General features: G+C 39.3%; 2 protein-coding genes across 8 annotated transcripts; one reads left to right on the top strand and one right to left on the bottom strand.

The window, feature by feature from the left end:
- Nucleotides 1-21,171: 21,171 nt before the first annotated feature.
- Nucleotides 21,172-36,188, top strand: LOC135584031 (pentatricopeptide repeat-containing protein At4g20740-like). 7 transcript variants are annotated; one of them, XR_010487000.1, is made up of 3 exons: nucleotides 21,172-23,444; nucleotides 32,470-32,761; nucleotides 35,642-36,188. XR_010487000.1 is itself a non-coding variant. In XM_065108995.1 (2 exons), the coding sequence occupies exon 1, from the start codon at nucleotides 21,223-21,225 to the stop codon at nucleotides 23,413-23,415; it is 2,193 nt and encodes a 730-aa protein (XP_064965067.1). In that variant the 5' UTR covers nucleotides 21,172-21,222; the 3' UTR covers nucleotides 23,416-23,444; nucleotides 35,630-36,188. The 7 variants fall into 7 exon arrangements, 4 of the variants coding, with proteins under 4 accessions (XP_064965067.1, XP_064965066.1, XP_064965065.1 ...); XR_010486999.1 differs by having other exon boundaries at nucleotides 35,630-36,188; XR_010486998.1 differs by having other exon boundaries at nucleotides 35,552-36,188.
- A 1,574-nt stretch (nucleotides 36,189-37,762) lies between these two features.
- Nucleotides 37,763-70,226, bottom strand: LOC135612559 (monodehydroascorbate reductase 5, chlorplastic-like). Its single transcript, XM_065108991.1, has 17 exons — nucleotides 69,981-70,226; nucleotides 69,736-69,892; nucleotides 69,547-69,646; nucleotides 68,401-68,478; nucleotides 67,976-68,047; nucleotides 64,595-64,713; nucleotides 59,149-59,233; nucleotides 57,325-57,414; nucleotides 56,663-56,764; nucleotides 56,310-56,399; nucleotides 55,874-55,954; nucleotides 47,397-47,468; nucleotides 47,233-47,327; nucleotides 47,050-47,138; nucleotides 46,901-46,963; nucleotides 46,720-46,763; nucleotides 37,763-38,244 (listed from the first exon to the last, which is right to left on the bottom strand). The coding sequence occupies exons 1-17, from the start codon at nucleotides 69,988-69,990 to the stop codon at nucleotides 38,131-38,133; spliced, it is 1,461 nt and encodes a 486-aa protein (XP_064965063.1). The 5' UTR covers nucleotides 69,991-70,226; the 3' UTR covers nucleotides 37,763-38,130.
- Between the last annotated feature and the right edge of the window lie 1,863 nt (nucleotides 70,227-72,089).

Here is a 72,089-nt window from a genome sequence, read left to right as displayed (position 1 = left end):
ACTGGACTAATTGCTTGCCTTCATTGTAATTAGAACATTAGTTGAGTTAGGATCGGGAGGTAATCCCACTAACTCGGTCAGGGGCCAAATGGGCCCTTAACACGGCTAAATTGGGCCGGATTGAATAGCCCATTTAGCACTTGAAATCACGGTCGGTGCTGGCACTGCTAGTGCCGGCGGTGGCACCGCCTGGCAGACCCGGTTTCCCAGGAATTCTGAGTAGTGGTACAATCGACAATTAATGCTACCAACGGTGGTACCGCCCCTGTCAAGCGATGGTACCACTCTTGTCAAGCAGTGGTACCACTAGAGCTCGGTCTCCGAGCTCTGTCAAGCGGTCATACCGCCCAGACTAGGCGGTGGTTTCGCCACTGTTGGACTGTAGGTGGTAGTACCATCCAGTAATGGCAGTGGTACTGCCAGTACCTAAAAAATCGGGATGAGACACTTTTTGGCTCCAATTTTGAAGCCATTGGGGCCTATAAATACCCCACCCTTTTCTGCATGAAAGGGCACGAAAGTATTGGCATAATCTTGAGTCTTTGAAGTGCAGCACTAATCAAGATTATGCCAATACTTTCGTATCCTTTCATGCAGAAAAGGGTGGGATATTTATAGGCTCTAATTGGCTTCAAAATTGGAGCCAAAAAGTGTTTCATCCCAATTTTTTGGGGTACTGGCAGTACCACTGTCATTATTGGGTAGTACCACTGCTTGACACATGACACTAGGCGATACCACCACTTGATAGATCTCGAAGACCGAGCTCTGGTGGTACCACCGCCGACCATGATTTTAGGGGCTGAATGGGCTGTTCAATCTGGCCCAATTCAGCCCTATTAAGGGCCCAATTAGCCCCTAACTAAGTTAGTGGGATTACCTTCCAATCCTAACTCAATTTATGGACTAACTATAATAATTAAGATAATTTACAAAGTATCTTGTTTTGGTACATCAATTGCTCTTCCAACAAGCTTCCGGAGAACTTCCGACGAACTGCCGGCAATGTTCCGGCGGACTCTCGGCAAGCTCCTGAACTTTACGATGATCTTCTTGGCGAGTTCCGATAAGCTTCTTTGGCAAGCTCCTGGACTTCTCGGTTGGTTTCGGCAGAACTTCCGATGAACGTCTGGACTTCCAACGAACTCTTGAACTCCTAACGAGGTCTCGATCTTAACTCCGGCACAACACCTGCTGTGTGTCTTACTACTATCGTAGTTAATCCTGTACACTTTTCTTAACATATAGATTAGATCTAACAATTTACAATTGATTTTGTCATCAAAATCCTAGATTCAACAATTTCCCCCTTTTTTATGATGACAATCAATTGATGACAGAGTTATCATTAACTCCCCCTATCTATATGCCACACTTTGAGAAAAGATATTTTTGAATTCAAGGCCTTTGAATTCAAGTATCAAATCGATAAGTTAAGTTCATTTAAACTTATCAACATGTACATCATGATTTCTATCATGATTTAACATTCTCAAAATATGATGCCACGTATTTATCAATAAAAATGATATCAAGGCATGACATCCATTTTCAAGTCTAATGATAGACAATCATCATTTTCAAGTATGATACGTATTTCAAATATAAAATATATCAAGATGACAAAGATAGCAATCCATCATTCCATGACAAGATATCAATTATAAAATAGCAAGCTAAGCTCAAGATATCTTATCATAATGAAAGACGTTTATCTACAATGCATATAAAGTACATTTTGATATGTTTCAAGCATTTGCGTTGTGTTGCAATGTATACGACAATTCCAATTATATTTCAAGCATACCACAAAGCATACAAGTGTTTATGATAAGCATTTATGATAAGATACATTGCATACATCTACAATGTCAATTTGTCATCAATTTAGCACGTTTTGGTGTTATTTCTCTTCCTTTGTCATCAACAAAAAGGAGAACAATTTAACAATGCAAGTGTGGTAACAAAAAAAAATTCAAGTATTAAACTAATTTATCCAATCGATATTGTATCATTGCATAGTAACATTCACAAATTCTCAATATCAAAATTAAAGTGATAGATTCTATCAACTTCTCCCCCTTTGTCATCAAAAAGTTTGCATGAAGAAGAGGAAGGAAGGTAAGGAGGGAATCCATTAAGAACCAAATTTGTGAAATGATTTGAACTAAGTAAAAAACAATAAATAAATTTCATTAAACCATGCTTCAATTTTGACAAAAAAAAAGGGAATTCATGAAAAGGATCAAAATATTCATGTGAAATCAAATCCTCATTCTTGCGAGTGATCATCTCATACTTAAAAATTCATAGAAATTCTTCTTTCATGAGAAGATTAAGGAATAATTTATGTGAAAGAAGCATCTTATGAAAGAGAAATTCCATAAATAAACCTTCATAAATCAAATCCATTTCTCATTAAAAATTTGATACTTAGTATATTCATATTTTGAATTTCATGAAAGCCTTATTTATGAAATAATTTCATGAAAGTTCTAAAGAACCGAGAAAGTTCGGAAAAGATATACATCAAATTCATGCATTTGGACAACTTAACATTTCTAATCGGCCAATTGATGTTTTGTATCAATGAATTCTAAAATTACATCATGATTATTAACATAATTTCATATAAAATAATGTCTAATGTCAATATATTTATATTTAGAGTGTTGAATGAGATTTTTTGTTAAACATATTGCACTTGTATTATCACATTTTATGGGAATATTCTTAAGGTGAATCTTGTAATCCTCTAAAGTGTTTTTCATCCACACAACTTGTGCACAACATGCACTCACAACTATGTACTCGACTTCGGTTGTAGATAGTGCAACCGAGTTTTGTTTCTTAAAAGACCAAGAGACAAGTGCATGACTTAAGAATTGACGTATTCTGGATGTGCTTTTTCTATCTAATCTACATACAGCAAAATCCACATTAACATAAGCAATCAATTCGAAGTTTTTAGATTTTAGGTACCATAATCCTAGATTAGTAGTTCCTTTAAGGTATCTAAGAATTCTTTTAACTACTTTAAGATGAGATATCTTAGGATTAGATTGAAACTTAGTACAAAGTCTTACGCTAAACAAGATGTTCAGTCTAGTTACAGTGAGGTATAGTAAACTACCTATCATGCCCCTATAAGCTTTTTGATCAAAGCTTTCTCCACTTTCATCAATGTTTAATTTAGTGGAGGTACTCATAGGAGTATTTATAGCCTTTTAACTATCCATATTAAACCATTTTAATAAGTCTAATGTATACTTTGTTTGATTAAGAAAAATATCATCATTGAGTTGTTTGATTTGTAAACTTAAGAAGAAGGTTAGTTCTCCCATCAAACTTATTTCAAACTCTAGACTCATACTCTTTGCAAACGATTCACATAAAGATTCATTCATAGAATCGAAAATAATATCATCAACATAAATTTGAACAATAAAAAAATTATTTTTAAAATTTTTAATAAATAATGTGGCATCGACTTTGCCTTTAGAGAAATTATTTTGAATAAGAAATGAGCTAAGTCTCTCATATCAAGCCCTTGGGGCTTGTTTCAATCCATAGAGAGCTTTAGTCATTTTAAACACATGATTAGGGAAATTATCATTCTCAAATCCAAGAGTTTGTTCAACATAAACTTCTTCAGAAATAAAGCCACTAAGGAAAGCACTTTTAACATCCATTTTAAATAACTTAAAATTATTACTACTAGTATAGGCAAGGAGTATCCTTATGGCTTCTAATCATGCCACAAGAGCGAAGGTTTCTTCATAATTGATACGTTCTTCTTAGTTGAAACCCTTGGCCACTAATCTAGTCTTGTTTCTAACCATGATACCAAATTCATCTTGTTTATTTCTAAAGACCTATTTAGTACCAATAACTAAATGGTCATTTAGTCTTGGAACAAGCTTCCACACCTCATTTCTCTCAAATTGATTCAACTCTTCTTGCATTTCGATAACCCATAAATCATCTTTCAAGGCCTCATCGATGCATTTAGGTTCAATTTGGGAGAGAAAAGTAGCATTGAAACAAAAATTCTTAAGAGAAGAATGAGTTTGAACCCCTTTTGATGTGTCTCATATGATTAGATTCTTAGGATGAGCATCTATATACTTCCATTCCTTAGGTAAGGATGTTTTAGAAGAAGATGTATCCAAATTACTAGATGGAGAAGGGGTTTCATTTAAATTCAAAGCATTAAAATTAACATCATCATCAAAATCATTTTTCTTAACTTCGAAAACTTCATTAAAATTAACATGAATAGACTCTTCTATAACCAAAGTTTTTTTGTTAAAAATACGAAATGCTTTAGAATAGAAGAATAGCTAACAAAATTTCTTCATCAGATTTTGTATCAAACTTTCCTAAGGCATCTTTTTCATTCAAGATAAAACATTTACAACCAAAAACTTTAAAATATGAAACATTGGGTTTTTTGTTATTCCACAACTGATGAGTTTTGGCGAGTAATGGTCTTACCAGAACTCTATTCATGACATAGCATGTCGTATTTACGGCTTCGACCCAAAAATATTTGGGAAGGTTATGTTCGTTTAATATGGTTCTAACAATTTCTTGTAAGTTTCTATTTTTTCTTTCTACTACTCCATTTTGTTGAGGATTTCTTGGAGTAGCGAAATTGTGGTTGTATCCATTAGATTCACAAAATTCTTGAAAATTATGGTTTTGAAATTCACCACCGTGATCACTTCGAATTGATGAAATCATAAAACCCTTTTCGTTTTGAACAAGTTTACAAAACTTAGTAAAATGCCTAAAGCAATCACTTTTGTGCGTCAAAAAGTAAGTCCAAGTGTATCTACTATAATCACCCATGATGACAAAGGCATATTTGCTACCTCCTAGGCTTGATGTAGAAATTGGTCTGAACAAGTCCATATGTATCAATTGCAATAGTCTAGAGGTGCTTATTTGGTTCTTTGGTTTGAAACTACCTTTTATTTGTTTTCCTTGACATGCATCACACACATTGTCTTTAACGAACTTAATGTAAGAAATTCCTCTTACAAGTACTTTAGATGAGATTTGAGAGATTAGTTTCATGCTAGTATGACATAATCTCCTATGCCAAAGCCAAGCATCATAATTCAAAACCAAAAAACACATTTCATTACAAAGATCATCAATGTCGATAGTATATACATTATTTTATTTTAGGGCAATCATAGATGTGTTTTTGTATGGTTTTTCAATAATGCAAGCATTAGATTCAAATCTAATAATGTATCTTTTATCACACAATTGACTAATACTCAAAAGGTTATATTTTAAGACATCAACCAACAATATATCTTCAATAAAGAAGTTGGATTTATTAACTATGGTTCATTTGCAAATGATTTTACCCTTGTTATTGTCTCCAAATGTGATATATCCTTCGTCTAGGCTAGTGAGCTTAGAAAATTGAGATTGATATCCAATCATATGCCTTGAGCATCTACTATCAAGGTATCATCTCTTGCTCCTAGCTTATAATGATAAATATTTCTACAAAAAAGGGTGATTTTTAGGTACCCATTTGACCTTGGGTGCCTCAAAAATCGACCTACATAATTTATCATATTGTATTGAGTCATTTGAGATTCCTTTAGGAACTCAAATCAATTTATGTAGACTATATTTCTTAAATATACATTTGTATGTAACATGTCCAAATTTGTAATAAAAGTTGTATTTGTTTTCGGGTGAAACATGCAAGGTAGGGCCTTTAACAAATATGGTTGGATTTTTATGAGTGTTACTCATAAAGCCGATTCCATCTCTTCTTTTATGAACACATGACCCTTATTGGCAAGGATCATGTTTAAGGACTTGCTACCAACCTCAAATTTTTCTAAGGTTTCTTTGAGTAGCAAGTTTTCCTTTCTAGGCGTTTCTAATTGATCGCATTTTGTGTAAGGAGCTAAACTATTATAATGCTCAATTTTTAGTCTATCAAAATCACTAACAAGAGAAGCATGTTCCTTTTTTAATAATTTATATTTTTTTACTAACTAATTTATATTTATCAAATAAATCATGTAAAGCGCATAGTAATTCATTAAAAGATAAACTTGCATCTAATGAACTACTTACCTCATCTCCAATACCCATTAGCGCATAGTGAGCAACTTGCTCGATGTAGGTTTGCTCCTACACTTCAATTTCTTCTTTGCTTGGGGACATTCGCTCTTGAAATATCACGGCTTCTTGTATTCGTAGCATATTACTTATTCTTTCTTGGGTTCAAATTTATTTTTAGTATTATTTATAAATTTATTCCTTTTTATAAAATTTTTTAAACTTTCTTATCAAGAGTGCTAAGTCAACATCAAAGTCCTCATCACTTGAATTTTCTTTTAAGTAGTCTTCTTGAGTTCTTAGTGTCATATCATTCTTGTTCTTTGGAAGGTTGTTCTCAAGCTCTTCATGAGCATTACAAGTTATTTCACAGGTCAATAGTAACCCGATTAGTTCTTCAAGAGGAAAGTTATTTAAATCATTGGCCTCTTGAATGACCGTTACTTTAGAATTCCAACTCTTTGGAAGGGATCTCAAGATTTTATTAACAAATTCAAAATCTGAAAAACTTTTACCAAGTCCTTTTAAACCATTGACGACATCCATAAATCGGGTGTATATGTCTCCAATGGTCTCATTTGGTTTCATTCGAAATAACTCATAAGTATGGACTAAAAGATTAATTTTCGACTCATTTACTCTACTAGTGCCTTTGTGACTCACTTCGAGTGTGTGTCATATATCAAAAGTCATTTCACAAATAGACACTTGATTGAATTCGTTTATATCTAAAGCACAAAACAAGGCATTTATAGCCTTGGCGTTTAAAGCGAAAGTCTTCTTCTCCAACTCATTCTAATCATTTATTAGAAGAGAAGACTTTTGAAAACCATTTCGACAATGTTCCATAGCTCAAAATCTATAGAAATCAGAAAAATCCTTATTCTAGTCTTCCAATATATGTAATCCGTTCCATTAAATATGGGCGGATGTGTAATTGAGTGACCCTCTTGGTTGCTAGCAAATGCCATCTCTCTTGGGTTTTAAACCAAATGAGAGTGACTTCACACTGATACCAATTGTTATGATCATGAGCGGCACTAAGAGGGGAGGGTGAATTAGTGCAGCGGAAAACTTTCCCATTTCAAAAGTCTTCGTTTCGATTAAACCCGATTTCATCAAAAATTATTTCGTAAATATTTTAACTTGAAGGCGTATGGGAGCATAGAGAAAGCAGTAAGAAGGTAAAGTAACTTGCAAGAAAGGTAATTTGTTCAAGACGAAATGCAAACCAGAATTTAGAGTGGTTCGGTTATTGTGACCTACATCCACTTTCGGATTCCTCCTCCGTCAAGGTCACCGGCGTTCACTAATAGCCTTCCTTCAATAGACGAAGACCAACCACCTTTTACAATGCTTTTACCTTTTCACAGGCTTAGGAGATAACCCTTACAAGTCTCACACCTCTCTTGAATGATCTCAACACTTAGAAAGGGAGGAGGAGGATTCTAGTACTTTTTACAACACTTTAACACTCAAGAATTCAGGATTATGCCAATGCTTTTTGTGCCCTTTCATGCAAAAAAAAGTGGGATATTTATAGACCCCAATTGGCTTCAAAATTGGAGCCAAAAAGTGTCTCATTCCGATTTTCCAAGGTATTGGCAATACCACCGCCAGACACCTGACACTGGATAGTACCACCGCCTAGTCTAAGTGGTACTATCACTTGATAGAGCTCTGAGATCGAGCTCTAGTGGTACCACCGCTGGCAGTATTAACTGCAAGTGGTACCGCCGCCCAGTCTGGGCGGTACCACCGCCCAGACCACTTGGGAGATTGGGTCTCCTAGGCGGTGCCACCGCCGGCCATGATTTCAGGGGCAGAATGGGCTATTCAATCCAGCCCAATTCAGCCTTATTAAGGGCCTAGTTGGCCCCTAACTAAGTTAGTGGGATTATCTCCCAATCCTAACTCAATTTATGGACTAACTACAATAATTAAGACAATTGACAGAGCATCTTGTTCCAGTACATCGATTGCTCTTCTAACGAGCTTCTGGCGAACTTCCGACGAACTGCTGGCAATATTCTGGTGGACTCCTGACAAGCTCCTGAACTTTACGATGATATTCTTGGCAAGTTTCGATGAGCTTCTTTGACAAGCTCCTGGACTTCTCGGTTGGTTCCAGCAGAACTTCCAACGAACATTTGGACTTACGACGAACTCTTGAACTCCCCAACGAGATCTCGATCTTGACTCCGGCACAACACCTGCTTTGTGTGCTATTATAGTTAATCCTGCACACTTTTCTCAATATATAGATTAGATCTAATAATTTATAAATGATTTCATTATCAAAATTCGAGATTCAATATTTTCTTTGAAAAGGAGATATTAAAAAGGTTTCACAAAGTCTTATGGTCATTTGTTTGCTCTCCAAAAGTGGAAAATGGTCCTGGCATTCAAAGTATCCATAGCTTTAATCGAGATTGCTTAATACGATATCTTTGGACTATTGCATCGCAAATGGATTTTGTATAGGTGAAGTAGATTTTTAATAGATACCTAAAGTAACAATCTATTTGAATATTACATCCTCCGACCATTGCTTGATGGAATTTATTGCTTTCTGGAATTTCTGTTAGGATCAAGAGGTCGGCACTATGAGGGGGGGTGAATTAGTGCAGCGGTAAAATAATATCTTCAAAAACTTTCGTATGATTAAAATTGTTTCTGACGTAAAACCGTTTTGTAAAGGTACTACTTTGAAAGCGTACATAAGAGAGTAGTGGATGTAAAGAGCAAGTAAGGAGGTTTGCAGTTAAAGTAAATTGCTCAAAGAAATGCAAACAAGATTTTAGAGTGGTTCGGTTATCATGACCTACATCCACTTCGCCGATTCCTCTTCTGTCGAGGCCACCAGCATCCACTATTGATCTTCCTTCAATAGGCGAAGACCAACCACCTTTTACACCCCTCTTCTCTTTTTCACAGGTTTAGGAGACAACCCTTACAAGCACTCACACTCCTCTTACAGAATTCTAAACTTAGAGTGGAGGAGGGAATTTCTAAAGAGATTGCAGTAGCGTTTTCTTACTTTTGAATACTCTATGCTTGTATACTTTTAACCAGGGATAAGAGGGGTATTTATAGGCTTCAAGTTGATTCAAACTTGGAGCCTAAAAATATTTTATCCCGGGTTTCCCGGGCATGGGTGGTACCACTGCCTGTGTTGGGCGGTACCACCGCCAATGTCAATCTGACACTAACACTACACTGAGTGGTATCACCGCCTAGTCTGGCAGTACCATCGCCTGAGGTGCTATGCTGGGTGGTATCACTGCTTGGTACCCTACTAGGGGCGGTACAACCGCCCAGACTGGCGGTACTACCGTCTGACATAGTCTCGAAGACAATGCCACAATGGTGAGACTTCTTGGGGCACTATTTAGGCCTCTTATTGGGCCCAACACAGTCCTTACATAGGCCTAGCTGACCCTTAATTGGGTTGGCCTAAATCCAAACCCAATTACGTGCTAACTACGATTCCAAAGACATTTGCTAAGCTAAACAAGTCCCTATATCTTAGTTTCTTCTCACGATCTTCTGGCGAACTTTCGACGAACTCTCGGCAATGTTCCAGCGAACTCCCAGCAAGCTCCTGGACTTCACAACGATCTTCTTGGCAAGTTCCGATGAGCTTCTTTGGCAAGCTCCGAGACTTCTCGGTTGGTTCCGATAGAACTTTCGATGAATGTCCGGACTTTCGACGAACTCTTGAACTCCCAACGAAATCGCATCCTTGACTCCAAGACTTCATTTTGCTTCATGCCTTGCTATCGTAGTTAATCCTGCACATATAAAAACATACTTCGATCTAGACAATTAATACTAAGCATTAATCATGTTGTCTGGCATGTCATTGGTCCCTCGACGCTTCGTCCGATTCTTCGGTGCATCATCCTCTCTTGCGGCCTATTGCCCAATCGGTCAGTTGACTTTGCAACTCCGATATCCTTGACGCAATATCCTTTCTTCTTGACGCGATACCCGAATCCATGGCCCGAAGCCTTCTATCGATACGTCGACCAATCCTCCGGCCCGACGTCTAATCTTCTGACATGTTTTCCTCCGGCACAACATGATTCTTCTTGCTTTAATTGTCTCATCATGATTGAAGCATCCTGCGTCACTCAAAACGCAGATTAAATCATAAACAAGCTAGCAATTTTGAGATGTGCAAGTTGGCATATTTGCTTTTCTTTTGCAATGTGCAAGTTGCAAGTTTTTGCTTGTTTAGATAGGCAAGATAGCACTTTTACTTGAGATTATAAGATAGCATTTCTTACTTTTGAGATTAGCAAGCTAGCTAGTTTGCCTCTTTTCGAACTGTGCAAGCTAGCAAATTTGCTTTCTAGCAAGTTTTGCTCCCTCTTTGTCATTGTCAAAAAAAAATGGAAGACCTTTTGCATCAATTTTCAAATCATGACAAAGAAAAATAGCATAGATGAAAATTCAAGTCATGAGTCAAAACAATTATTTTATCATGAATATTTCATCATTGCATACATCATTATCATAAGTTAAAGTATTGCATGCATAATACCAAATCATCATGTATATAAAATATAAAATTATCATTACATGCATGATTCCAAATCATCATTCTAGAGTATTATTTCATAAAATGATAATTATTGATTTTCACATTATTTCAAAAAATTATAGTGTTGCATGCATCATTCCAAAACATTTCAAGCCATACAAGCCATAAATACAAAGAAATCATATCACGAAGGATAAGACCAATTAAATATCAAAAGACATGATTCATATAGTAAATCTCTTCTTTAAATAAAATACCAAGAAAATATCGTAGGAATACAAAGAAGAGATCTTGAAAAAAAAATATCTCAAGTAATTCCAAGAGATCAAGATCATAATTTGAATAAAAACTCATTCAAATTCAAATGATCAAATCAAAATCATTTTCCAGATATTCATAAAAAGATGATCAAATAGATTCATCAAAGTCAATAAGATAGAGAAAAAGAATTTTCAAGAAAAATACTTTTCTCTTTTTAGTTGTTTCAATTCATGTGATTTATTTCATAAAAGCATACCTTTTTCATTTATGTCAAATAAAAATATGCATCAACATTTAAAACTGAAAAAGCCACTTTCATTACCGTAAAAATCAATAATCCATCAATTGCAAGAATCATCATGCATAATTTTGAAATATAAATTTATTAAGCATGATCACAAATTACATTATTTCATCAAGCATGATTTCATATTTTCAATCAGAATCATTTTATTTGTTTATCATAAAATATGTATTTTTCTTTTTAGGTGAATCTAACTTTTCAAGCTTAGCTTTCGATACAAAATCCATGCATCATTAAGTACGATATTAAACTTTTTAATATTTTCGTTGAACATAATTGATTCTTAAAGATATCTAAACTTCTTTAGTTTTAATTTATATAATTGACTTTATATTAGTATGCCCAAATTTTTGTTCTTATGTCAAAACCATACATCATGTTGAAAACCAAAGATAAGGTTCATAAAAAAAATCATCAAGCCTTCCATACAAATATTTATTTTCAAAGCATTCATCATGATAAAGCATACAAGCCAAAGAAACCATTAAACATAAAGTATATTCATCAATGATGGTTTCATTGGGCATAAGGCATTTTCAAACAAAATGATTTTATTATTAAACATATAATTTTTTTATTATCATTTTCGAAATCATTAGCATGATCCCAATTTTTGCATTACATTTTTAAACATGCAATTTTCAAAAAATAATTTTTTTAAACTAAATAAAAAAAATGCATCATGAAAAGCATCATGTAATTTTGAAATAAATTAAGAGCATTTTGATTACCTCATCGTCGAAGGCCGTTAAGGCATAGTTTACCACCTCGCCTTTGTTGATTTTCTCCTCGTCTTCGAAGGAGCTCGATTCATCCTAATTTGTGTTCTTCTTCTTGTGTTCAAAGCAAGTAGTTCCGTTCTTTAATTTTTGTTTCATGAACTTTTTAAATTTCATGAGGAGTTCAAGTTCACCATCACTTGAGCTTATGCTCGAGTGGTCTTCAATTGTTCTATGTCTCAAATCCTTCCTATTCTTTGGAAGGTGGTTCTCAAGTTCTTCACGTGCGTTGCATGTCATTTCATACGTGATCAATGAACCAATTAGTTCTTCAATCGAAAAATTGTTCAAGTTCTTTGATTCTTGTATTGCCGTTATTTTCGAATCCCAATTTTTAGAAAGTGATCGTAAAATCTTGTTAACGAGTTTAAAGTCCGAAAAACTTCTACCAAGTGTTTTTAAACCATTGACGATATCCGTAAAACGGGTGTACATGTCTCCAATGGTTTTGTTTGGTTTTATATGAAATAGTTCAAAATCATGCATTAAAAGATTGATCTTAGAATCTTTAACTCTATTCGTACCTTCGTTTGTGATTTTGAGAATATGCCAAATATCGAAGGTCGTTTCGCACATAGAAACCTGATTAAACTCGTTTTTGTCTAAGCCGTAAAATAAGGCATTCAAAACCTTTACATTTAGAGAAAGAGTCTTCTTCTCCAAATCATTTCAATGGTTTATTGGAAGAGAAGACCTTTTAAAATAGGATTCGACTATATGTCATAAATCGAGATTCAATGAAAGCAAGAAAACTCTCATTCGAGTTTTTCAATAAGCGTAGTCCGTCCCATTGAAAAAGGGAGGACGAATGAGAGAATGACCCTCTTAAAGCTAAAAGGAGCCATTTCAATTTAGGTGTTAAACCAAATATGAAAAACAAGGCTCTGATACCAATTGTTAGGATCAAGAGGTCGGCACTAAGAGGGGTGGTGAATTAGTACAACGGTAAAATAATATCTTCAAAAACTTTCATATGATTAAAACCGTTTCTGACGTAATACCATTTCGTAAAGGTAATGTTAGGATCAAGAGCACTAAGAGGGGGGGTGAATTAGTGCAGCGGAAATCTTTCTACGATTTAAAACTGCGTTCGTACGATAAAAGCGATTTCGGTGTGAAAGCCGATTCTACGATTACTTTAACTTAAGATCAAGTGAGATGATGTTAAAGTAAATCTATGAAGGTAGTTTGCAGTTATGATGGAAATCTGAATATAAGCGCAAACTGAAATACGACGTTCGTACGATAAAAGCGATTTCGGTATGAAAGCCGATTCGTAAACCACTTTAACTTGAGATGAAGCGAGATGCAGTTAAAGCAAAGATATAAAGGCAGTTTGCAGTTATGATGGAAATTAGAACGTAAGCGCAAACTGAAATATGATGTTAGTACGATAAAACTGATTTGCGTCTAAACGCCGATTCGGAAAGCACTGAACTTTGAAACACATTCGTAAAAGCACAAAAGGCAGTAAGCTATTGAGGAGGTTTGCAGTAAAAATAAGATGCTCAAAGTAAATGCAAACCGAGATTTAGAGTGGTTCGATCAATCTTGACCTACTCTACTTTTGGCTTCCTCCACCGACGAGGTCACCGACGTCAACTAGAGGCCTTCCTTCAATAGGCGAAGGCCAACCACCCATTTATAATTTCACTCCTTTTGACAGGCTTAGGAGACAACCCTTACATAATTTCCTTTCCTCTCTTAACAGATTAGAACTTGGAAGAAAAGAGGAAGAACTTTCAACTCATACAACACTTTTGAGCTCTAAAAATCACAAAGTAAAATTAGAATTTCAATGGTTTCTGGGTGCCCTTTCAGTGCTGAAAGGGTGGGGTATTTATAGGCCCCAACCCAGTTTGAATTTGGAGCTCAAAACTGTCAATTCCCGAAATTCCGGGATCTGGCGGTTGCACCGCTTGATTGGGGCGATTGCACCGCCTGGCAGAGCTCGAAGACTGAGCCTCTGGGCGGTGCCACCTCCTGTCAAGGGCGGTTACACCTCCTGCCAGAGCTCGAAGACCGAGCTCAGGCGGTGCCACCTCCTAACTGAGGCGATTGCACCGCTCAGCCAGAGCTCGGAGACCGAGCCCAGGCGGTGCCACCTCTATTAGGGCCGGTTGCACCTCCTGCCAGAGCTCGAAGACTGAGCTCAGGCGGTGCCACTGCCTAATTGAGGCGGTTGAACCGCTTGGCAGAAATCAGGGTCCGAATGGGTTGATCCATTCGGCCCAATTTGGGTTTTTCAGGGGCCCAATTGCCCCAAAATTAAGTTAATGGGATCACCTCCCATTTCCAACTTAATCATTGTGCTAACTACGATATTTCCTAAGATATTTACTACAACTTGCTCCGGTGTGTCAATCGCTTCTTCCGGCGAGCTTCCGGCGAACTTCCGTCGATCATCCGATGAACCCTCGGTGATGCTCCTGCGGACTTCCGGCAAACTCCTGGACTTGCAACGATCCACTTGGCGTGTTCCGATGAGCTTCTTTGGCAAGCTCATAGACTTCTCGGATTTGTTCCCACAGAACCTCCGACGACTGTCCGAACTTCCGTCGAACTCTCGAACTCCCAACGTGATCATTGTCTTGACTCCGGTGCAACTCCTGCCGCATATCTTACTTTCATCATAGTTAATCCTGCACACTTAAAACAAAACTTCGATTGAGACAATTAATCCTAAGCAATTAACCAAGTTGTCCGGCATGTCATTGGTCCCTCGACGCTTCGTCCGATTCTTCGGCGCATCGTCCTTTCCTACAGCCTATTGCCCAATCGGCCAGTTGACTCCACAACTCCGATATCCTTGGCATAATACCCGCTCTTCTTGGCCTGATGCCCGAGTCCATGGCCAGAAGCCTTCTGTCGATACGTCGACCGATCCACCGGCCCGACGTCCAATCTTCTAACATGTTCCTCCGGCACAACATGATTTTCCTGCTTTAATTGTCTCATCCTGATCGAAGCATCCTGCGTCACTCAAAACGCAGATTAAATCATAAACATATATCAAGTAGTTTCATCATCAAAATACGAGATTCAACAATCTCCCCCTTTTTGATGATGACAACCACTTGATGACGGAGTTAAACTTAACTCCCGGAGTTTAAACAAACTCCCCCTATCAATATGTCATATTGATAGAATCTTGAATTCAAACTAAATTCAAGTCATTGCAATATTCATCATGAATACTTGTGACACGTCATCATGAACTTATGCATAAACTTATGCATAACATCATACTTCTCCCCCTTTGTTATCAACAAAAAGGAGAAGTCCAACTATTCTTGTGTTTGGAATATTAGTTTAACTTATTGTATGAAAAACATAATATCAAGTTTTATCATCATGCAGTTTTGAAGCCAAAAATTTAGTAAATGTTACATCATGCTTAGAACATTCAAGCTATCAAGTTTTAGATATGCAAGTTTTACAGCATACAAGATAGCACTTTTAGAACATGCAAGCTAGCAATTTTACAACATTTTAGAACTTGCAAGCTGGCAATTTTGAGATATTCAAGAACGCAACTCTTGCTTCTTGAAATATGCAAGTTGCAAGCTTGCAAATTTTTGCTTCCTTTGCAATGTTTGAGCTCGCAATTTTGCTTCCATTGCAAGGTGTAAGTTTAGCATGTTTAATTTTCTTGAGATAGCAACTATTTTCTTCTCTTTATACTACAAGCTAGCAATTTTTATGATATGCAAGTTTTACTACATACAAGCTAGCAAAAATTTCAAAAGCAAATGCAAGATAGCTTTCTTGTGTAAGCTTATGATTCTTGCTTCCTATTGCAATGTGCAAGTTGCAAGTTTTGCTTCTTGAGATAGGCAAGATAGCACTTTTGCAATTTTTGTTTGGCAAGCTTATGATGTTCAAGATAACAAGCTTCTTCTCTTTTGAGAAGTGTCATTTTTGCTTTTTTTTGCAAAGTGCAAGCTAGCAAAATGCCAAACTAGCAAGAGATAATGTTTTACATGAGGCAAGCAAACAATTTGGCAAGTGTTACATTTGTATCTTCTCTTTAGAGGAGTGTAATTTTTGCTTTCATCTTGAATTGTGTAAACTAGCTAGTTTGCCTATTTTCATGATGTCCACGCTAGAAATTCTTGGTCCCCCTTTGTCATTGTCAAAAAGAAGGGAAGACCCTTTTTTTTCAATTTTCAGATTATGACAAAGGTAAGTATCAATTTTATTTGTGCATCATTATATATTCAAATTAAAACATACACAATTTCAAAAACCTTATTTTTCATGCACGATACCGAAAAATAAATCAATCATCATTAATGGGTATATCATACATGATACTCAAACATTAAAATTTTTAAGCATTTATCAACATGTTGATCATGATACCAAATATTTATCATTTAAAGTATTCATGATACATATCATATGCAATACATTATGTACATCATTGTCATAAGTATTGCATGCATCATTTCAAATTCATGAATATTTCATCATTGCATGCATCATGCCAAATCATAAAATATACAATCATCATTAATGCATGATTCCCAATCATCATTTATTTTGCAACATGATGGTACCAAATTTGTCAAATTACATTCTACCATACATGATCGAAACTTCTTATTTGTCTACATCAAAATAAATTAATGAATATTTCATGTATTCTTATCATCACATAAGGAATATCAAGAAGAATTATTAGGTGATGCAATAAACATTTCATGAATACACGGAATTGCATAAAAATCCTATCATGAAAGATTAGAACATATGAATACCAAAAGACATTATTTCTTTTTGAAAAACCTACTCCATAATTAATCAAAAGAAAATCTTAGGAGAACGATTAATGAAAAAATCTTGATTCATAATAAATCTTAATTTGTAAATATCATGGAACCAAGATCATGATTTTGGATAAAACTCATTCAAATTCAAATCACCAAAAATCATTTTTATGGTTCAAAAATTCGTAACATAGGTAGATTTATGATTTTATTGATAATATATTTTCCTCTTTTTTAAGTATTTCATTTTAAGTGGTTGATTTCATGTTAGCATGCTTTTTCATTTATGTTAAACATGCATTAACGTTTAAGATCGAAAAATGAATTTCATCATAAAACCATCAAGATCAATAGATTCTTAAAAATGAACTATTATGATCAAGAAAATCCGAAAATGAAATTTAATATTTTCATGCATTCGGATAAGGTTTTGCTATAGATTTTCAAGTTCAATTATGAAGATAAAACATGCTAATGATCATAAAAATTTTTTGTATCCAAAACATATAATTTCCAACATAGCATGTAATAGTGTAAAACCATCATGGCAATTAAGTGATTTGAACATTGAATCAAGAAAGTCCGAAAAATAATCTTAACAAGTTCATGCATTCGAGCACATTTTTGCCATAGTTTTTCAAATACACTCATCAAAATAACACATGCTTATCATCATGTATAGCTTAAAATCTCATGCATAAAATTCTTAATCAAAATATTTAATATTACATCATTATGCATTTCTTCAAATCAAACATGATTTTTTTAATTAAAATGGAAATCAACGTAATATACATTATTACTTCTTAACCATGATTTCATATTTTCAATCAAAATCATTTTATTTGTTTATCATAAAATATGTAATATTATCATTTTCGAAATTACTTAGCATGATCATAATTTTTTTTTAAAACATGTAATTTTTAATGAAATTAATTCTAAACTAAAAAATAAAATACATCATGAGAGCATCAAGTAATTTCAAAATAAATTAGGGGGATTTCGATTACCTCATCATTGAAAGCGGTTAAGGCGTAGTTTGCCACCTCGCCTTTCTTGATTTTCTCCTCGTCTTCGGATGAGCTCGATTCATCCCACTTTGTGTTCTTCTTCTTTGGCCTCTTCCTTCGTTCAAGTTTATTGTTTATTTTAGATTTTTGTTTAATAAACTTATTAGGATTTAGTGTTCGAAGTTCAAGTTCATCATTGTCCTCATCACTTGAGTCATCGCTCAAGTGGTATTTCATTTGTCCGGAGTTCCAAATCCTTCCTGTTCTTTAGAAGGTGATTTTGTTCATCATGTGCATTATGCACCATTTCAAATGTCATCAATGAACCAATTAGTTCTTCAAGTGGTAAGTTGTTTAGGTTTTTAGCTTCTTGTATTTTAGTTACTTTTGAATCCCACTTCTTAGAAAGAGAACGCAAAATCTTGTTTACGAGTTCAAAATCTGAAAAACATTTTCCAAGAGCTCTTAAACTATTGACGACATCCGTGAAACGGGTGTACATGTTGCCTATAGTCTCGCTTGGTTGCATTCGAAAAAGCTCAAAATCATGTAATAAAATGTTAACTTTCGAGTCTTTGACTCTACTAGTTCCCTCGTGCGTGATTTCAAGTGTTTGCCAAATGTCAAAAGTCGTTTCCCACGTAGAAATCCGATTGAACTCATTTTTGTCCAAAGCACAAAATAAGGCATTTATAGCCTTTGCGTTTAAGAAAAATACTTCTTCTCCAAATCCGACCATTCGTTCATCAGTTTGGAGGGAAGTTGAAAACCATTCTCCACGATATTCCATAAATCCAAATTCATATAAATCAAGAAAACTCTCATTCGAGTTTTCCAATAATTGTAGTTCAATCCGTTAAAAGACGGTGGACGAACAACCGATAAGCCCTCTTGAAAGCCATGAAGAGCCATTTCTCTCGGGTGTAAATCCGAAATGAGAAATACCGGGCTCTGATATCAATTGTTAGGATCAAGAGCACTAAGAGGGGGGGGGGTGAATTAGTGCAGCGGAAATCTTTCTACGATTTAAAACTGCGTTCGTACGATAAAAGCGATTTCGGTGTGAAAGCTGATTCTAAGATTACTTTAACTTAAGATCAAGCGAGATGACGTTAAAGTAAATCTATGAAGGCAGTTTGCAGTTATGATGGAAATCTGAATATAAGCGCAAACTGAAATACAACGTTCGTACAATAAAAGCGATTTCGGTATGAAAGCCGATTCGTAAACCACTTTAACTTGAGATGAAGTGAGATGCAGTTAAAGCAAAGATATAAAGGCAGTTTGCAGTTTTGATGGAAATCAGAATGTAAGCGTAAACTGAAATATGATGTTAGTACGATAAAACTGATTTGCGTCTAAACGCCGATTCGGAAAGCATTGAACTTTGAAACACGTTCGTAAAAGCACAGAAGGCAGTAAGCTATTGAGGAGGTTTGCAGTAAAGATAAGATGCTCAAAGTAAATGCAAACCGAGATTTAGAGTGGTTCGGTCAATCTTGATCTACTCCACTTTTGGCTTCCTCCACCGACGAGGTCACCGACGTCAACTAGAGGCCTTCCTTCAATAGGCGAAGGCCAACCACCCATTTATAATTTCACTCCTTTTGACAGGCTTAGGAGACAACCCTTATAGAATTTCCTTTCCTCTCTTAACAGATTAGAACTTGGAAGAAAAGAGGAAGAAGAACTTTCAACTCATACAACACTTTTGAGCTCTAAAAATCATAAAGTAAAATCAGAATTTCGGTGGTTTCTGGGTGCCCTTTTAGTGCTGAAAGGGTGGGGTATTTATAGGCCCCAACCCAGTTTGAATTTGGAGCTCAAAACTGTCAATTCCCGAAATTTCGAGATCTGGCAGTTGCACCGCCTGATTGGGGCGATTGCACCGCCTAGTAGAGCTCGAAGACTGAGCCTCTAGGCGGTGCCACCTCCTGTCAGGGGCGGTTGCACCTCCTGCCAGAGCTCGAAGACCGAGCTCAAGCGGTGCCACCTCCTAACTGAGGCGGTTGCACCGCTCAGCCAAAGCTCAGAGACCGAGCCCAGGCGGTGCCACCTTTGTCAGGGGCGGTTGCACCTCCTGCCAGAGCTCGAAGACTGAGCTCAGGCGGTGCCACCGCCTGACTGAGGCGACTCACTATCATGGTATAATCTTCAAGACTGTGTGAGGCGGTGGTACCGCTAGTTTAGGCGGTTGTATCGCCCTTGGCAAGGTGCCAAGCGGTGGTACCACCCAGCATAGCACCCCAGATAGTGGTACCGCCTAGTGCAGTGTCAATGTCAGACCGACACTAGCGGTGGTACCGCCCAACGCAGGCGATGGTACTGCCCATGCCCGAGAAACCTAGAATGAAATATTTTTATGCTTCAAGTTTAAATCAACTTGAAGCCTATAAATACCCCTTTCGTCCCTGGTTAAAAGTATATAAGCATAGAGTATTCAAAAGTGAGAAAACGCTGTTGCAATCTTTTTAGAAATTCCCTCTTCCACTCTAAGTTTAGAATTCTGTAAGAGAAGTATGAGTGCTATCTTATTATTGGTGATGGATCTTAAACCTTTTTATGGTTAGACCCTTGGAATCGAAGAGGAGTACCACATCATGTGCTTGGTGATAGTATTTCTTACGAGTAACGATCAAATTATTTGGCTTATGTTTTTGATACCATAATGGCCCTTAGTATATCTTTCACCCAATTCTCATTCCCCCATAGTGCATTTAGTTCGAAAAGATTTAAAGAATATTGAGTATCTCTCAAATTATCAAGATGACCACATAATGTGGACTCTCTCTACCTCTAGAAAATTCAGGCTCAAATCAGCCTACAACTTGATTCATCAGCAACCCTCCTCTTTAGAGTGGCACATGTTGATGTTCAATGTATACTTACTGCTAACATCAACACCCTTGAGGATAACACTGAAAATCGTGAGGCAGCTCTTTCATAGCAACTATAAGTTCCATTTAAGTTACCTACATATATATATATATGTACATATGTACATATATATGTACATATGTACATATATATGTACATATGTACATATATATGTACATATGTATATATATATATACTTAATATAATAATTTTTATTATATTTCATAATATGATAATTTTTTTTCTTACCCTATCGAAAAGCTAATCGTCCTATTAATTATGTCATACCAAAAATAATAATACAATGGTGGCTATCACTGACGACGCGATCGACGACGATGTAATCATCGTCATTGGGGTCGAAAGACCTTCCAAGTTTACAAGGCGTCCAAAACAACCTTAACTCGATTAATTAAAATGTATCACACAGATTAACCGGTTGTTCTATTACAGTGTTCACTTCACCTTTCGTAAATTACCAAAACAAAAGAAATGGCGGACTAATTAATATGGCAAAATCACAAACACGTTGCCCGCACCAAAAATAATTCCTCTCGAGCCGTAACGAATGGGCTCCGTGGCAAAACCCGATACCGCCACCACGTCCACACCACCGTCCGCCGGCCGCGGCAGCCGGAAGTTTTACTTCTTCTACGGCCACCGCAAACCCTCTCAGAACCGCCCGGTCGTCCGCGGTGGCCTCTTCTCCAACCGCAAAACCCTCCCTTCCTCCGCTGCCTCCGCCGCCGTCGCTGTCCTCCCTGCCGTGGACTTCCGCGACTGGGATCCCGAACACGATATCAAGCCCGCGCCGCTCCCGCCCTCAGTTCCTGCTGCCGATCGCCGCCTCTCCCCGCTCGCCCGCTACATCCTCGACTCCCTCCGCCGCCACCGCCGCTGGTGCCCCGCCGTCCTCTCCGACCTCCGCAAGCTCCGCCGCGTCCCCCCGGACCTCGTCGCCGAGGTCCTCCGTTCCCGCCCCCTCCTCGACCCGTCCCTCTCCACCCGCTTCTTTCACTGGGCCGGAAAGCAGAAGGGCTTCTGCCACTCATTCGCCTCCTACAACGCCTTTGCCTACGCCCTTAACGATGCTGCCCGCCCCGCCGCCGCTGACCAGCTCCCGGACCTCATGCTGGCCCAGGGAAAACCCCCCTCCGAGAAGCAGCTCGAGATCCTCGTCCGGATGCACGCCGATGCCGGACGCGGCCTCCGGCTCTTTCACATCTACCGGAAGATGCGGGGAAAATTTGGCGTCAAGCCTCGCATTTTCCTTTACAATCGAATATTGGATGCCTTGGTTCGGACTGGGCATCTCGATCTCGCCCTTTCCGTGTATGATGACCTCAGGGCCGACGGGCTCAAGGAGGAGGCCATCACCTTCACGATCCTTGCCAAGGGGTTCTGCCGTGCAGGGAGGACAGATGATCTCCTACAAGTTTTGGAACGAATGCGGCAAGAATTGTGCCGGCCAGATGTTTTTGCGTACACTGCGATCATAAAGGTTCTGGCTTCGGAGGGGAACGTGGATGGGTGCTTGAGAGTGTGGGAGGAGATGGCGAAAGATAGAGTAGAAGCCGATGTTATGGCATACTCGAGGATGGTTTCATGCTTGTCTAAGGCAGGGAGGGTAGAGAAAGGTTGTCAACTGTTTCACAAAATGAAAAGAAAGGGGCTTGTGATCGACCGTGCAGTATACGGATCGTTGGTGGAGGGGTTTGTGGCTGAAGGGAGGGTTGGTGATGGTTGCCGGCTGCTGGAGGAGATGGTGGATGATGGATACCGGGGCGATCTGGGTATTTACAATTCCTTGATAGGAGGCTTGTGTGCTGCTGGTAGAGTTGATAAGGCTCATAAGCTCTTTCTTATTGTCATTCAGGAGGGACTCATCCCAAGCTTTGAGACTGTAACTCCGTTAATGTCTGCCTATGCTGATACAAGTGATATGAGTAAGTTTTTTTACTTGGTTAATCAATTAGTGGAGTTGGAATTGCCAGTTTTGGATCATATATCCAACTTCTTTACATTCTTCATCGCTAAAGGAGGTAGAGAATCAAAGGCATTGGAGGTGTTTGAAACATTGAAAACAAAAGGGTATTTCAGCATTAGCATTTACAATATTCTTATTGAACGCCTTCACAGTATTGAGGATGGGAAGCATGCACATGCCCTGTTTGAGGAAATAAAATGCTCCAAAGATATTCAACCAGATTCTTTTACATATAGTTTAATAATCCCTTGTTTTGTAGAAAAAGGTGATATTAGATATGCATGCTCCTGTTACAACTTGATGATGGAGAATTCTTGGACACCCAGTACTGAGGCTTACTGCTCTCTTGTGAAAGGGCTATGTAAGATTGGGGAGATCAATGCAGCTATTACACTTGTTAAGGATTGTTTGGGAAATGTAACAAGTGGGCCTATGGAGTTCAAGTATGCATTGACTGTTCTAAACACTTGCAGATTGAAGAAACCAGAAAAGGTAATAGAAGTTTTGGATGAGATGATTGATGAAGGTTATCCACTGGAAGATATCATATATTGTGCTATCATGTTTGGTTTCTGTAAATATGCAAGTTCAGGAGAAGCAAGAAAAGTATTCGCAGTTATGAAAGATCGCAATCTTCTTACAGAGGCCAATTTTATAGTTTATGAGGAATTACTTAATGAGCATCTGAAGAAGACAACTGCAGGCTTGGTTATATCTGGTATGAAGTTTTTTGGTCTTGAGTCTAAATTAAGATGGACAAGCAACTTGGATTGACCATGTCGATCAGTTGAAGAAAATGCAAGGTATGTCCTATGTTTTCATCTTGAAGACTATTGGTTTTATTTGTTTGTATCTCTATTTGGTTTTCCACGTGGCCTTAAATGTGTAAACACAATTTGTGCTGGGTATCTGTGACTAGATTTATACTGTTTCTTGAGATGTGTTTAGATGTATTTTGGTTCAATTATTCAGGCTTGCATCTTGTAAAACCAATGCTTGTGCATAACATTAGGATAAGAATTGCATGATATATAGGCTTTCTTTTTCATTTTAGTTTAGTTAGGCTGAAAATTTTGTTGCTGTCTTTTATGTTGGATGAATTCAAATCTCATCTTAAAATTGTGTTGTGTTCTCAAGTAAAATGATCGGATTGAAATATAACAATGTGATGCTTATTCTAAAAGCTCCAATAGGCAATGTAGCTGAATTTGTGGTAGCTTTCAAATTTACAATCTTTGAAGGCTAGTACCAGCATAAATTGCATCAGCATCTACTATCATTTTTTTTTCTCTATTATGTGGTGTAAACTGTATTCTCTACTTGATGCTTATATCATTTATTTAAAAAGAGAAAATTTCTTATTAGATAAACCAAGGACCACCATACCGTGCCGACTAGTGGTATCAATCCATGGGTGGACCGGTATATACCAGTCTGTCACGGACTTAGCTGGTTTTGTATAAGTCGTGCGGAACCCTTGCGTGTCCGTCCGCAAAGGTCAACCTCCCCGAAACTTCCCATGGTCCCTTAGGACCTACAAAAGAGAAAACGGGTTAAAGAAAGTGCCTCACTCGGGATCCACAAGCAAACATTCCAGGAAACACTTTATAGACAATGCAAATTACAAACAGACTTTACAAGCTCTGAACAGTTGCACAAAAAAGGGTCAAAATGGTCAACTACAGACTGAATATCTCTCACAAGTGTCTACATGACACGACCTTTATTTATAAGCCTAAGAAGACCACCAAACCCAACTAAAATGGGGTTGTTAAGCCTTCGATCGTTCCTCTACATGCTGTGCAAAGCATGAACAAACAGAAAGACACGGATATACATAAGTATTATATCAAACATCCTGTTTAGAACTTTGTCCGTGACATTCTCCTCTACTTATTCCTTCGACGTCCTTGTCGAAGCCTTTGCCGACACTGCAACTCTTCGCCTTTGCTGAGTCTTCAATCTTCTGCTCCAGCTGCAATGCGCCTCTTGGCTCCCAACTGCTCTCCACTACTGTTTTTTAGTAGTCGAACCTTTGATCCGCCATGCTGCTTCAACTCGCCAATGACTCTGAATCTAGTGTGGGGTTGGCTGAGTTTTGTTGATCCCTATTGGTTCCTGCGGATCCTCCAGATGAAGGAAATAACCATTCGTACTATGCGCCAGTCTCTCAAATGCCTTATGCTGCTTGAACTGGATGGATGCTTATTGGAGCTTTAACGAGCATCGCCTTGCAAATTTCTGAAGTTTTGGGTCCTTCACAAAATTTACCCATCGACTCTTCTTTCACTTAGTTATCACTTCCAAGTAAATTCGCATCACTTCCGCTTTCGATTGTCATTTTGTTGGGAAATGAAGCGAATAATCTACTCTCAGTAGCACTGATCACCATTGGTGACGATTTGACAACTATTGTCTTCTAATATCTTCGAAGGGTCTTTAAACCTGTGCAGAGCTCCTCTACTGGATAGATAAGAGAATTGGGGTACTCGGTTTCGCCCATTCTCTTAAGGGTTGAGAAGACAATGGTTACTTAACTTCGCTCGCCTCCTCAAGGGTTGTACTCCATGCATCGAGCTGGTTACTGACCTTCGCCTGCTCTTTACTCACACTGCTGAAGCACTCGAAGTGTTTGCACTCCTTGCATTGAGTTAGCTATTGTGATTCACCTTCTCAATGCCATCGAACTTTTGGAATGCCGGAAGTTTTCACCCAACTTGGAGTAATTCTCTAATAGATTTGGTCGCCTCTAGGATTGTACCGTCTTCTCCATCAACCCTGCCGCCTAATCCGCTGAGTAGCAAAGGTACAGCACTGCGTACTGCCTGCTTCGTTCCTTGGTCGTGCACTCTTGCATGACCCGAAGTCCTTCACTTTTGGCTATCTTGATGAGAAGCTCGTTGACACCGGTCTTACGAAGTTCCTTGGCCTCTGCCCTTTAGCTTTGTCTCGGTACTTTAAGTTTGCCTCTGCATGCTCCACCTCCTCGGCCCGTTTCACAACCAAGCGCTCTCCCTCCATGAGAGCAAGGGATCAATGACTTTCACGGAAGTCCCGCCTCTGCGGTACCATGGCGCTGTCATGCCCATGGTCCTACTATCCGTTGCCTCATATCTGTTTCCCTTTTCTTCATGATCAGTAGATATGTCTCTGTGGCACTCCTCCGAGTCCACCTCCATTCTAACTAATGCTTGATTTTGGGTAGCTAAATCCCTTTGGACTTGTCGTCGCTTCCTCGCCCCTTTCGACCCCCTACTTCAACACTTCTGTGTTCTCCAAGTAGCTCCCTTTGGTCGATGGAAAGACAGATTGCAACTCCCATGCATGGCCTCTGCTATCACGTTGTAGGGTTTGCGCCGATTCTGTTCTCCTTAGCTTCCTTGGTAGCAACATTCGCTAACTCGACCTTGTCCTATGACTTGTCGGGCTCCCTTAAGCGAATTTGGGCTCTGGAGCAGTCCAACTCTCCAGCTGTTTCGATCAGACCTCTACATGATCAAGTCCCACCCATGGGACTCACTGGTACTTGCATTCGAACTTTTCCCTCGGTGGAACACAGCCTCCATATGTTGATAACCAAGGTTTTCATCTGATGCAAGATTCGATGCACGCACGGAAGACCCTCCTCTACGGTGCCATGGTCTTCACTCCTTGAATCCATAGCCCTTCTTGTCGTCGTGTTGCTCACCGAAGTGGAGCTTCCAGTAGCTCCTGATCATACCTTCGTATGATATAGTCCCTCACGGAACGATGTCGTGTGTATCGCATTGCCACGAACTGTTCCACTACGATCCGCTGCCCCATATCGCCTCCTGGTGACATCTCTATTGCATTCTGATCCTTGTGGGATGAACTCGAATTGTGATCCCTCTATGTATGGCCTTTGCCAATACATCGCAGGGTCTCTTCCACCTTCGATTTTGTTCGCTCCTTTGGCAATCGACCTTCATCCACCTACTCTTGGGTCACACCTAGATGAATCATCACTCTAGGACAGTCCGTCACCTAGTAGCTCCCGAAGTCCATCGACTTCGCTGCAATTAGTACACCATTGTCTGGATCCTGGGCCTCTGCGCCTACCAACACAATCTCCGCTGCGCACCACTTCCTTCATGACAACTTGAATGGCAACACTGTGGCATATTCTTTAAGAGTACCCGCCTCCGCGTCCTCTTGTCCCGTGCCAACGCCTTCTGAATCCAACTTCGCCTCTGCAAGTTGAGTCGCCTTAGTTCCTCCATCAAATGCTTCTCCGAGATAAGGTGCATGTGCCCATAAGCTCCGAGATAAGTTGAGTTGTCTTTGGCACCATGCAAGATGAGTTCGCTCCGTCAGAATGAAGGACCCATGGAACAACATGATCCTACTCTTGCCTCTGCAAGAGTTCATGTCATTGACCTTTGTCCAAGGAAAGCACTGTACCTCCACTCCATGTTTCATCTTCTATGCTGGCTCCCTTCATGCGGCTTGGGTACTTCGTCAAGTTACACCCAAGTTGCTCAACTCCTCGTTTTTGCATTGAGTTGATGGTGGCCCTCGTGCCCCATTCCACGGGTCGGCCCTCCCTTGAGTCTGATTTCCATATCGACTCCAAGTGTACCTTCATGTGTGTTGCTTTGGGTCGCTCCCCCACTTGATCTCGCAATGCATTTACCAATACATTCTCTCGAGCGAGATCATGTGACGACTCCTCGTCGCTTGCTCGGTCCATTGAGCTTCATGGAGTTATTGTTTGTTGAGGTACTCCTCCTCAACATATGCGGTCTATTGCACATGATTCTCCCTCTGGAGAGACCGGGATCTATCTCTCCTGGCAGTGATTTCAAAAGCGCTAGGCGTCAAAAGGCGCTAAGGTCCAAAAACGCTCGAGGCGCTAAGCGCTCGCCCAAGCGCTCGCCCGAGCGAAGCGAGGCGCTAAAATATAAAAATATATAATATAATTAATAAATATAATTATTTAAATAAAAATATGCTATTAAATTAAGAAAATTAGGTACAAAATCATAATATATAAATAAATTATAATAGTATATTTTTATTTTTAAATAAAAAATACTATTAAATAAATAAAAATTAATAGTATTAAAATAAAAATAATATATTAGTAATCTAATAAATAAAAATACTATTATTAGTATACAATTAGCAGTATACTGTTAATATACTATCGACAGTATAGTGAGAAGAGTGTGAGAAGACCGAGGCTACTGAGGCAACGACAACGGTAGCAAGCGACAGCCATAGTTGGAGCGGGAGCGAGAGCGGCGGCAACAGCGGGAGTGGGAGCGGGAGATGCGAGCGGCAACAACAGCGGCGAGCGACGACAACAGCGACGAGCAGCGATTGTGGCAACGGCGAGCAGTCGGCGAGCAACGATTGTGGCAGCGGCGAGTAGCGACAGTAGCGGCGAGCAGCAACAGTTGCAGCGGCAGCAGAGAGCAACGACAGCGGAGAAGAAATCTCGACGGTAAAATCGCGAGTGTTAGGGTTGGGGAAGTCGGGGAAATCACGAAAGAGAGCATGATATCGGTGATTTAGTTGGTTCGATTGAACCAACAAAGGCACCGGAGACCAACCAGACTTAAAAATCTGGTTCGGTCGCCTGGTTTAACCCAGGCGCTCGCCCGAAGCGCCCGACGCCTGGGCTCGGGCGAGCGCCTAGGCGGCGCCTCTTTGAAGTGAGGCGCCTGGACATGAAGCGACGCGCTCGGGCCTCACCTCGCCTTGCCCGAGCGCCTAGGCGAGTGCCTGAGCGCCTATTGAAATCACTGTCTCCTGGATAACTATCCCGTTGGAGCAATATCTCTCTTCGCTTCTTTCTCTCTGAAAGTTTCGGAGACCACCATCCCCTCCGGATTACTCCGATTTACTGAACAAACCGTGCATTGTTCTGCCTCCTGCAAACGCACTTTGCTAGATTGCGACTCCACGTCAATATAGCCCCTGCTGCACCACTCAAGGCCTAGCAACATGTTGAACTCGCTGCACACTTTAGCCTCCTACAGACGTATCCTTCACATACCGAAGAGAAAGTTTCAATGCTCCATGGCATCGAGATTCTATCGCCTTAGGATGGCCGCGAACATTCCATCGTCCGCATACAAGCCCATGCATGAGTACCGAATTCTTCGAGTTAGCAATTGCCCTCACCTCTGTGAGGTTTGCACAACTCTTTCGGTCGTTGATCAACTCATTCCACCTTGCATGGTCTCATCCTTTACCCAACGCCTCGCTTGCGTTGAGCACCATCAAGTATAGTTGTCAACGTCGAGCCGTAGCTCGAACTCAGCTATCCTAACCTTTGTGCGCTCCGTATTCTTCCAAACTTGTTTGTTCTCGTGGTGCCTCTTGCGTGAAGGGTTGGTCATTCCTCTGAATGTCAATCTCATATGCTCGCTTCTCCGAGCGACTCCTTTTCCCTACATCTTCATGCCCGTTTTCCCCAAAACAGTCGCGCGTGTGCTGACTGCCCTCAACGCAGCCCCGCTAGGTCCTCTACATTTGTATGCCAAGTGTTTATATGAGTGCTTGTCCCGCTCTGATACCATCTGTCACGGACTTAGCTGGTTTTGCCTAAGTCGTACGGCATCCTTGCATGCCCGTCCGCAAATGTCAGCCTCCCCGAAACCTCCCATGGTCCCTTAGCACCTACAAAAGAGAAAACAGGTTAGAAAAAGCGTCTCACTCGGGATCCACAAGCAAACATTTCAGGAAACACTTCATAGACAATGCAAATTACAAACAGACTTTACAAGCTCTGAACAGTTGCACAACAAAGGGTCAAAATGGTCCACTACAGACCGAATATCTCTCACAAGTGTCTACATGACACAACCTTTATTTACAAGCCTAAGAAGGCCACCAAACCCAACTAAAATGGGGCTATTAAGTCTTTGGTCGTTCCTCTACATGCTGTGCAAAGCATGAACAAACAGAAAGACACGGACATACATAAGTATTACATCAAACATCCTGTTTAGAACTTTATTCGTGACAAGTCGTACCAGTATATTGTATGTCAGTACGTCCATACATATTGGTTTTGGATAAAAGACTTAAAAATGATCGAAAATTCATAAACAGATTTTTTAAAGTTTTTCCTCTCAATTTTATTGTATACTTGTTATTGCATTTAATTAAGAATGAAGTGTATATGAGGTATAAATAAATGCATAAGATTGTGATTAACCTTAAATCCCCCAATTTGGACCTAAATATAAGGCTAATGTAAGAGAACAACCTTAATCATGTTTAATCTTTGTAAATATGCATTATACGCCTCTAATTATATGAAATGATAAATAACACGGAAAGAAACTAAATACCTTCAAATTGGAGAGCAATTTCATTAGATCCTGAGTTTTAATCTCTCTTTTAAACAAATCAATAGCTTAATTACCCCTAATCGTCCATAAGGAACTTTAATCACAACTGAGTGTGAGAATGAGAAATCGAATGAATGAGTGAAAGAGGAGGTTTAAACAGCCAAAAGAGGCTCCGATGGTTAATTTGACTATTGGGTCAAACTTTCCCCAATTTGGGTCGGTATTGGTAAAATTCCGATCGGAACCAACTGGTAGCAACCCATACCATATGAGTTTCGACTGTATCAGCCAATACCTAGCCCTTTTCCTATGTACTGCCCAAAATAAGCTAGATTGAGTGCTGATCAGTTGGTGGACCGGACTGGTATGTACCACCCGTTTCATATGATTTCAGGCGATACATTAAACATTGAGATAAACAATATTGTAACAAGTAATAATTAAGAGTTAAAAGATTATTTTTGAAGGGTTCAACTCTCTACTAGCATATTTTATAATGAAAACATGTGATAAAAAATAAAAATGTGCTTATAGTCTGAATTTTTTTTTAAATTATTTGTAGAACTTCATATAAGTTATTTATGTTGCGAAAAAGCAAGTATTTAGTATAAATTAGTAGCAAAGGTTAACATTATATAATAATGTAATCGCTATAAAAGTGAGTTAATTATCATAATTCATTTTCCTAAATTGTTTACAAATACATTGTATATGAAATTTTGATAGACAAATAAGAACAAAATAATTTTATAAAATTTAACTCTTTTTTGGATATATCACAATTAAAATTTGTATTAAAATTTTAAATGTGTGTATAATTTTAAATTTTTTTGAAAATTATGTGTTGACAAAATAAGCATTTGATGTAAATTAGTGAAGAAGACAAACTAGTTACAGTTTCTGCAACAGTGTTACATTTGATTTAACACTGTTAAGATTAATGTAATTATTGTGTCTCCTTTTATAGTGAGCACTAAATGCTTATATAAGCAATATTATACAACTCATACCAAGACATGATTAATTTGTTCAATAAATTTAAGAAACTATTTTACTAACTTTTTGGCTTTTATTTTTAATAATATATGCTAAATGAGAATCAAAATATTTAATTGTTTGATAAATATGGTTATTTTTATCCAAAAAGCTTTCATTATTATTTCATCACTTTTAAAAAAACATTTTTTCTATTTTAAATTTATTATTAATAAATTTTAAATTGTAAATAGGTTTTTAATTATTTTTGTTGGTATGTTCTCATTTATTACTTTAGATATAGAAAATATATGTTTATTTTTTATTTATAATTTTTACATCATGTTCTCATAATTATCTTTTAGCTTTATAAGTTTAGTTTTATTTTTAATAGCAGTAATTACTATAAATTTTTTGTTATATTTTGTTTTTTTGAACTTTCAAGAACAACTGCTCCAAGAAACAAAAGAAAAAAAATGAACTGGTCTAATATCCACCAGTCTAAGAGGCAAACAGGAAAAAAAAGGAAAAAGTGGGAATCACTTTTGAGGGTTATTTGGGCAATTGGGAAAAGATGAGCGCTTTGAGGTGAAAATCGTAAAAAGGGATGCTGAATGGTAAAAGACCAAACCTAGAGGCGTTGTCAAGTAATAACCCTATCTCTTATATTGTTTCTATGTTTTACCTTTCAAATGCAAATCTTACTAATAAAGTTATATATTCTATGGAATGCGGAGATCAAAGATCTTTTAGTATATTTCTTTGAAGTGTTCAATTATTTTTCTCGTATAATACTCGTTTTTATCTTTTTATTTTTATTTTCTTTAAAGTTGATCTCATTCACTAGCATCCAATCTAACCAACCCTATCCATCCCAATTGCTTATCCCAAGTTGATGCCAATAGAAAAACCATTCTTGCAAACTATGTCAATATGTCTAATCCTACTCAAGGTTATGTGACAGCTGCCGACATTGACGTATGCTTCTTAATGTTGGTTTATTTTTAGAATCTTGTTCAAGTTGCTTGGACCATGACTTTAACAAGAATAGTTCTCTCGGTAAACTTTATGGTTAGAACTCCAAATCCTGACTTGGAATACCCTTTTCAACTTCCAAATTATGCCATATCTTTGCACTCTAACATAGTTTGAATATATATGGCCCACGTTATATTTCTCTAGCACAGCATCTTGAAGGCCAGATAGTCTTATCATAGAAGTCTTACAGATCAAAGTTCCAGGTTGTCATGGCACAGCAAATACAGTCATCAGTCTTTTGACTAAGAAATATTTCTCAAAATTAAAAAAAAAAAGTACAGCTTGATCTTCGTAAGCAAGGACATTGATAAATTTTTGGTGGTATGAGGGTCTTTCACTAGTCACCATGACTGTCTTGATTAGCCATGTAGTACTTTTGGTTTTCCACCTGCTGCTTTGTGCTAAATATTACCTATATTGATTTTCAAACTGCACTCTAGCATAACTCATAACTGAACCTTTTTTTTTTCTTTTATCTGTGCATCACCAGGTTTAAGACATTTCTTCCAAGCATTTATGTTTCAGCCAAAACTTCCTGTTCTAACAATGAAATGAATTGCTAACATCGAGTTCAACTGAACTGAGCTTTCCTGGTTATTTGCTTCTATTTTAAGGCCAAAACCAGTTTTTCTTCTTCAAAATGGTCTGCCAGCCCACTTCGTTATATTAGAATAGGGTTGCTGGTTGGAAGCGGACTGGTGACAGTAGAATGGCCCAAAGCAAGATTATGCACACTTGCGATCAGATTTGAAGTCACAGGAAGGGTTTCTGATAGCTCATTGGTACACTCTTCCTTTAATCCTGCCGTTCAGATTGAGTTTCAATTTCTTTTGTCCAATTTTGTCTTAGCATGTCTAGTGGCAAGGGCAGAGCACACACCACCACCACATATAATTGCTGCTGTACTGATATCCTTGATCTCCTCCTGCTGAAAAGCAAATTTCTGGACATGTTATTTAGGATTTAAATTTGGTTTTTGTCCTTGCTTATCACATTTAACTTATGGTCATTTTTGCTGTAACTTCAAATCTAGTCTTGTTTTCTAGTTGTATGAAATTTGGATTTATTGCTATGTTGATGTTAGAAAAGATATTTTTATGTCTGTAAGATGTGAGTATATGATATCCTGACTATTTGGGTTTGTTTATATTGGATCTTTTTATGCCATAGAACTATATACAAGACAATATCTCTAATTAAATCAAGAGCATTTGAATCACTTTTACTATTCCTTTTAAAGGTTTTTTTTTTCCGATCTTGCTATATCTCTTTTTCCACCACTAATACTAATTGATTTTCCTCCTCTAAATATAACATCTATAGGTTAGATGATTTTTCTTGGATCTTGCTATATCACTTTTACTATTCCTTTTAAAGTTTTTTTTTTTTTCCGATCTTGCTATATCTCTTCTTCCTCCACTAATACTAATTGATTTTCTGTCCTTTCTAGTAATTCTACTGATCCACCTCAACATCGTTAGTGCAGATAGACTTATCTTGTATAACCACGACATCTGTGGATTTCTTTTGAACATCTCCATATCATCTTAGAGGATTCTTTCTTTTAGATCATCTATTAGGGTCATACCTAATTGTTTGTGAATGAAAATAATTCATTTTCTAGTTAATACATAGAGCATCAAATGATCATATAAATATTTGACACCTATTTTCACTTAAAAAACTTAACTTTTAGTATATGACTAATTTTTCGAATTTTTCTATGATTAGCATATCAACATACATAGAAACTTTTACTTAAAGGATCTTATTGTTTATTCATCCACTACATCCTCTTATTAATAAGATTAAAACTCTATCTCATCGTATACCCAGTTGTAATCATACTTAATGTAAAACTTTTAGTTCTTAAGGATTACCTCCATAATTTAATTTAACTATCGTAAATCATAACAATAGCATCAACAAATAACATCCATCGTACGGTTTGACTTATATATGATTGATAAGTTCATCTGTTATCATTGTGAAAGAATAGAAAACTCAAAATTGACCTTTAATGTAAATTTATAGTTATGCACTCTTTACAATTTTAACACTAGTAATTATATCATGATACATATCTTTTATAAAGCAATTAATTAGTAGATCACATTTCTTTTCTAAAATCTACCAAAATAAATATTAATTGTATGCTTTCCCTATTATTGAGGGAAGGTTGGTACAATGGTAAGGTTGTTCTTTTGCGACCTAAAAGATCAGGATTCGAGTTACGAAAATAGTTTCTTTAAATATTTAATTAAAGAGAAGGCTTCGTATATTGGCCCTCCCCATACCCCGTATTGGCGGGAGCCTCGTGAACTAGGTTAGCCCTTTTTTATGCTTTCCCTATCATTATTTTAATTCACTTATAACTAGGCGGCTTTGGATGTCTCTCTTATTTTTATAAATTGGTATCAAGAAGCTCCTTATTCACAAGTATCCTTTTAATTTTCAAATTTTGTTAGACAAACTAGCCAGCCAAACGTCCTATTGATAACCTCAACTGTTCCAAGCCTCAGTAAAAATACCATCAAATCCAACACTTTTACCTTTATTCATACTTTTTAAAACTTCTTCTATCACAGTTTCTTTAATTTTATAAGCAACTCTATGATTTTTAAACTAGTCAACCAAAGTTCATATTGATCTCCTAAACTGTTCCAAGCCTCCTAGGACACCTTTCACAATTTGAGGCAACTGCATGGTGAAGATGCTTCATGCCACTTCTAGGCAACGATTTAGTCTAATAACAAAAATAGTTGGCTCATGAATTGTGACTCAACGTTATGCTTAAATAGCCTAACATCACGTTCCATTTGTTTCATCCAGACTTGGGAATGACATTGGCAGTATTATTCTATATTTGATCTACTTTGCCACTTCTCATATCATCTTCGTCGAACAATATTATTTATTATCTTGGATATGGTTTGATGCTGAAATTTTGATGTATTAATTTGATAATTTTATTATTGACTTGGAAGACATACTGTTTTTCATTTTACTTTGTTATTTTAATAAGTTTTTTGTAAAAGCAATAATGATTGTAGCTCACATAACATCAAGATGGATTCTTAGCATTTGGTATGAAGTAATTAGCAGTGGTATCATACTGGCATAAAGCTTGATTTTTCTCATTTTGGTGCTTGCTTTAATGACCAAAACTAGAGGTAAAATGTTGTTATTCTAAGGATAGGGAGTAAAAAGTCTTCCTTCATTTCTGGGTTCTTAGCCCATCTGGCCGAATTATCTTTGAATATGCATGATAACAACATTAAGGAAATTAAATGATTGGCATCTATAACATGGAAAATCTTTAAATATTTGTCACACTAGATTTAGAGGGACATCTCTGTTTAGCGTGATAAAGAAGCATATCAATTTCTTTCTCATGCTTGTGTATTGGCTAGCTAGAAAAATCTTTTAGTGTAAAGTTGCACTCTAATTTTGGCAATATATGAAAACTGTGTGGCATTTTTCCAATAATTTGAATATGAGCGGGAGAAAGGGAAGAAGTAATTTCACATCATTCCAGGATGAAACAAAATCATGTTTTAGTGTAAATGCAGCACACGAAGTCACAAATGCCCTGCTCTACTATTCAAGAATTCATTTGATTGAATTGGATCTTTGATGGTCTAATTAAGCTTGCCACCTAGAGGGACTGATGAAGCATAAGCTGCTGAGAAGTTTGATGCCCTGACCATAAGAACATATGTTCCAGCGTGGGAGTTCTAAAGCAATAAATGGTTGCTGAAAAAAGACGCAAGCTTGTGCGCTCACTGTTATCGTTGATTGAAATTGTGGCTCCAGCAATTGTGACCGAGCGAACACAATTTGAAGTCGTCTTGTGCTGTTACGCAGGACAGGATTTCATGGAAAAATCTTAGAAAATGAAACAAGAACACTGCTGCGATTGTTGATTTTTTTTTTTTTGTCCAATTGCAGATGTGAGTCTGTTGATGCCCCGTTTCTGGTTTCAAATTGCAAATCCTTGTGTCCATTATTATTTTGCCGAATACCTGACTTGTAGACCATAGTCATCTTTCTGAGTTCAAATGTGGTGGATCTGTCGAGTAACTGCTCCCTCATGTCATGGCTTATCATAAAAGTCTATTTTTTTATGTGCTTCAGAAAAATAAAAGAAGGTACAATTATTTACTGACCGATGATTCCTGTGCAAGTGAATGCGAAGTTTGTTTTTTATTTTCTTTCCTCTAACATGAACAGTGTTCTTTGTCTCTGTATTGCGGAAATTTAGTTCTATGTGTTGATGCCAACCCAAATAGTTGGGATATTACAATTTGCTGCAGGTTGAACTCTGTTTGTGATTGATTCCATGACTGGTGTCTAGTTAGTTACCTGGAACTACCAAAAGGATACCATGATTAGGACACAATTGCTTGGTGCTCATGTTGTGCAGTAGGTGAAATCTCTTTATAGACTTTTCATCTGAAGGAAGCAACTTAAAACTTCAACTGACACATGCATTTTGTTTGCATCATGGTTTTAGTGCACAATTAGTCACAGTTCTGAAGAAGGCTACCCACAGTTTTGCGACTGATTCATCAAGAGAAGCAAAATCTCAAGTCAGAAGGCCCAAAATATTTTGCTAGCCACAAGCCAAGAAATCTTTTTTTTTTTTCCAAGAAAAACTAAATATAATATATTACGATGATACTCTTCGAGTATAACCAGTGAGATGCCATTCGTCCTCTTATCCCGAGTCTGACACCAAATACCCTCAGCTTATGAAACCTCCACGGTAGCATCAGTAAGAGAAGGTGACCCCCTCCTTGGAGTGAGGATCACCGAAGCACCAAGTAAAAGAAAAATTGCAGAGCAATCAACACGAACCCCAACAAAACTAGAAGCATAGTCGTCTAATATTATTATTACACGGACAACGTTTAGAGTTAGATTCCAGCTGAAACATAAAACCTTTGATTTACCACCTTATCTTCTGGGGAACATGTTTTTTTAGCATACTTTGCTAAAAACATAACATAATGGCTTAAAATATTAATAAAAACTAAGATTATTCAAAAACACCTCAATATGAAGGAAGTTACATGTCAGTTTCGTATACAATTTTTTAGTGCTCATCGGAAAGGGGACACATTTGCATTTATTTTATTTTTGAATAGTAAGTATCACACTGTATCTAAAATCAACGTGACACCATTCCAAAAGAGTATGATTTGAAGTTACTTCGTTTGCCCTTAACAAGTTTTGGAGGCAAGATTATACTTCAATAAATTAAAAACACCAACACACACACAAACTATTTTCTTTAAAATTCATATATTCAAAATCTTCTTGATTTTTCAACCATATAAACGTCAGAAGAATTGAAGTCTCTGTTCACCATGAGATTTATACAGGCAATCAACCTCCAAATGAACCGACTGCATCTGATTTTAGTTCCAAAAGATATCATATATCCCAGTTAAGCAAGCTCCAAACAAACTTCATCTGACCATACAAAGATTGTGTTATGAAGGTTTGGATCGGCTCTCTAATACATAAGCACAAGCACAAGCACAAGCACAAGCACAAGCACGCATATCGACGGTTCCTTCCATGTAACTGCCATAATGTTAAAATTCGGCAACTGTTGCCAGTCCGTTCATTTCTAAAAACTTGGCTTTGAATTTGCCAACAAAAATGAAGTAAAAATTTGCAACCAGATTTAACATATCTACAAAAAATTTGGGTTTACCGGGGCTTTCACATGGTCTCTGCAATTCATTCACATAATAATAATCATCATCAAGATAAAATACAAAACATTCATCTTTTCTTTTCTTTGATCGTTGCTGGCAGCCAACATTGTCTACCATGAGAAGATGCATCAGTTAGGATAATCTTATCCTTCATCTCCTGTTCCATAACAACAGGAATGTGTTTCTGAAAATTTTATTCTACAAATTTACTCTACAAACTCGAAATAATGGGATAAAACCCATCCATCTCATATCCTGAATTGGATTGTTGACCAGAAAACCGGTACTAGTCTAAGTGGCAATAGCATTAAAAGGATCAACAAAGATTAGAATATTATATTACTCATAATCCACTGCTATTGAAGCATGAATTATTGAAGCGAAAATGATAAGAGCCATCCAAGCTAGATTGCAGCACCAGTTCATAGAGAACTACTTGCAATTTCCAAAGCTTCCTCCACTGATGTTACACTTTGAAGTTTAGCTCTATCAACAACCGGCTGGGATTTTGCAAGCTTAGGAAGCAAGGAAAACTCCTGAAAAGGATGAGATATTGTATCTTAACAACTTGGGCACACGCTAACGATGCAACCTATGCTTCTCGATTATTAAAAGCGTTTGCTGCTGCAGCCATAAAGTACATTCAAACAATTTTCTGAAAAGTTAGAAACCCAAACAGAAACACAGTGACTACCAATAATTTCTATGCTGGAGAGAGAACATTTTGTTGTTGATCATATTAAGGGAATCACATTTGGTAAAAGAACAGGAATAATATTAAGATCATATTTTTTTCACATATTTCTACCAAATATTTTATATATTCCTCTTCACATTAAAATAAATTGCTCTTCATGCAGCTGGTTTCAATGGCTAAAAAAAGTAAAGTATCTATCACAGCCACGATTAATTCAAAAACAGGCTTCTTAAGTTGTTTCCATGCGCTCCTCTCTTCGGCTTGTGGCCTAAGATAGCATACTGATTATTCTTAGGAGAAAATTCTGCTTCAAGCAAAAAGCATCTCTATTAGGTTTTGGTAAGACATTTATCAGTAAGCTACTAAACAATTTGGAGTCACATGAGCAACCCTGTGATAGACTCCATCTGAAAGAAATCAGCTGTTGTTATCAGTTATTGCTTTGAGGGTTAATCATCAATTAGAAGTAAACATTGATTTAGGAGAGGATGTAAGCATATCATATTAAACTTTAGTTTAAGATGAGAAGTTAACTTGAAGAGTCATAACTGAATGAGCTAGTTTAAGAGTCATAATCGAATTGAAGTCCTAGTGGAATTAGGTCAGGGCTACCATAAATGGGATTGAAACCAATACAATTTAAAAACTTATGATCGTTAAGGTGTTGACCAAAGTCAACACATCACACGACTTTCAACTTTTAGTAATGTGAATCCACTCTTTAACTCACCTCTATTTTCATCTCTTGTACATGAATATTTTTTCACATCTTCCCTTCTCGTGACCCTTACTTTTGAGGGCTCAAATTCATTCCCATATACAGATACTGAGATAGGTCACTCATTCGTGTCTACCTTGTATGGTATGATCATCTTCATTGAGTCGGTTCAGTCATCCATATCCCATCTTTCATTGTAATGTGACTCATCTTCGTTTGGTCAAACCTAGTTTTGAGTCGCAATAGCCCATCTGGCTCACTTGGATATCCTAACTTGCTCGGGTCTAGCTCAATCATTTTTCTTCAATTTGCTCATTCAAATACCATGTTCGAAAAATAACTTTTATCTCAAGGTGCTCGAAACAAAGTGCTATCAAGTACATAAGATTGCACAGTCACATGATTTTAATGATCGAGAAAGGGAGGAGACTTTATCAGATCCATTTGACATTGATGCTTCTAAAGATGATTCAATTCCTGATAAACTAGATAGGTATCGTAATAACTCAGGGCACTCAGCTTACTCAATGGAAATCATCAGAGAGAAAAAATTCAACAGGATGAGACTTTTTCTCCATCTAATTTTGATTCACTAGATCCACAACGACAACAGTGAGGTCGATAATAGAGCATTTACTGATAATGGTGGCTCAAGCCAAAAGGACTTGCATATCCGATATACAAACACAAAGAAGTGACTACGGAATAATGAGTAGTAGTGATTTAAAAAGCGCTAGGCGCCAAGGTCAAAAAACGCCCGAGGCGCTCACCTGAGCGAAACAAGGCACTAAAATATAAAAATATATAATATAGTTAATACATATAATTATTTAAATAAAAATATGATATTAAATTAAAAAAAATCTTACAAAATCACAATATCACATTAACAAAAAAATCTCAAATTTCAAAACAATAACAATTATTTTAAATAAATAAAAATTAGCAGTATTAAAATTAAAATAATATATTAATAATCTAATAAATAAAAAAATATTGTTACTAGTATACAGTTAATATACTGTTAACAGTATACTATTGAGTCGATGTGAGAAGAGGTAGTAGCAAGCAGTGGGAGTGGGAGAGGCGAGCGACGACAGTGGCAGCGGGAGCGGTAGCAGCGAGAAGCGACAACGGTAGCAACGAGAAGCGGCAACGAGGTCGGGAGCGGCGAGCAACGACAGCGGCAGCGGTAGCAGCGAGCAGCGGGAGCGGGAGCAACGAGCTGTCACGAACGATCGTTGCGCACCCGCAACAACTCCGTTCAACGAACCGTTCGTCGCTTACACCTGCATGTACAGCTGCTTGACAGCATGTTTTCCCTTGGTTTTGGGTCATTTTGCTTGTAAATATGTAAGTTCAAACAAGCTGCAGCGTTACAAAGCGACCACTCACCGAACCGAGCAAAACAGCCCCAAAACAGCTCCGTTTTCGCGTGCCGCGAGAGGGTAGCAGAGAACTGCCTCCGCTCACCAAAATGTCAGCCATCTCAGACCCCTAGAACCACCCGGGTGGCACAGGGCTGGATGGGGCTTCGGTTATATACCGGACGTTGAACACTCTTTCGCAAGTTCGCACGTGACCTTTACGGGAACTTGTCTTCGCGCCCAGGACCAGGTGAGCGACTGTTTGTGGGCTTGCAGCTGTTCGTTCATCCTTGAAAGCCTTGTTTTTCTCCCTCTCCCTCTTTTCTCTTGTGCACACAAGGTGTTCGTCGAATTGCTTGTAAAGCTTCCCCTTTTCGCGAGACTTCGGGACTTGTCCGTTGCTCGTTCTTTCGAACTAACCATCTTTCTCTTTTACAGGTCCTTCGGGACCTGCGAGAGGTTACAAAGTGGGCTGATCCTTGCGGAGCAATATCGCAAGGGCGAAGCGCGACTTAGGCCACGCAAGCTAAGTTCGCATCTTTGCCACAAGGGTAACTCGCGACTTAGGCAACGCAAGCTAAGTTCGCGTCTTTGGCCGCAAGGGTGCCTCACGCCTTAGGCAATTCCAGCTAAGGTCGTGACATTGTGGTATCAGAGCGGGCAAGCACTTCGAGCGAACAGCGAACGAACTTCGCAACTTCGCCATGGCAAAGCATCGTGGCGAATCGAGCAAGACGAGGCAAGCCGGACCCTTGCCCCAAGCAGCCGCAGGTGGGCTGCATGTGCACACTCGCTCTCATGCTGTTGGAGCCTTGCCTTTCGGGTACGGCCCTTTGTGGGAGCTCTTCTTCTTTTGTTCGCCCCCGAGCTCCTTCCCTCGAGAATGTTTTGGAGGGCGATTGCCTGAAGATTGTTTCCTTCTTGCTGGGTCTTTAGAGGAAACAAAGTTGGTGAGCCTTTCTGCAGCAGCAATTGCCCCGACCATATCAATAACATTCCTTCGATTTAGCTCCTGTTGAGCCCATGGTTTCAAACCATTGAGGAAGCTGAACAACTTGTCCTTCTCGGACATGTCCTTTATGTCCAGCATTAGTGCAGAAAACTGTTTTACATAGTCTCGGATGGTGGTACTTTGGCGGAGTTGTCTCAACTTCCTTCTTGCGACGAACTCTGTGTTCTCCGGTAGGAACTGAGTTCTCAACTCCCGCTTCAAGTCCTCCCATGTGTCGACTCGACACCGACCTTGTTGGATCTCCTCCCAACGAGTTCGCCACCAAAGTTTCGCATCTCCGTTCAGATACATTGTTGCTATAGAAACTTTGGTATCTTCAGAATCGGGCCTCGTAGCTTGGAAGTATTGCTCCATGTTGAACAGAAAGTTCTCGAGCTCTTTGGCATCTTTGGCCCCTCCATATCCATGAGGCTCAGGTGCCCTCAAATTTTGTGGCGGTGCAACGCGGGTGTTGCCTCCTCCCGCATTTAGTGTTCTTGTGAGCATGGCCACCTTTGTAGTGAGTTCCGCCACAACATCCTGTAAGTGTTGCACGGAGTCTTTGGTGTCATTAGACAGTCGGTCGACTAGGGCCTCGACCTTGTCGATCCTGGACTCTGCTTCCGACTTCGAAGTCCATACAGATGCTTCAGACTTCGCTATTGGGGGAGTACTCATGCAGGAGGGTCATCCGATGGCCTACAAGAGCCACAAGCTCAACGAGACCGAGCGGCGGTATCCGGTGCATGAGAAGGAGATGACAGCGGTGGTCCACTGTCTACGAGTTTGGCGGCACTACCTTCTTGGATCGCGATTTGCATTGAGGACAGACAACATCGCTTTGAGCTATTTCCAAACTCAAAAGAAACTCTCCCCAAAGCAAGCACGATGGCAAGACTTTCTGGCTGAGTTTGATATGGCAATGGAGTACAAGCTCGAAAAAGTAAATGTCGTGGCCGATGCATTGAGCCGGAAGGTGGAGCGAGTGAACACCATACAGTTGGAGGGCAAAGGCCAAGCAAGTCAGTTGCACTCCAACTTCCTTTCTAGGATCAGGGATGGACTATATAGTGATCCCCAGGCAGTAACCCTGATACAACTCATCAAAGAAGATAAGACACGATGATTTTGGGTCTAGGAGAGACTCATTTACACAAAAGGGAATAGGGTTTATGTTCCTCGAGTGGCAATTTGAGGCATGAACTCTTAAGAGAGTGTCACAATTCCCTTTGGGCTGGACATCCGGGCATTCATAGAACCTTGGCTCTCGTGGAGAGGGCCTTCTACTGGCCGAAGATGAGGATTGATGTGGAGGAATATGTTCGAACGTGCCTCACTTGCCAACAAGACAAGGTGGGGCAGCGGAAGCCGGTGGGGCTTTTGGAGATATTGCCCGTACCAGAAAGGTCGTGGGAGAGCATTTCCTTAGACTTCATATCAAGCTTGTCGACAGTAGGGGGACTGAGATCGATACTCATAGTGGTCAATCGATTTTCAAAGTTTGCAACTTTCATTGCTTCGCCCCTACACTGTTCAGCAGAGGAGGTGGCCAAGCTGATGATGAAGAATGTGGTGAAGTATTGGAGAGTCCCGCACAATATCATCAGTGATCGAGACGCTCGGTTCCTAGGACGATTCTGGACCCCCAGCTATTCAAATTGTTGGGGTCTAAGTTATACTTCTCCACAAGCCTCCACCCCCAGACGGACGACCAAATCGAAAGGATAAACTCGCTCTTGGAGCAATATCTTCAGCACTACGTGAGTGCCAACCAACGAGATTGGGTGAAGCTATTGGACATAGCTCAATTCTCCTACAATTTGCAACGAAGCTCTGCGTCCAACAAGAGCTCCGTCGAGATCATCACAGGATAACAACTGTCAACCCCTCACACCTTGGCTAATGGATATACTGGGAGTAGTCCGTCAGCATATCACTTTGCAAAAGAATAACACCGAAATGCAGATATTGCGCGGGCTTACTTGGAGAAGGCGGCCAAAGAGATGAAGAAGTAGGCAGACTCGGGAAGGCGACTGCAGGAGTTCAAAGTCGGCGATTTGGCATTGGTAAAGCTCCAACCAGCATCACTCCAATTCTTTAGGAACAAAATACACAAAGGATTAGTGCGCAAGTATGAAAGGCCCTTCCCAATTATCAGTAGGGTGAGCAACATCTCCTATAGGTTGCAACTGCCGGCGTGGCTCAAAATTCATAATGTTTTTCACGCCAGCAACTTGAAAACCTACCACTCAGATCCGCAAGATGCTTCCCGAAGTGTTCCAACTCGGTTACCCCCTACTAGATCCTCCTAGGAGAAGCGAGTTGAAACCATTATGGCGGATTGCAAGATAAAGCTACCCAATGGAGCTGAGCAGACCGAGTACTTGGAGAAGTGGCGAAAGCTTCCCCGAACTGAAGCCAGTTGGGAGCCCGAAGACGCACTACGACATGAAGAAGCAATCATCAACAACTACCAACAAGCGTCGACGAGGGCGTCGACAGTTTACGTAGGGGAGAATGTCATGAACGATCGTCGCGCACTCGCAACAACTTCGTTCAACGAACTGTTCGTCGCTTTTGCATGCTTGAACAGAGACATGGCAGCCTGTTTTGCCTTGGTTTTGTGTGTTTTTGCTTGTAAAAATACATGTTCGAACAGGTTGCAATGCATAGTGTGACCGCTCACCACGCCAGGCCAAAAAGCCCCAAAATGGCTCCGTTTTCGTGCGCCGCAGGCTGTTTTCTATAGCCCACTGCAGCGTGCGAAATGTCAGCCATCTCAGCACCTTGGAACCCCCTGAGTGGCACAGGGCTGGATGGGGCTTCGGTATATAGTCGGGCGTTGAAAAATCTTCACAAGTTCGCACGTTAACTTGACGGGAACTTGCCTTCACGCCCGACACCCGGTGAGCAGTTGTTTGTGGACTTGCAATTGTTCGTTCTACCTTCTAAAGTTCTTGTTTTCCTCCTTCCTATCTTTTCTACTGTGCACACAAGGTGCTTGCTGAATTGCTTGTAAAGTTTCCCTCTTCGCGAGATGCCGGGACTTGTCCGTCGCTTGTTTTCAATCTAATCAACTTTCTGTTTAACAGGTCCTTTGGGACCTGTACGAGGTTACAACTAGGCTGAACCTTTGCAGACGCATATGTCGCAAGAGCGCCTCAAGACTTAGGCAATCCTAGCTAAGTCCGAGAAGTTGGCGTAAGGGTGCATCGCGACTTAGGCAACTCAAGCTAAGTTCGCGTCTTTGCCGCAAGGGTGCCTCACGCCTTAGGCAATTCTAGCTAAGGCCGTGACAGAACGGTGGCGAGCAGTGGCAGTGACAGCGACGAGCAGGGTTAGGGTTAGGAAGTTGCGAGAGGAAGGCTGATATCGGTGCTTTAGTTGGTTCGATTGAACCAACTAAAGCACCGGAGACCGAACCAGACCTAAAACGCTGGTTCGGTCGCCTGGTTTAACCCGGGCGCTCGCCCGAAGCGCCCAGTGACTGGGCTCGGGCGAGCGCCCAAGAGGTGCCTCTTTGAAGCGCACCGCCTGGAAATGAAGCGAGGCGCTCGGGCCTCACCTCGCCTCGCCTGAGCGCCTAGGCGAGCGCCCGAGCACCTACTGAAATCACTGATGAGTAGTATTTTATATGGAAGCAGAATCGAAAAAGGATCTCAGAATGTCTTACATTGGACAAGGAGTTTCCTCTCTCCCATATGATTTAGTTCACAAAGACCTCATCATAAGAGAGAAGGGTGAACAAACACACTTGAGATCCACAATGCAGAGTTGTATGATCATTTAAAAAGGATGAATAGCTACCAAAAAGCAAATTATTAATTTTCATTCCAATAGTTAAATATTAGGTTTATAAATTTAGCACTTGTGCAAGTCTAGGAACAAAAGCATCTAACCCTCTTATGCATACTCCGGGTGTCTAGCTCACTTTGTGGTGCTCCACTTAATATCCTAGGTTTTCCTTATTTAATATCAATTGGGAAGAAAATCACAGTCAGCATTGAAATTAATATCAACGATAGTCAGAGTCAGCAACTCTCCTAGGTTTTCCTTATTTAATAACAATTGGGAAGAAAATCAAGTTGGCCTTGAAATTAGCATGAAACATAATCTAAACATAATGTAACAAAATAAAAGTAATCCACGAAACAAACCATCAGCTTCCACTAGGAATCCAAGTTGCCTCCAGATCCAGAGGTCATGGACCAACCATAGACCCTATTTCATAAGTATTTAAGTGGAAACATTTTTGTCCACTCTCCAGTATGTCAAGAAGGGCAATCCCTCGATCCTAGAACCTGACCAAAGTTTCAGATGGAAAAATGGAGAGAACTCTCTTTCCTAGTTCTCTTGTATTCGTATCATCCAAGGTTTGCAATTACGGGTTCTGAGCCAATGTCGATCCATGCCAGACCAGTACAAGTCAGGTCCATTTGTGAAGGAAGAGGAAGAAGAAGGTGAGGAGGAAGAAGAAGAGGAGGAGAAACTGGAGGAGAGGAGTACTGGAGTGAGCAATGGACATGGAAGCAGAGAGGGGCAACAGGCTCACAGCCAGCAGCAAGCGATGTGCCTGCAAGCAATGGCAGGTGGACAGGCAGGTGGCAGCAGGTAGCGGAGAGAAGATGATGTGGGCAAAGGCAATTCTTCACGAGCCTTAGATGCGTCTTTTAACACTTCCTTCAACTTAAAAGAAAACTAACTGCTTTCTTCTTCAAACCGTACTGGATTGCTGGGTTTTAAGCTGTCCACATCCAGCTAGGCGATCAGACCAATAAATAACTGTTGAAATGTATCGAACTGTGCAAAACTGTGTTCCTTTGTATTCTCTAGAACCCCAATCCTGGTTGTCCCATATTTGTACTCTCCAAAATCACAAAAATCATACGAATGTGATCCCAAGTCAACCCCTTCCGATGGTACTATAGACACATTCAAAAGGAGCCATAGATAGTATGGTTGGATGAGGTGAGTCGATTATGATTAACAGTGTAAGGAAAGATAGAATAGAACTAAGAAAACCTTAATCAGTAAAGAACTGATTACCTAACTCATATTAGTACGACTCTTCCCAAGTTGTAAAAACTTAGCAGTAACACTTAAAGATTCTGGTTTTAACTTGCTAACTTACAGTTAAACAACTTAACATTTGGAAACAAAATCAGATTGTGTTCAAGAGAACAAAACATGAGGTTAATTTTAGACAGCAACTAATGTTGTTCAACAAGTAAAATTTACCTCTGGGCTCCCACTCTCAAGAAAAATTCCCTTTACTCTACTTTCTGCAGGATTTAAACACTAACATGTAAATAAAAATATTAAACTATTAAATTGAAGAAATGGAAAAAGAATTTTTGTAGAAGCAAAAAGGAAACAAGAAACTTCCAACAATTGGATCCCAATTTCAGCTTGAAAGTACCAGAATCGAGCCAGAATGTAGCAACTTTTAAGTCAAAATCTCCAACTTCAATTGTATCACCAACTGTTTAAAATAATTTAAAGAGTGAAAACAAAGAAATAACTCATTCTTTGAATGAAGTTTGCAAACCTTATGTTTAAAAATTTTACCATTATCTCCATAAAATTGCCACCAAATTTTCCTTGAACTTCCTTCATATTCAAAAACCCTCGAGTAGAAGAATGGCAGGTAGTCATATCTGAATCAAATCAAGGCATTAAAAGTTAGTGAGAAAATGAATAATCATCAAAAGGCAAATATGTCATATGCGACAGCAATTGAATTCAGCTTACGGTTGAGTATGTGCAGTAAGAAGTGTCCTGACACAATGCTGTGCTGACTTTCGAGCATGATCAACATGTTCCACTCGTGCCATTCGATCATAGATCTAACAGGAATCACTAAAATATAGTACCAGCTTTATATAAGAGGTAAAAGAAAAAACAAGAACACATACCTTTAATGGAAATGCTGCTACATCTCCTATAGCAAAAATACCAGGTATGCTTGTTCGGAAAAGGCTATCAACCTGATACAAAGGTGAGATTCTTAGTTTGATAATCTTCTACATGTGAAAGGCAATTATTAACATTCAATACCGAGTGGATTATTTCTGGACTTCCCAAATTGTCTGATAATAAAATTTTGTACTTTGTCCCAAAGTTTGACATATCGAGCAGTACATACCAGTCTGCCGACTGACTGGTACACAGACCAGCCCGTTTTGAGTGATACACAGAAAAGGGTCAGATATCGGCCAGTACAGGTGATGTACCAGACGATACGATTGAAACTCATGTTACATCAGTCAAAACAAGTCGATTCTGGTAAGAATTTGACTGACACCAACTCAAATGGGTCAGTTTTGACCCCAACAGTCAAATTGACCATTGGGGCCCCTTTTGGGGCTTTAAATTCCCTCCTCCCTCCCTCTTTCACTCACTCTCATTCTCATTCTCACTCTCTTTTTCACACTCTTGCTTGTGATTAAAGTTCCTAATTGGCAATTAGTGATAATCAAACTATTGATTTGGATAAAAGAGGGGTTGGAACTCGAGATCTAGTGGAATTTCTCTTCAATTTTAAGGTATTTAGCGTCTTTCTATATTTTATTTATCATTTCATATAATTAGACGTGTATAAATGTATGTCTACAAAGATCAAACATGATTGAGATCATTATCTCGTGTTAGTCCCAATTAAGTCTACTGTGTCACATTTAGGCCCAAATTGGGGACATTTAAGGCTAATCACAGCCTTATGCATTTATTTATGCTTCATATGCACAATATTCTTAATTAAATACAAAAATATTACCATTAAATTAGGACAAAAAATTTAAAAAAATTGAATTTTTTATCATTTTTCAGCCTTTTTCTGAAAACCAGTATGTACCAGCATACCGAGATATGGTATGCTGGTACTGACTAGTAAGTACTGGTCTGACCATGAACTGATACCACCTGTCTGTCACGGACTTAGCTGGTTTTGCCTAAGTCGTACGGCACCCTTGAGTGTCCGTCCGCAAAGGTCAGCCTCCCCGAAGTCTCCCATTGTCCCTTAGGACCAACAAAAGAGAGAACGGGCTAGAGAGAACGCCTCAATCGGGATCCACAAGCAAACATCTCCGAAAAACACTTCATAGACAATGCAAATTACAGACAGACTTTACAAGCTCTAAACAGTGGCACAACAAAGGGTAAAATGATCCATTACAGACCGAAAATCTCTCACACGTGTCCACATGACACAACCTTTATTTACAAGCCTAAAGAGGCCACCAACCCAACTAAAATGGGACTATTAAGCCTTCGGCCGCCCCTCTACATTCTGTACAAGGCATGAACATGCCAAGAGACACGGACATACATGAGCATTACATCAAACATCTTGTTTAGAAGTTTGTCCGTGACATTCTCCCCCACTTATCCCTTCGACGTCCTCGTTGAAGCCTTTGTCGACACTGCAACTCCTCGCCTTTGCTGAGTCTTCAATCTTCTACTCCAGCTACAATGCGCCTCTTGGCTCCCAGCTGCTGTTTTTGAGTAGTCGAACCTTTGATCCGCCATGCTGCTGCAACTCACCAATGACTCTGACTCTGGTGTGGGGTTGGCTGAGTTGTGTTGATCATTGTTGATTCCTGCGGATCCCCCAGATGAAGGAAAAGACCATCCTTACTGCGCCAGTCTCTCAAATTCCTCATGGTGCTTGAACTGGGTGGATGCTTGTTGGAGCTTTAACGAGCATCGTCTCGCAAACTTCTGAAGTTTTGGGTCCTTCCTCCACAAAATTTGCTTATTGACTCTTCCTTCACTTAGTTGTCACATCCAAGTAGGTTCGCATCACTTCCGCTTTCGATTGGCATTTCGTTGGGAAATGAAGCGGACAATCTACTCTCAGTAGCACTGATCACCGTTGGTGAGGATTTGACAACTATTGTCTTCCATTATCTTCGAAGGGTCTTTGAACATATGCAGAGCTCCTCTGCTGAATAGATAAGAGAATTGGGGTACTCGGTTTCACCCATTCTCTTAAGAGTTGAGAAGGCAAAGGTTACTTGACTTCGCCGGCCTCCTCGAGGTTGTACTTCATGCATCGAGCTGGTTACTGGCCTTCGCCCGCTCTTTGCTCACACTTCTGAAGCACATGAAGTGTTTGCACTCCTTGCGTTGAGTTAGTTACTGTGATTCACTTTCTCAATGCCATCGAACTTCTGGAATGTAGGAAGTTTTCACCCCAACTTGGAGTAATTCTCTCATAGGTTTGGTCGCCTCTAGGATCGTACCGTCTTCTCCATTAACCCTGCCGCCTACTCCACTGAGTAGCAAAGGTACAGCACCGCGTACTGCCTGCTTCGTTCCTTGGTTATGCACTCTTGCATGACCCGAAGTCCTTCACTTTCGGCTATCTTGATGAGAAGCTCATTGACACCGGTCTTACGAAGTTCCTCAGCCTCTGCCCTTCAGCCTTGTCTCGGTACTTGGAGATTGCCTCTGCATTCTTCACCTCCTCGGCCCCTTTCACGACCAAGCGCTCTCCCTCCATGAGAGCAAGGGATCAATGACTTTCACGGAAGTCCCGCCTCTGCAGTACCATAGCGCTGCCATGCCCATGGCCCTACTATCCGTCGCCTCGCATCTGCATCCCTTTTCTTCACGATCAGTAGAAATGTCTCTGTGGCACTCCTCTGAGTCCACCTCCATTCTAACTGATGCTTGATTTTGGGTAGCTAAGTCCCTCTGGACTCGTCGTCGCTTCCTCGCCCCTTTCGACCCCCTGCTTCAACACCTCTGTGTTCTCCAAGCAGTCCGTTTGGTCGATGGAAAGACAGACCGCAACTCCCATGCATGGCCTCTGCCATCATGTTGTAGGGTTTGCACCGATTCTATTCTCCTTAGCTTCCTTGGTAGCAACGTTCGCTTACTCGGCCTTGTCCTCTGACTTGCCGGGCTCCCTTAAGCGAATATGAGCTCTGGAGCAGTCCAACTCTCCAGCTGCTTCGATCACACCTCTGCATGATCAAGTTCCTCCCATGGAACTCATTGGTACTTGCATTCGAACTTTTTCCTTGGTGGAACACAGCCCCCATATGCTGATGACCAAGGTTTTCATCCGATGCAAAATTCGATGCACGCCCGGAAGACCCGCCTCTGCGGTACCATGGCCTTCACTCCTTGAATCCATAGCCCTTCTTGCCGTTGTGTTGTTCACCGAAGTGGAGCTTCCAGTAGCTCCCGATCATACCTCCATATGATCAAGTCCCTCCCGGGACTCACTTGTGTGTGTTGCATTGCCACGAACTGTTCCACCACGATCCGCTGCACCATGTCGCCTCCTGGTGACATCTCCATTGCATTATGATCCTTGTGGAATAAACTCGAATTGTGAACCCTCCATGTGTGGCCTCTGCCAATACATCGCAGGGTCTCTTCCACCTTCGATTTTGTTCGCTTCTTTGGCAATCGACCTTCATCCACCCACTCTTGGGTCACACCTAGATGAAGCACCGCTCTAGGACAGTCCGTCACCTAGTAGCTCCCGAAGTCCACCGACTTCACTGTAATTTGTGCACCATTGTCTGGATCCTGGGCCTCTGCCCCTACCAGCACAATCTCCGCTGCGCACCGCTTCCTTCATGGTAACTTGAATGACAACACTGTGGCATATTCTTCAAGAGTACCCGCCTCTGCGTCCTCTTGCCCCGTGCTAAGGCTTCTGAACTCAACTTCGCCTTCGCAAATTGAGTCGCTTTAGTTCCTCCATCAAATGCTCCTCCGATATAAGGTGCATGTGCCCCGAAGCTCCCTTCGTCTTTGGCACCATGCAAGATGAGTCCGCTCCGTCAGAATGAAGGACCCATGGAACAACATGATCTTACTCTTGCCTCTGCAAGAGTTCATGTCCTTGACCTCTGTCTAAGGAAAGCACTATGCCTCTGCTCCATGTTCCAACTTCTATGCTGGCTCCCTTCAAGCGGCTTGAGTACTTCGCCAAGTTACCCCCAAGTTGCTCCGCTCCTCGTTTTTGCATTGAGTTGATGGTGGCCCTCGCGCCCACCATTCCACGGGTCAGCCCTCCCTTGAGTCTGATCTCCATATCGACTCCAAGTGTGCCTTCATTTAAGTTGCTTTTAGGTCGCTCCCCCACTTGATCTCGCAATGCATCCACCAATGCATTCTCTCAAGTGAGATCATGCGACGACTCCTCGCCGCTTGCTCAGTCCATCGAGCTTCGTGGAGTTGTTGTTTGTTGAGGTACTCCTCCTCAACATGTGAGGTCCGTCTCACATGATTCTCCCTTTGGAGAGCTGAGACTTATCCCTCCTGGATAACTGTCCCATTGGAGCAACATCTCTCTTCGTTTCGGAGACCACCATCCCCTTGGACTACTCCGATCTGCTGAACAAACTGTGCATTATTCTGCCTCCTGCAAACGCACTTGCTAGATTGCGACTCCCCGTCAATACAGTCCCCGCTGCACCCCTCAAGGCCTAGCAACATGCTGAACTCGTTGCACACTTCAGCCTCCTACGGACGTATCTTTCGCATGCCGAAGAGAAAGTTTCAATGCTCCATAGCGCCGAGTTTCGACGCCTTGGGATGGCCACGAACATTCCATCGTTCGCATACAAGCCCATGCATGAGTACCAAATTCTTCGAGTTAGCAATTCCCCTCACCTCTGTGAACTTTGCATAACTCTTTTGGTCGTTGAGCAACTCATTCCACCTTGGATGGTCTCATCCTTTACCAAGCGCCTCGCTTGCCTTGAGCACCATCAAGTATAGTTGTCAACGTTGAGCCGTAGCTCAAACTCAGCCATCTCAACCTTTGTGCACTCCACATTCTTCCAAGCTTGCCTGTTCTCGTGGTGCCTCTTGCGCGAAGGGTTGACCATTCCTCTGAATGCCAATGTCAGATGCCCGCTCCTCCGAGCGACTCCTTTTCCCTACATCTCCATGCCTGTTTTCCCTCAAACGGTCGCGCGTGTGCTGACTGCCCTCAACGCAGCCCCGCTAGGTCCCCCACGTTTGCATGCTAAGTGTTTCTATGAGTGCTTGTCCCGCTCTGATACCATCTGTCACGGACTTAGTTGGTTTTGCCTAAGTCGTGCGGCACCCTTGCGTGTCCGTCCACAAAGGTCAGCCTCCCCGAAGTCTCCCATTGTCCCTTAGGACCAACAAAAGAGAGAACGGGCTAGAGAGAACGCCTCAATCGGGATCCACAAGCAAACATCTCCGAAAAACACTTCATAGACAATGCAAATTACAAACAGACTTTACAAGCTCTGAACAGTGGCACAACAAAGGGTAAAATGGTCCATTATAGACCGAAAATCTCTCGCACGTGTCCACATGACACAACCTTTATTTACAAGCTTAAAGAGGCCACCAACCCAACTAAAATGGGACTATTAAGCCTTCGGCCGCCCCTCTACATTCTGTACAAGGCATGAACATGCCAAGAGACACGAACATACATGAGCATTACATCAAACATCTTGTTTAGAAGTTTGTCCGTGACATGTCGGCATGGCATGGTGGTACTTGCTTTGTTCAATCTAACTATTTGTGTTGATTTTCTAATGGACTTCAAATGAATGTTTCACTTGTCACACCAAAGATCTTAGTCATGGAGAGTCATGGATTGGCATTCCATTAGATAAGGGCATATTGATAATTTTCAGCATAACACACCCTTCTCCCACAGCACAGGCCAAATTTTGATCTGGTCAAACCAGGCCACCTCCTGAGATTGGCATGGCACAGACTGGTATCATTCTATCAGCAAATGTCATCTATATGGCAATCCGTGTCTAAATCATACCAATTTAACATTCTAACTAGTCAATATAGTACATTATGAATTGAACATTTTTTCATACTAAATGTCTACCACTGTGTTTGAGGATATAGATAGGATTTTGATGCTTCATATTTCAAGAGGACTATCTTCGAAAGAGAAAAGAGAGAGAAGAGAGAGGAAAGCTTAAGGAGGAAGAAAGAAGAAGAGAGAAAGATTGAGAAGAGAAAGGGCGTACCCAGTGCATGAGGCTCCCACTAATGCGGGGTCTAGGGAGGGTCAATATACGCAGCCTTACCTTTAAATATTTAATGAGAAGAGAAGAGACAAATAAAAATTATAGAGAGAATCACTAACATTGGTCAAGTTCCAACTCCTACAAGAGCTTATAGGATGTTTAAGTATAACCTCTCTCCCTCTCTAGGAATGTGACACTAAATAGAAGCTCATATGCTCAATTAATTGTAGAAGTTGATGTTCTCGTATCCCTTCACAGCATTACACTAAGACTCTCAAATTATGAGACAACTTGAAGAGTAACTATCCTAACTTATAATAAACCCACATTAGACAATTTGAAAAAATAATTTTTCTAATTAAGGTTTATTATTCAGAAGAAACCTAACTAAGAGCAAATTAGAGGTACTTAACGGCTCATTCTAGCATGTTTAATGTTCCTAGATTAAGAAATGAAGGACTAATTTTAAGAAAGTAAGCAATTGATGGAGCATATGCAATATTTATTTTGGAAACCATGTGCAGGCACACAATATAGAGATATTGGTGATCTGTGGACAATCCAGAGGACAGTGGCAAAGGCACAAAGCATTACAAAGTACATTTACAAATTACAACCACCAGTGAATGCTTTGATGCAGAAGTTCACAGTTGGTGAATGCTTTGCCACAAAAACCTTATCACCTTGAAGCCTATTCAACGATGAAAGATTGGACTAAAGGCAATGTTCACATCTGCCGACTAGAGCAACTCTATATTCTAATTTGTCTAAGGCAAAAAAAGTGGAGAAGTATATCCTTTCTGGATTCTGGGATATAGTGGTTGATATCATCAATTCTACTGTATCTATAGTTCTTCGAAATTTAATAAGAAAAAGAGACCGCAGTTAGGTTATCTAATTCATCTTATTGGGTCAACTAGGGATGAGATCAGTAGGGTCCTAAAGGATTATTTTGATTGTAGGACAGCCAGACCTCCAAAGATATTTACAACGCAGGTAAGAAAATTAATATTCACAACGCATATTATTTCAACCCGGCATACCAATAACAGCATAACTTGGCCATTAAACTCACATTGTCAGAGTATATACAAAATGTGATATACCGACTTCAACCAAAAAGTGATATGACTGGTGATGCAATAATGGGGGTATAGCATATTAACTTAATTGCTAGTTCATAATCTGGTACTAAATTAAGTTTGGACCTATCATTTATGTCTCTTGTTATAGGACCGATTGTTTCAGGAAGCTTCCGGCCCTTGGATCCTGGTAAAATAATCCCCAATTATGTTCCACTTATATAAATTGATCGATATTTATGTCTAATACCATACTGGTCTCTTAATGCAGCAGAGTGATGATTACAATTTGGATGACCAACACCAACATGGGTCCACCACATTATCCAGTGTCACAAACATACTGGTAGACATTCCACTTGATTCACACAAAGGTTCACAATCAGCTATTATGCATGGTCTTAGAGAAATTAGTGTGCGTGCACTATATAATGAGCCTGAGGCTATACAGCATGCTGAAATTGATAAGCAAATGGAAGAGCCACAGATAGACTTTGAGACGACAATGGAAGAGCCATTCGACTTTCAGTTCTACAATGATGATTTTGAACCGATGATAGATTGATTCCATGCAGCAAAGAACTTAAGATCCTCTACTACATAAGAGAAGAACCCCCGTCCATCATTTTTCATCACCGAGACGATACAAGAAGAAGGGGAACATGAGTCAAAAGAGGAGCAACACCCCAAGTGTCAGGATGTAGCCAGACTTCGAGCACGCAATCCCCTGGCAGTCATGGCATATCATAGCATCCTTGATGGAACCAATCATGTGAAGGAATTACATTTGTTTATCTAGGCAAACAAAACAAAGTGGATGAAAATTGACATAGTAAAATTAGGCAATTTACTATGTAAATTGACACAGTAAAATGTGGTCAACAGCATTTGTTGTTACCTCTTACCAGTAATTTTAGTTGTGAAGGCTTGCCAAAATTGCCATTGTGCATCTATTTGTTGCTACCTCTTACCAGTAATTTTAAATGTGAAAACTTGCCAAAATTCCCATTATGCATCCTATGTTTACAATGACATCACACTTCTACCTAAATGTACTTCCAATTAGGGCAGCTAAACAATCCCAAAATGAATGTACAGACAATAGCAACCTTCCTAATGGTTGATGAAAATATCACTTACAAATATATATACCATGAATGCCCTTTATTCACAGGCTTACTCTATTAAAATGGATATCAAAGTACATAACGAAGAAATAACTAGGCCAATTACAATAACATATGTACCTGCATAAGATGAGATTGATGCATAACATACAAATGAAAGAAAAAACAATCTTGGATGAACAACAACCTGTATTCCACCAACATTGTTGTTTAAGCCAATAGCCTCAAATGGGCTGACAACTGGCTTTGCTCCAATTCCAACAATGACCTGCAATTAAAATGCATATGATCATCTCAGTAATCTTAATGAAGATCGACACAATACTTCACTAGTTTGTTTGTTCTTTAAAAAAGTTCTCTTTTTTGTTGTGTAAATTTAGAAACTCATTGCATTAACCAGATTCAAATTATTGATCACTATCATTTAACATTTGTGATTGTTGGCCAAGCACTCAAATATAAGATTTCCATCAAGTTAACAGTATTTTGCTTCCCAAGTCTACATAAATATCATTTCAAATTACTTCAACATTCAGATCTGCACTAGAGCTTCAGGAAGGAAAATTAGAATATCTAAACATTTCTTAGGATGGACCCAAGAATTACAATGAAGATGTATGTACCGTATCTGCTTCTATAATAGATCCATTTCTAAGTAAAACAGTAGCCACTCTTCCGTCAGTACCACCTTCCAATTTGTCAATGAGAACTCCCTGAAAAGAGGAAATAAAGCAAGACTTATAAACAGTCAAAGCTTTAGAATATATATGTGTATATATATATGTATGTATATCTATGTATGTATATATATATATGTATGTATATGTATATATATACATATACATATATACATGTATATGTATATTTATATATGTATATATATATATACATATGCATAAAATATATCTATATATATGTATATACGACACACACACACACACACACATATATCACCAAGACCAATAAGCAAAGTTACCTTGATGAACTTGATACCATTTTTCTGATAAAGCTCTTCGTATCTCCGAGCAAGAGATGGTGTAAATAATCTTGGCATTATACGATCCTCAGGAAATATGATCTATTAAAACAAGTTAGAGATATATATATATATATGCACAGTGAGAATAAAGAGAAAACCAAAATATGAGTACACGATTAACCATTATCATTGAAATCATAGTCTGGAGGTGTCACAAAAGCAAAAGTTGATACAAGACAAACATAACCTAGTATAAATTGGATAGTGTCTTGATAATCAAGAATAAATATTATCAGGAAATAAACTCCAATAGATAAAATACAGCATTCATATAATGATCATATATTTTTGAGGCAAGTCATGCGGATGTGTCTGCAAGTGTCAAACTTGCTTCCTGCTTTATAAATATGGGGAAGCTAAATCATTCTTAATAGTTAATACTATGCCAAATTTTACAAAAAAAATTCAGACAAGTTTTCAACAATTTAAACTGTGAAGTTGCTGTCAATTATTAGTGATGGTTCCCAAAGCTTGGTGGATAGTCAATATTCCACGATGGACAATGCATGATGCTACATGTTATTTGGCATGTTAAGGTAAGAGGTCCACTAATATGCATCAGTTATGAACCCATGAAGAAAACTAAATGCACAACTTACAGTAATATCAAGCTTCCAACCAGCAGCTGCGGCAGCTACTTCCATGCCAATATAACCACCACCGATAACAACCACCTTCTTTGCTTTTTCCTGAACGTAAAAGATCATTTATAGGTACAAATTCAAAATTTTCTAAAAATAAAAAAAAGGTTGATGGAAACAGAAAACATGAATGGAACCAAAACCTTCATCTTAGAATAAGAAGAGAACAAGAATAGGCCATAGTAAGATGAAAGTGATGATTTATAAGATGCACACAGTTAGCTACACAAATCTGAGATGGAAAAGTGAATATCAATCTAGCAAGCAGTTCAGTACATTACAATCAAAGACATTTGTTTTGTGAAAAAACAAAGATTTGTTATTTGAGTTTAACTGGTTTTGACTGTTAAGCCACTGTGACTTCTCACAAAAATATTTTTAGGACAAAAATACAAAGCCAATGACGCCTTGGTAAAGAAAGCATTCTCATGGAAGATTGAATATGTTTCTGCAAATAATTTTCTCATCTAGTTCAAAATAAAGTTATCAGCTTCCTTGTACATATTTAATCAAAAATAAAAGAAACATTTCCAAGAATTATATAGATACTGCTGCACCAAAAAAATGCAGATTCAGAACAATTATAAGGCACAGAATTATGCCTCCAATCTGTTCAATTAATTTGTTATTAAGTCATTACCGAAATTCTTGTTTGAAATCCTATCTCAGCTGGAGTCCTGGACAAGTACCTAAGTGAGCGCCAAGGTGCCACAATGAACGTTAGGTGTGGTGCCTTAAATTGGGTGTCACCTAGGTGAGTGCCACAATGCAGATGATGTTAGGTATCCCAGGCACTCGCCTGGACTGATCCATGTCATCCAAACCCCACAACCTGGTCCAAATCCAATTCATTTTCCCTCCCTCTGAACCAATTGAAGTCCAATTTTCCCTTCACTGTTTCCTCCAGACCCAATGCTGACCTGGCCCAAATTATACAAGCCTCCCAAAAAAGCCAACCTAGTTTAAACCTAATCCCCGAGCAGCCAAGTTAGCTCCTAATGCTCCTAATTGCCCAACACTTGCACTTTGCTCCATCATTTTTTTATCTCCAAACTTCCACCACTAACTTTCGACGCCAGCTGCATCTCCTCTCTTCATCCAATACACCTCTTCCCTCTTATCTCCCTCATCTTTCTGTCCTCTCTCCATGGATGCTCTACTGCTATCGCCCTCTCTTCCATCCCACTTTTTCTCTCATCTTCTCTACCTGACCGGCACTCATTGTCGCTGCCCTCTCTTCTTCTCTCCCCTTCCTCTTGTTTGCTACCCCTCTCGTCTTCTCACCTCTCTTTGTAGCTAACAACCATTGGCTGCCTTCTTCTCACTTCTCTCTCGTGCCTTCTCCCTCTTTCTCCTCTCTCCGATGCCCTCCACTATTGTCAAACTTGCTCCTACCTAGGACATACTGAGGATCACAAACTAGGATTGTAGGATCTGATAGTAGATTCCTAAGATCTTAAAATTCATATAAAATTAAATTTAAAATATATACAAGTACTCTTAAATTTTTGTAAATAATATTGTTTATTAAGATTTAGTAACTCTCATATATTCTTAAATCTTAAGTTAATATTGTGTTTTTATTAAAATGAGTGCACAGCTTAATCATAATATCTCTTACTAGAGATATTAAAAGGAAACACATCTGCCAATATTATGTAACATGAGACACAATTTAAGAGATTAACTATGCTTCTCTAATACACTGATGAACCACTACCCTGGAACATGGGAATGATCACACTAAATAAGACAAAGTATTTGCAGAAACAACAAGAGTACCAATGAGGACACTAAAGAATCAGCATCAGCAACATCACGAATGTAATGAACACCTGGTAGGTTTCCTCCAATGTTTTCTGGAAATCTGGAAAGTAAAAGAATCCAGTTAAAACACAGTACAAGTTAACCATCAATATACACATTAACACAAAGAATAATGTTGGAATGGAGATCATCCCGAAAACCATTATTGTTATGCTATGCACAGGACGAAATCTCCTGAATGTGAATGTTGCTTATTTCATACATATAAGTTGGTGAGGTGATGATGATGATGTTGAGTCTGCAGCAAACTTTGTGTATCATAAAATCTCTGAACTTCATATAATTACTTTTCTCAGTATAGCAGATCCGCATTTCATTTTTTTCTTTGTAAAAGCACCAAAGATGCAATTAATCAATAAAGTCTTACATATTTTTCCATAAATGCAATGACTTCTGTATGATAGGAAACTCAACTAAAATATGGAATCTAATATGTAATACCCACTCATGAAGGTCAGTTTTTTATAAGAAATGGCATTTTATCACTTTTCACTTTCCTGGGAATATCTTAGTCCAAGTGGGGCAGGCTTTGATGTCCTACAAAGTGTTGAACATCATGTATGCATGCACACACATACATGGTGTGTGTGTGTGTGTGTGTGTGTGTGTGTGCATGTAAGTATTGGTGCAAGTAAGGGGAGTTGAGATGATGAATATCTATTCTCCTCCCTACTTGGAGAGCTCTGTTTGGTTCGGAAGGGAAAATTGGACATAGCTATATTTTAAGTTTAAAAATTTTAGGAAATCTACTCTTGAATGCTTTTCTTCATAGAGATTGAGACAGACTGGCTGGAAGCAAATTCATCCGATTGGAATGCAGGTAATGCAGGTTCAAGTTGACCATTGAATCTATAGTAATTTCTGTATTAAAGCAGTTATATGTAAAAAAGTTAATTGATGGAAATTTGACTTCCAAGGAAAAATTTGAGCAAACCAAACAGATTGTTAATCAATGAGCCTCAATTAGGAAAAAGATAATTGTTGTAGCATGAAGTTCGAGAAGATTGATGCAAATTTAATTTGATTTAAGCACATTTTAGCTACAACCAGTAGATGATGAGAAAAATAGTGGAAACATCATATCAAGATCTAGAACTTTAGAAAGAAAGAGCAGGCACCATGCTTTTTCTTTTTAATTCAACCTCATGGATCAGGGAAAAGCAAAAAAAATAGAAGAGAACATTTTTATTATTTTGATAAGAATACATAATTTGGTGTGCAATGTTCTTCAACCCATAAATTGCCATTTCATGTACCAGACCGATACTGGTTTTTCAGTGGACAAATACATATTAGTCAGTACCAGTGATTGCAAAAGGCGCTCGGGCGCTCGCCTAGGCGCTCGGGCGAGGCGAGGCGAGGCCCGAGCGCCTCGCTAATGTCCCAGGCGGCGCGCTTCAAACAGGCACCGCCTGGGCGCTCGCCCGAGCCCAGGCGCTGGGCGCTTCGGGCGAGCGCCTGGGTAAACCAAGGCTGGTTCGGTTGTTAGTTGGTTCAATCGAACCAACTAAACCGATATAACCCCAACCCTAACCCAACACTAGCCTGCTGCCGCTCTCGATCCCGATCGCGATCTCGTCGCTCGCTGCCGCTGCTCACGCCTCCCGCGAGCCTTCCCGCTGCTCGCACCTCCCGCGAGCCCTCTCGCTGCTCGCGCCTCCCGCGAGCCCTCCCGCTGCTCGCGCCTCCCGCTGCTCGCGCCTCCCGCGAGCCCTCTTGCTGCTCGCGTCTCCTGCGAGCCCTCCCGCGAGCCTTCCCGTTGCTCGCGCCTCCCTCGAGCCCTCCCGCTGCTCACGCCTCCCGCGAGCCCTCCCGCTGCTCGCGCCTCCCGCGAGCCCTCTCGCCTCCCGCGAGCCCTCCCGCGAGCCTTCCCGCTGCTCGCGCCTCCCTCGAGGCCTCCCGCTGCTCGCGCCTTCCTCTCCCTTTCCCTTTTCCACTGCCACTGCCGCCGCTCGCCGCCGCTGCTGCTGCTGCCGCCGCTCGCCGCCGTTGCTGCCGCCGCCGCTGCTGCCGTCGCTCGCCGCTGCTGCCGCCACCACTCGTCGCTGCTTCCTCGTTTCTCCGTCAGCAGGTTTATACTGTTAATGTGATTATATTTATTAATTATATTATATATTTTTATATTTTTATTTAAAATTTTAAATAATTATATTTATTAATTATATTTTATATTTTTATATTTTAGCGCCTCGCTTCGCTCGGGCGAGCGCCTGGGCGAGCGCGTAGCGCCTCGGGCGTTTTTGGACCTTGGCGCCTTTTGGCGCCTAGCGCTTTTTAAATCACTGGTCAGTACAGTATTGGACCAACCAAATGCCAACTAATATGAGTCAGTCATGCTATCAAGGTGTGATCACACACCCTTGGTACAACCATGGGACTCATACCTGGTAATAGAGCAGCAAAAGACATTATGATTGATATGCCTATGTACATAAATCCATGCATGTTCAAACAATTACTTTCATAAGGACTAATACACTTACCCTAATTTTTTTTGCATTTTCCTCTTCTATTGAAGTTCTTATATATTAGCTCTAAAACTGTGCCCTATATGAAACTTTTATAATTATAAAAATTTTAAAATTTATTAATTAATCAAATAGATTCCAAGTATAGACTATAGAATATATGTATAGATCTAGCTTGTTTTTATCTGTTATATAAATTATTTAGAGATTTCTACTATTTGTTAGACATCACTGGAACTCCAAAGGTCCATAACAGAATACTCATCAAAACTAAAGTTTTCCAACATATTTAAACAAAATAAAGTTCTGAATCTAAATAACTTACTAGGCGTAGTTTATAATATCTATCCCATATAACCAATCAGACTAGTACATAATGGTCAACATGGTATTGGTAGTAATCACCATGCCCCTGAAAATATTGAAATATTAAACTAGTTTCAAATTTACGGCTGTACCATCATATAATGGCATATGGTCCCTGATTGAACCAGTAGGAAGTAAGCAGTCACTTGGCATACCATGATATTCAATAATCTTGTTGGTAAGAATGTGAACATTGTTACTGAACACGAATGCAAGTCCTCCCACATTTCATACAACTTCCATGACCTGTGCCCCCAAACTAGTTCCTGAGAGCGCTTACCAGTAGGAAGCAAGCAGTCACTTGACATACCATGATATTCAATAATCTTGTTGGTAAGAATGTGAACATTGTTACCAAGCATGTTTGCAAGTCCAACATTTTGTACGACTCCCATGACCTGTGCCCCCAAACTAGTCCTAAGAGCCCCTACCAACAGAACTTCTTGCCCCGATCAAGAAAAAAAAATGACTGTTCCTCATGAATGGGAACCCTCTTGGTTGATTGCATGAGTTCCAAGGGATTCAGTGACTCAGGAAGGTAACAAGTTAGTTTGGGTGCTGGTTGAAATGGAATGCAGCTAACTATTAAGGGTATTTCAGTCAAATCATATAGGGTTTAGCTATTAAATATAACAAAATAACCTGTTAACTTTAGAAAAATGTCAAGACTGATCTTTATGTTTATATATTTTCCAGTAATTTTCACAAAATATTAATTAAATTTACCTTTAAATTAGTCAATTGAAGACCTTTCTCTTCCTCAAATTAAAAAAAAACCTTAGGATGGATTATAATAGCAGTTTAGTATCCAAGTGAGGTCTGCTCAACATTCTTGCTCAACATTACTTAGGATGGATTATAATAGCTCTTACTGTTGTGAAATATGTGAGAGAAGACTCTCCAAGATCCTTTTTGGGGCTTCAAACAATTCAAAGCTTAAAAGTGTCTCACATTCAAAATTGTCTAGCGTGCTGCTCAAGTTTAAACACTTGAAAAGCAAACAAATTTAATCATATCGCCCAATGGGATATTGAATTCTAAAGATAGCAGTGTGAGGGTTCCATGTCAATATCTGAGGGGCGCACACCAGTTAAAGCATGGTAAAGCACTATCATCAACAGAACTAGAGTGGCGGAGACAAGGAAATATTAAGTGCACCTTAGATAGCACATCACTGCAAGGTACAACGACATTAGTGCTTGAGCAAGCAATAGCCAGCCATGCAATCTGATGCCCTCACAGACTAGTCCATCAAACCCAACTGTCATGGTCGTGCCCATAGGTGGAACTACTGATGAAAGTCATCATGTACCACTATACCAGCAATAGCCACATCCTGCATTGGTCTTTGTAATTACAAGTACAATGCTGTCAACCGCATAGCAAGGAAAGACAAAGACAACACTACCAAAACCCTAGTATGTACACAACTCTAGACCATGCAAATTAGGTAGCATCATCAAGGGAGGCCAAAAACCCAGTGAATCCTGCATGTTGCTTGTTTGGGCAATACCAATGCCTCTAGATGTTGATTATGCAGTCCCACCACCTCCATTGCCTCCAAACACCAAATTAACAAAGCAAAATTAGGCCCCTATGAAGGAAAAGCGCAGCAACATAATCCTTCCATTATCTTGGGGGAAGCACCACATAATAATAGAAGTGCTGCACCACTTTCTACGCTGATCTACACCAAAATCTACAATTTTTTCCTCACACAGAGCTTGCATCACAAAATATAGAGCATCTACAAGAGCATTTTTAGCATAGAAAAATAAGGTTCTCCTAAATTTAGCAAAGGCAATCCCATTATTGCACTGACTATAAATTCTTCCTTAAATTGTTTGCACTTGGACACCACTATCTACACCTACCTTACAAATAAAGTATGACAACGAGGAGTTATTATGGAGAATGTTTGTATGTCCTCACATACCCACAATGCCAAATACCCGGCCACATTTTTCAAGCATTTCAAACCAGGACACCTCCAATTTAAGCCAAGGACTCGTCCAAGGTTTTGATAATCCAATTTCCCATGAGTAGGGAGGGGGGGGTTGCGGGGCGCGGAAATAAGGGGTTTTGGAGCCTATTCGTAATCACACAAACCCCTAAAGACTAGTTAAGGGCAAATACCTGCAACAAGTTAATTTAGTTGGGAATTTAAGCCAGATGGACAACAGTTTATTATCAAGGGTATTTAGTCGTAGCCAAATATCATAAAGTGTGGCTATAGTAATGTCAAGTAAAAGTCTAGAAGCCCTAGAAACATGCCAAAACTGCTCTTTACATAATTCTTTCAGTAATTTACAGCATAATAGTATTTCAGTCTCATCATAGATTAATAACTTGGAAGCCTTTATCTTGTTGAATAAGAAAAACTGGAGGTAATTGTCCTACAAACATATCAAACCATATACAAGTCTTCTTACTGATGACATAAGAATTTAAACTAGTTAAAATTTCAATGCTCAATGACTGACAAAAAATATCGCAAAACCATGAAATAGAAAAAAGATAAGTGGCAACCAATATCTCAGGCTCTCTAACTTAAAGTCATAGATTACCTTACAGCCGCGCAACCAGTGGAAATTATAAGAGAGCCATACTTAAGATGGTTGCCTGATGATGTCGTTAATATCTGATTCTGGATATCAATGGCAGCCACTGGATCTTCGTATAGGACCTTTTACAACAGAAGATTGTATTAAAGAACATAACATGTCGATAATCCAAAGAGAACCAAGAAGAAAGAACATAATAGAAGAAATAATTGTAATTCAACTAACTCAAATGCAATGTGTTTTCCACTTGAACATGAGAAATACAAATCCAACAATTTAATGTTCTTAAAAAATTTTCAAGGGAAGAACATAGTGTTTAATTAGAATAATCCTTGGGTGATCCAGGGAATCCTAAATTACTTTTTGCTCATAAGAAATGAATGACTTCTTAAATTGAAAGAAAGGCTTTTATGGCAGGTACAGGCCTAACTTAGATTAGCAGTCAGCACATCAACCAGCAAATCAAACAAATATGGTCCAGATGTGTCAGATTCTTGAAAACCATTTATTTCTTGCACATTCTAGGGATTTATGCATTGTCAAATAGAGATCTTCAAGATACAAAAATTATATTTTATGACTCGGTATTATCTTTCCTGCCCCCATACTCTGATTTTACCCCTCTCTTCCTCTTCTCATTACTTTTTCTACTACTCTCTTGCTTTTTAACTAGATCAGACCAGAAGCAGATTCCATAGTGGAATTGAACTGAATCAGTTTCAAAAGTTTGGATAAGCCTATCGCAACAAGTCCCAATTTATTTGATAATTATTTCAAGAAATCAGCATTTCTCATATTGGAAGCGATAACTAGAGGAAAGTTGCTCTTGTGATCAGCCTATTATGGAAAGCTGCTTTAAATTCTGCTTAACAGTCTCATTCAACAATAGCAAAAGCAAAATAAGTGGAAGATTATAGGACATTGAATAGATTCTTTCAGCCTTAGAAGAGTTTAGGTCGAGTATCATTTGAATTGCATCCAGTATATTTTCCATTTTAAACTGTATTGGAATTGTATCTAGGTCACATTGTTACTTACTTGACATGCTTTAGACATAAACTATGTTGTAAAAATCATTGTCACCGTTGCAATTTTTCAATAACAAGCTATTATGATAACTAGAGAGCCACGATACCCGCCTTTTGTGGCTTTCCTAGGACCACAACAATCCACTTGGCAATTATCATTTGCTTAAATGTTTGGGCAGTTGGCAGCACCTAGGTGGACTATTAATCTCACCATCTGGTCAGAAACATCCTTAGCATAGCATATTCCTTGAGTGATGAGAACGAAGCCACATCAAATGAGTGATGAGAATGAAGCCACATCAAAAGAGTGACCTTTATATATCAAGCTTCACCATTTCATCTTCTTTCCTAAATTGTTCCCTAATCCTCCCCTCTTATTTAAAAAATTCACCTTATTGTTGACTAATATGAAGGAAGTATTGTGCAACTAAAAGGCTAGTTGGGTTAAATTGGATGACATGATGTCATGAACTTTGATTGTTTATTCAAAAATAAAAGGAAAAGTTGCATTTTACTATATTAGACATACGCTCTAAGTCCCACAACAAAAATAGCACAAGTTTCTTTAAAATCAAATCAAAGAGAACTTAGCTCGAAGGATGTGTTTCTCTACAGACCAAATATTGATGATAGCCACTTAATGCTCATGTTAAGACTTTTTATTCATGACAACAATTAGTGATTGAAAAAGGCGCTCGGGCGCTCACCTAGGCGCTCGGGCGAAGCGAGGCCCGAGTGCCTCGCTAATCTCCCAGGCGGCGCGCTTCAAACAGGCGCCGCCTGAGCGCTCGCCCGAGCCCAGGCGTTGGGCGCTTCGGGCGAGCGCCTGGGTAAACCAAGGCAACCGAACCAGGATTTTAGATCTGGTTTGGTCCTGGCAGTGATTTAAAAAGCGCTAAGCGCAAAGGGAAGGCTCGCGGGAGGGCTCACGGGAGTCGCGAGCAGCGGGAGGGCTCGCGGGAGGCGCGAGCAGCGACAGCGACGAGCAGCGGCAGCGGGAGCAGGAGCGACGAGCAGCGAGATCGGGAGCGGCAGCGGTAGCGGGTTAAGGTTGGGTAAGGGTTATATCGGTTTAGTTGGTTCGATTGAACCAACTAACAACCGAACCAGGACCGAACCAGATCTAAAATCCTGGTTCGATCACTTGGTTTACCCAGGCGCTCGCCTGAAGCGCCCAGCTGCGTTGCAAGATTAGTTCCCAGCCTTGAGGTTCAAGATAAGATTATTCATGAATTATCTTTATATAAAAATGCCGAAGGTCTTTTTAGAATTCCAATTGTCGTTCGATCCAGGATAACTACGTCTCCAGGTATTAATAATTTGATATAATTAATTTCATATATATTATATTACTATGTTATTGCTAATAATAACATAAATTTTGCAACTGAATGGTGGAGTCTATTTGGAAATTCCACCCCGAACTTACAGCAATATGCTATCAAAGTACTTAGTTTGACATGTAGTGCTTCGGGTTGTGAGCGAAACTGGAGTGTCTTTGAGCATGTAAGGATTACTAAATATTTTTGTTTTAATTTATTTATTTATTTAGATATATGTATTAATATATTTTTAAATTATATGATATGACAGATTCACTTGAAGAGAAGAAATCGATTAGAACATCAACGATTGCACGATCTTGTTTACATAAAGTATAATCAAGCTTTGAAGACTCGTCATGATTTGCAAAATAGATTTGATTCAATCTCATTGCAAGATATTGATGATTCAAATGAGTGGTTAGTAGGAGAAATGGGTGCTAACTTGCAAGATGCTGAAGACGAGCTTGTATTTGAAGATGATAGATTGACATGGGGAGATGTGACAAGAGCTTCAGGTGCTGGAGAATTAGAAACACATACAAGACAGATGTCAAAGAGAAAAATGAGTGCAAAGGCATCAAGCTCGGCTCCTGTTATTATTGAAGACATAGAGAATGAAACATATCTTGATGAAGAGGAAGGAATCGAAGGACAAGAGGAAGAAGACGAATTCAACGAAGATGATTTGTGTGAAAATGACGATAATATTGATTATGATGAATGACTTTGATGTAAAATTTTATTGTTTTGAATTTTGAAACTTTTTGTTAATGTAACATTATGATTTTGTATCTTAGATTTTCTTAATTTAATAACATATTTTTATTTAAAATTTTAAATAATTATATTTATTAATTATATTCTATATTTTTATATTTTAGCGTCTCGCTTCGCTCGGGTGAGCGCCTAGCGCCTCGGGCGTTTTTAGACCTTAGCGCCTAGCACTTTTTAAATCACTGACAACAATAAACAATTGCTGAAGTCAATTTGAATAAAAATAAACCATAAAGCAAAAATTACTTTACACATACCTCAATTCCATGCTCCTTGTACCATTCCGAGGTTTGCCTCTCACCACCAGCTCCAACACAAGTATGAAATCCCTAATACAAAAAGAATTCTGCATGTTTCAAATCTTGTGTAAAATATAGGTCAATGCATCTCTACAAAATAATGCTTGAGCCAAAAATTTCTTGTGATATTTACTTCTCCGAGTTAACCTTTCAAAACTCACAAGCATATATTACAGACTAGCAGCTTCAATTCACTTTGTATAAAGAATTGATTATTATATAGTTCTTTAGAAGTGCTAGCATGAAAACTACAATGCAGATAGTATATTCTAACGCCACTCTGAAGCCATCCATATCACGTTATCATTCTCCATTAACTTTGAATTATTCATAAGCAAAACGGACACTAATGTAAAATATTGACAAGGTTGGAAAGTTCTTACAGGTAGGCGTGCCGGCTTCTTATCTAGCGGAAACAAATAACCTTTAGTCAAAGCTGGTCGCTCGTATGGTGCAACAGCCTGAATGATTAAGAAAATTTATCACGCAAGTTGACAATCTTAGGTATGAAAAGAGATACCTAAATTTGGACCGGCAAAATACATGAGTTGCCTAATAAAAGGAAATCGTAAGTAGCATGTGCTTGTTGTTAGATGTGCAGCAGGACATTAAATTTACAACTGAATATTCAAGATGAGAATTCTTCCATCAAGAACAAAAATGAAATACAAGAAAAAAATATATCCTCCTCCATTGGCTTGGAAGTAATGACTCGGAAGCAAAACTACCAAAATACAAATCGATGGCCCATTCATATGCACAGATAATAGCACAAATGACTTTATATTAGGTACAAATAACTTACAGTTGTCGCTTTGGCAATACATGGCACACATTATACTAGAGAAGACCCAACAAAAGAGGAGGGAATCAGAAAAAGATTTACATCCTCTGACTTAGAATTGTGGCCATAAATGTCCTTTTTTACCAAATCCATGCTACAAGCTGTCCCACTTCTAGCAGGTGCTCATGTATCTGTTACCAACCATTATCACCGGATAACAGTCCAAGAGTCCAAGCCAATGCAACTTCAGTTTCAGAAAATTATTACTATTTTCAGAAAATTATTGCTATTATTATTGCTATTTTCATCATCATCATCATCTATTTATGGCAGACAAATATATGAGAAGAGAAAAATGATTTCATGAATGCTGGAAATACAGAAGGCAAACTTTACCGATCAGAGATGCAAGAAAATCATGTATGAAGAACGATTTGAAAATGCACTAGAGCAAAAATGATGGACATGATGGAATTTGCAGGCTTCTGTTCACTTAACACAATTTCTTCCAACATCATCAGATTTTAAAGATCATAATTAAAAGTACTTCCTTATCTCTTAGCAAAAGCTTCTACATATTCCTCATCTCAAATGCAGAATCAAAGCAGTTAAAACTGAGACAAGCTTAAAAAGGATGCGATCACAAGAAAGCAAGCAGTCTTTGCACGATTTATTAACAATGACCGCTACAAGAAGCTCGATTCCTTCACAAAAACTAAAAAACGTCAACTTGATCATCAGCTACCTCTTTGGAAACGATACAGAGCCGGCCGTCTGCCATCCCATGCTCGACAAAAGTCCGAGCAGCATATCCCGCAGCATTGCCCCCACCGACTATAACATATCTGGTAAAAAGAAGCAAAAATTCCAGAGCCACCGTATAAGCTCGCTGAACATGCGAAGGCAGAGGAATATAGCGGAAAAAGTAGCGCACTCGCGGTTCTCATTGGCGAAATTGGAGGCAGCAGCGACGACAACGAGCGATCTGCGTGAGGTAGGAGTGGATGGAGGGCGACGGGAGGGCCACCACGAAGAGGTCCTCTGCTGGAAAGCACAGGAGGAGAAGGGAGAAGTCGACATTCGTCGGAGAGCTGCTCTTTGTTATGTGCCAAAGAGAAGTAAAATAAGGGGAAGGAGGAAGCAATTACAGATGGTAAACAAAGGGTACAGAAGAAAGACCTGAAGACATAGGAGGGGAAGGAGAGAGAGAGAGCGCTGTGATTTATGTTCTTTTGCCCTTGGTTTCCTCTCTTGTTTAGTGCTTGGATTTGGTTTCAGGGTTTCGGGCGGCCGCTGGCTCCTGCGGAGGGCCAAAGGTCGGGAGAGGAGAGAAAGGTGGAGCCCCGATAGATTGCCAGCGGAAAAGAAATATGTTGGTGGAGTCGATCTGATCTGACCGCAGGAATTTGTCGTGGAACGCAACGATGAAAAGACTGCGTTGGGCAATCGTCGGTAAAACCCAACAAAGCACGGGTTCCTTCCCCAAATGACGGCGGACCATTTTAGCAGGCGGCTCAATCAATTTTAAATATTTATTAGATTTTCTGAGCCCTCCCCATTTTCAAAATGTATGCATAGAATAGTGCCCTTTACAAGATAGGATCCAAATGGGTCCCAATTGAAATCTAAGACTGGTTTATCAGCCGGATAATTTCAATATTGACCCCAAACAAAAAAAGTTACAATGTCTTCTTAGTTCATTATCCAGAAACAGTGAAGGTAATAAAAAAAAACATTGTAACTAGCAATTGTCTCATATTTAATTGTTATCATTCTTCTGTAAACATAAAGCTTTCTAAGGAAAATAAAGGAGTCATATGTTTCAGCGTACCATCATATCAATCATATCTAGAATAGAGGAGTTTGTTACTTGCTGCATTGTTTGGTCAGTGATTCAGCCAAGGGCAGATGCAAGATTGACATACAACACAATGTATACATAAACAACTAGTAAAGAAACAAACTGTTTTTGATGAATATACATACATATTTATCGACGCTCAGACTTGTTGATGCTTTTCCAGAATGCTCCTCGTAAAAAGCAAGCTACCTATCCTCCTCCTGAGCTATCATGGATATCTATAATGGAAACACGTGTATGATGTTTGGCTTTTGGCTGACTTTGGGAGGTTGTAGGATATGTTGTAAGAGCCAGAAAGAGTCACATTAGCTATAGTTGGCATTTCTACTAATTATTTTAGGAAATGGTCCTCGAAGTGACTTTCGTAGTTGGCTATAAGTGCATAATGTCTCATACGAAGAAGATACCTTCTACATGCAAAAATGAAGTTTTGTAGGCTTTCATTTTGTCTTTCTTGTATTTCAGGGAGTCTTTTGCAGTCATGTAAACATTTCAATCTATTCCAATTTGTTCTCTTTCTTCACCGTCTCTTTGGTCCTTTTCTGTTTCCTATTTATTCATCTCTCACCCTCGAGAATTTAATGCTCGAAAGGTCCTAAAGTAGTCTTTATCGGTTATTAGTTTAAATGGTGGTATTGTCCTCTGCATGACTCGGTTGCAGCGAGAGACCTTATTATTGCTAATCCCAAATAGTAGAGACTTTTTGGCTTGTTGTTGTATATTAATTCGTGATCTTTTGCTGGTGCATTGAATATAATTTGCGCATCTAATTGCTGCTAAAGTTCCGGTTATACTTGAAACTGTGTCCGGTGATATGCAGCAGATGATTCGGTGGTAAACGTCATGGACATTTTTGCTGCCAAAGGGCACTGCTCATGTGCTTCCGGTTATTCTTTACCTTCCTGGAAGCTGCTCATCCTTCAGTGAGCAGTCATGTTCTTCTTCAGTTGGCAAATCTGGTTAAATTCCTAGAGGTACCCTTTCAGGTACAGGTCACTTCTGAGGTCTCTAATTCTCAGTTATCTAAGCATATGCAATGCTTGAATATTTTTTTTTTAAATATAATAATACTTGTTTGTTTGTGTTTTTCAAAACACAGTTTTCCTATTGCTAATATATATATATATATATATATATATATATATATATATATATATATATATATATATATATATATATATATATATATATATATATATAAAGATTCATCCGGGAACAAGTTTGTTGTTTTTAATAATTTCTACCAGAAGTAACTAAAAACAAAGATACAGAGAGCAATTTAGAGTTTATTAGTCGGAATTGTGTTGTCCATATATTGTGTAAGCATATATCAGATGTAATATTTAATGTTTGCAGTCTAATGTTATAAATGTACATAGCATTCACACATAGCACACAATATGACGATTTAATGATAAAGAGCATTT

This window comes from Musa acuminata, chromosome BXJ2-5 (genome assembly GCF_036884655.1).
Source record: "Musa acuminata AAA Group cultivar baxijiao chromosome BXJ2-5, Cavendish_Baxijiao_AAA, whole genome shotgun sequence".
NCBI classification, from domain to species: domain Eukaryota; kingdom Viridiplantae; phylum Streptophyta; class Magnoliopsida; order Zingiberales; family Musaceae; genus Musa; species Musa acuminata.
The sequence above is the reverse complement of the archived record's forward strand: the minus strand, read 5'-3'. Positions and strand labels throughout refer to the sequence as shown.

Excerpts from the sequence above, each read along its gene's own strand:
- LOC135612559 (XM_065108991.1), bottom strand. Across the intron at positions 56,765-57,324 it reads GTTGGAAGCTTGATATTACT|ATCATATTTCCTGAGGATCG; the intron begins GTAAGTTGTGCA and ends TTGTTTTAATAG. Across the intron at positions 46,964-47,049 it reads GCAATTTTATGGAGATAATG|TTGGTGATACAATTGAAGTT; the intron begins GTAAAATTTTTA and ends TATTTTAAACAG.
- LOC135584031 (XM_065108995.1), top strand. The coding sequence starts at position 21,223 with ATGGGCTCCGTGGCAAAACCCGATACCGCCACCACGTCCACACCACCG.